The 72,089-nt window shown below is 35.0% G+C and overlaps 4 protein-coding genes across 7 annotated transcripts; all 4 read left to right on the forward strand.

Moving 5' to 3' along the window:
* The first annotated feature begins 3,980 nt into the window (after positions 1-3,980).
* On the forward strand, positions 3,981-6,060 carry LOC122278244 (patatin-like protein 6). Its single transcript, XM_043088400.1, has 3 exons — positions 3,981-5,020; positions 5,332-5,394; positions 5,505-6,060. Exons 1-3 carry the CDS (start codon positions 4,070-4,072, stop codon positions 5,778-5,780), a joined length of 1,290 nt encoding a protein of 429 aa, XP_042944334.1. The 5' UTR covers positions 3,981-4,069; the 3' UTR covers positions 5,781-6,060.
* Positions 6,061-16,249: 10,189 nt separating this feature from the next.
* LOC122278796 lies at positions 16,250-16,889 on the forward strand. Its single transcript, XM_043088996.1, has one exon. The coding sequence runs from the start codon at positions 16,427-16,429 to the stop codon at positions 16,649-16,651; it is 225 nt and encodes a 74-aa protein (XP_042944930.1). The 5' UTR covers positions 16,250-16,426; the 3' UTR covers positions 16,652-16,889.
* A 6,595-nt stretch (positions 16,890-23,484) lies between these two features.
* On the forward strand, positions 23,485-28,312 carry LOC122278069 (cytochrome c oxidase assembly factor 5). 2 transcript variants are annotated; one of them, XM_043088152.1, is made up of 5 exons: positions 23,485-24,065; positions 24,200-24,319; positions 26,518-26,789; positions 26,895-26,999; positions 27,831-28,312. In XM_043088152.1, the coding sequence occupies exons 3-5, from the start codon at positions 26,721-26,723 to the stop codon at positions 27,870-27,872; spliced, it is 216 nt and encodes a 71-aa protein (XP_042944086.1). In that variant the 5' UTR covers positions 23,485-24,065; positions 24,200-24,319; positions 26,518-26,720; the 3' UTR covers positions 27,873-28,312. The 2 variants fall into 2 exon arrangements, with proteins under 2 accessions (XP_042944086.1, XP_042944085.1); XM_043088151.1 differs by having other exon boundaries at positions 23,506-24,065; positions 26,629-26,789.
* A 3,483-nt stretch (positions 28,313-31,795) lies between these two features.
* On the forward strand, positions 31,796-47,143 carry LOC122279246 (cyclin-T1-4-like). Of its 3 annotated transcripts, XM_043089712.1 has the most exons (8): positions 31,796-31,964; positions 32,579-32,686; positions 39,971-40,264; positions 42,178-42,259; positions 44,203-44,337; positions 44,875-45,050; positions 45,141-45,292; positions 45,628-47,143. In XM_043089712.1, the coding sequence occupies exons 3-8, from the start codon at positions 40,038-40,040 to the stop codon at positions 46,650-46,652; spliced, it is 1,797 nt and encodes a 598-aa protein (XP_042945646.1). In that variant the 5' UTR covers positions 31,796-31,964; positions 32,579-32,686; positions 39,971-40,037; the 3' UTR covers positions 46,653-47,143. The 3 variants fall into 3 exon arrangements, with proteins under 3 accessions (XP_042945646.1, XP_042945645.1, XP_042945647.1); XM_043089711.1 differs by lacking the exon at positions 32,579-32,686; XM_043089713.1 differs by lacking the exons at positions 31,796-31,964; positions 32,579-32,686 and adding an exon at positions 35,374-35,396.
* The last annotated feature ends 24,946 nt before the right edge of the window (positions 47,144-72,089 follow it).

The raw sequence follows: 72,089 nt of genomic DNA on the forward strand, positions 1-72,089 counted from the left end.
ATTTTTACAAATTTAGCCATGCAAGTTCTGTCTTCCGTGCAAATATTTTGAAAGAAAGTAAAATCATCCAAAACAACCTATTTATTTTTATGATAATTCTTACTTTTTTTAAAGTGTTCCGACATTTGAAATTTGTATCTAGCATTAATGAAAATTTGCTACACCTCTCGAGTTCTTTCGATCCCAACCAATTCCATCATCCATCAAGATTAAGGTAAGGCCAATTCGATAGTGAGGTTGAGTTCATTCCCATAGGCCTCTATTTAGTAATTCTTGATGTAATTTCTTCAATAGCGAGGATCCAATATCAATCGATCTAAACCAACTTCTTGTGTATATGAGTCAACATGTCAACTATTATACAACTTATTAAAAAAGCACGTCAACCAATCAGAAGTGTCATGAAATTACCTGTCCTTAGGGCTGGCCTTAGTAACAAGAAACATATACTATAGTGTATATATGTGCGACTCATTCAGAGTATGGACTAAGACAAAAGAATGGCATTTTCTTCTCCAGCCAATTTCGAGGTGTCTCTCGTATAATCAAATGAGATACGTGCTATTTTTCATTATGAATTTTGTTACTTCTAGTCACACCAGTTGATGTAATATGTTTTAGTAAGTTTTATATTTAATTGGTTAATGACCTATGAAATTGATAAAGAGTAATAATGTATATCAAGCTATATGATAAAGTTTGATTTCCAACAAAGAAAGTATGTATCTTACTCCAAGAGAAATAAATACTCCTATACACATCGTTCCGTCTTAACTAATAGTGCGCGTTTCAGAAATTCTTTTCTAAACATTATTAAAAAATAATACGTTTTTCAATTTCAAATTTTTAATTTTTTTCACGTAATCAGTATAAATTTTATAAATTTCAAAATAAAATATAAAAATCAATACAATTTTTTTAAATTTTGAAAAAATATATTAAAAAATTAGGAAGCAAAGACATATAACACTCAATGGAAAATAAAATGTTATGATCAGCAGAAAAAAAAAATGAAAATTAAAGTTTTCCAAACATTCAAAGGTTTTCAAATGAGAAATTCAAAGGTGGGGGGTGTGAGATCAGGAGGCTAAAGCACTATCAAAAGTCAGAAGAAACCAAAAAAATATATGGAAAATGGTAAAAAGCATTATCTAATGATGATGTACTCCAAAAAGCCCCAACAACAACCTCCCCAATAAGTATCCATGGCTACCCCCCTTGATTGTGGAAGATTTCTTTGACTTTTAGATTGCTTGAAACAAAAGTATTTCATAAATTAAAATGCTCGATATATATATATATAGGATTACCTCACGCAATCTGTCTTCGCCAAAAATAAAAATTAAAAGTTAAATTAATAAGATTTATCCATTTTTTTTTATAAAACATGATTTAAATTAAAATATTAGAGTTGTACATAGTGACAGAGATGATGATGATGTGTGATATGTGGTGTTAGCTGGACGATGAATAGAATTTTTCTAAATATAATAGCTCGTATAAAATATTTTATATTGCTAGTCTTCCAATAACTTTCAATGACTTATGATACAATCAATGAACATAAAATAACCAAATATCTTAGTGTTTGCACCACTTTACTACTCTATCCAAATGGAAGATTGTCCCAACACAATTCTTTCTTACAACTATTTCATAATTCTGCTTTAAATTGATTATATTAATTTGATAAAAAGAGCTGAAAGAATATTATTAACATACAAAAATAACATCAGCTAATCTTATAGAGAATTATTGTAAAACAAATTTCAAACAGTTGTGTCTCCATTATTACTCCAAGACAGGTTGCGTTTGGATATTGAGTTGAACTGAAATGAGTTGAGTTCTTAATAAATAATAGTGAGTTGAAATAGTGACGTGATTTGTTTGTGGAGCTCACTAATTAAGATGAATTTAAATGTGTTTGGATATTAAGATGAATCTATATTTATTTATAGAAAATTGAAAATGGTTATGAATTTCACTTGTAAAGAGGTGTTGAGTTGAAAAATATTGTGGATTTCATGTATAAGAAGGTTTTGAATTGAGATGACTTTAGTGATTTGAGAGTTGTATATTTAAATATTGGACTCAACTTAAAATTAGACTGAACTAAATTGATTTCAGTGAACTCCAACAACCAAACGCTAATAGATCATAAACTTATATGAGAAATTATACTTGCAATCATGATTGTGCAAACTACGTGCAATCATGTTGAAAAAATAAATAAATAAATACGATATCCATATGAAAAGAAATTAATTTTTTAATAGTAGACCTCACACTTTTTCAAAGCGATTGCACGGTACTTGTGCACTCCACAATTGTATATAATATTACTCTATTTATAAATATTTTATGACTATTTTACAAAAATTGGAAATATATTTAATGAAGTTGCACAATTAATAACATTGTAAAATAATTGTAGAATTTTATGTGTATCATTATCCATAAAGGAACTCATGTGAGTCCCATATAAGAATTGAAGATCAGTCGAAAAACAGAAAAGGAAAAAATAAATAAATTGACATGATTCTTTTTCATCGTAATTTTTTATATCATCCCAATCATATTTGCATGGTGATGTTGATAGATTTCATGTGTGTCATTTAAGTGGTTTATAGAATTAGGCATTTGAAATGTAATAATCCTCATCATGTGTAACTTCGGCTGATAGGACCTAGGATAACTACAAGAAGAAAAATGAGTAATTTTCCTTTTTATCAGAAATATTGCGAGCCTTCGTTGCACTTGGAGTTGGCAATGCACCAAATCTTAAAGTAGCTTCTTTTTAAGTAATTAATAGAAGAATTTATGTGAAATTTGTCGTAAATAAATTACATAAAAATAAGTTTACAAATTGACGTAATTCGATATATATTATATATTAGATAAGTTTACTTTTATAAAACATTTTAATTGCATAAATCGACTTGTTAATATTAGAATAACAAAACTTAAAATTAAATGTAGTATTATTCAAGGAAATTGAGTTTTGCTACTCATTATTCTCACACACTACACATCATACTTTTTTTTAGTTTTTTATTTATTTTTTATTTAATTTTTTTAATTTTGGTTTTATTAATATTTTTATACTAATTAAATTTTTCTACTCATCATCCATATACCACATATTTGGTAAGAGAAAATAAAAAGTATTAGGGGTGTAAAAATAAACTGAAAAACTAGAAAACCAACTTGGATTGGACCGGACCGGTTGGTTTGAACTGGCTTTCAACCGGTTCGGCTTGGAATCAGTTCCTTCATTCTAAAAACCGGCCAAATACAATCCGAAATCAGTTTTACGTTTTTCAATACCAGACCGGTTTACATATTATATATATTATTAATTTTTAATATTATATATAATATATAATTATGAATGAAATAATATATTATAATTTATAACATAACAGTTTAATCTTAAATATGAATATTTATTTGATCATATATTTTAAATATAAAACATATATTAAATATATTTTATTGTCTAATAAATTCTCAATATATTTCTTTTAATAATACATTAATAATACTAATATGCTTAATATATTAAATTGAAAAATTGGACCGAACCGAACCGGAATCAATTAAACCGGAAGTACCGGTTTAGAAAGAGTAACCGATGCATAATTGGTTTTTAAAAAAAAAAAAAATGCAAAACTAGGATTACCGGTTCAATCCTAAATTTTATTCAAAACCAGATTAAATCGAATCGATTACACCCCTAAACAATGTGGAGTGTGATGTGTAAATGATAAATAGAATTAAAAAAAATATTTTTTATTTAATGACATATATATAATGATAAAAAATAATTAAAAAATAAATGACGAAGATATTTTTTTTTAAATTAAATAATGGAAGACTGAAGACAGGGGGAGTGGGGTCTTTATACAGTCAACTAATAACCCGCACGTACAAAGCCTGCGCCCACTCACACACCTATAAAATACAGTCCCCTCCCTTCCCAGTCTCCTCGTTCTAAACTTCTCTATCCCTCGGATCTCTTTCTTTCTTTTCTTTTATCTTTCCTTCTTTCTCACTGAATTCAAAACAAATGGCGGCAGTAATGTCTGCTTCCCCCATGCACGACATCCACCTCGACAAACTCACCTACGAGATCTTCTCCGTTCTCGAGAACAAGTTCCTCTTCGGCTATGAGAACGACCTTCCCCTAATTCCCAATCCCACTTCCAAGCTCTCCTCTCATTCCGGCCGCCGAGACTTGATTTCATCATGCAAGCAAAATCCCGGCGCCAAAGTCAGAATCCTATCAATCGACGGTCGAGGCTCCACTGACGGTATCTTGGCCGCCGCCACCCTCTCCCGTCTCGAGGACTTCCTTCGCCGCAAATCCGGCAACCCAGATGCCCGCATTTCTGACGTTTTTGACGTCGTGGCCGGTTCCGGCGCCGGCGGCATCCTCGCTTCACTCCTTTTCACTCGTGGCAGAGACGGAGCCCCAATGTTCACCGCAGATCAGGCGCTGAAGTTCCTCGTCGACAACCACCGCAAGATCTTCCGGTCATCGCCGTCGGGGGTTCTCCGGCGGATTATCAGGTCGGATAAGGCGGAGAGGCTCTTCAGTAAAACATTCGGGGAGTCCACTCTCAAGGACACGCTGAAGTCCGTTCTGATTCCCTGCTACGACCTGTCCACAAACGCGCCGTTTCTGTTTTCCCGCGCTGACGCCTTGGAAATGGACGGCTACGACTTCAAGATAAGGGACGTCTGCGCCGCTACATTGACGGCACGTCCCGTCGAGATAGCGTCGGTGGACCGGAGGACAAGGATCAATGCCGTGAACGGCGAAATTGCCATGAACAATCCGACGGCCGCCGCAATTACGCACGTGCTTCACAACAAGCTAGAATTTCCGCTCTGTAATGGAGTGGAGGATCTGCTCGTTGTGTCGCTGGGAAATGCGCAATCCGAATCTGGCATCGGAAATATCACTTCGTCACCGACCGGACTCTTAAGGATAGCCGGAGAAGGAGCTTCCGACGTGGTACAGATTTCATACTATAATATATATATGTATATATAAAGAAATTAAAAATCAAAACTATATACCATAAGCAGGGTAGTTAGGGAGGCCATGATCAAAGGTCCACCCAACAATTTACTTTTATAATTCTTGACTTATTTTTAAAATTTTTTCAAGTACGTTTTAAACAACTTTGTCGGCAAGGGAATCTTAATCTATCTAAAGCAGCAGGCACATTCTCCTTTGTCTAGTTTTTTAGCATATTTGGTTCTTTCTTCGAATTGGGTTGGCTAATCATTGTATGTTTCTTGCTCTTATTTTGGATTATACAGGTTGATCAAGCTGTTTCAATGGCGTTCGGTCAATGGCGGACAAGTAATTATGTGCGCATTCAGGTAACATAAACATTAATCCTTCAAGTACTACTGCCACACTACCAGACAGAATGAAATTTATATCCTGTGCATACAAATTTAATAGGGAAGTGTTTGATTTAACGTTACAGGCAAATGGTACTCCTCCAGCTAATTACAAGAGCATGGATTTGATGGCCCTGACGGAAAATATGTTGGTCCAGAAGAATGTGGAGTCTGTTCTGTTTCATGGGAGGAGAATGGTTGAGAGCACAAATCTAGAGAAACTAGAAATGCTTGCTGGAGAGGTAATCAAAGAGCAAGAGAGAAGAAAAACCAGCATTTTGCCAACAGTGGTGTTGAAGCAGGCATCTCCTTCCCCTAGAACTTCTTCTGCCACCACTCTCTCGACCCTATCTTCTTGCTAGCTAGCTAGTTTGGCTGATCATTTAAAAATATGATAGAAAAAAAGGCTGGATTAACTCAGTTAATTGCAAAGGGTGCAGATTTGATTATTAAACTATTAGAGAGACTTAGATATTTAAGATAGGTCTTACAATATTTATTTAATGTTGTTTGAGAAATTTATACAGACAACAGTAAATACTGTAGGATCTATTTTACGTGTGTTATTATGTATATTCTACCGCTCGTGATGAATTGATGATATATGAACATCAAATTCAAGCTGAGCTGAGTTGAGCTGAATGAGATCTATATATATATATATATATATATATTTTTTTTTTTAAGTTTTATGTAAGTTTATGGTATGTTGTGGATTTTTTGTATGGAGAATAGAGTTCACGTGGAAGCATATGGCATAAAATTCAATTAAACCAAAGATTCTGCTTCTGGGTAGTTCGCACATATGTCTGATTTTGTGAAGAATTAATGCATTTGTCTTGTTTTCTGTATTCAACTATGCACGTACCATCCATACATATGATCTAGGCCATTCAGATCCCTTTAATTTGAATAAATAAAAAAAAAAAGGTACACTAAGAAATGCCATAAAGTGGCTCGTCTTCAAATTGAATTCTTCTTTCAGCAAAGGCAAGTGGTCCAAACCGCATGATGTTATCTTTGTGTGAAAGAGTGCAAGAAGACCGGCCACGATACACCTCCTTACATGATCGCGACGAGGATTGGCAGGCGCCACCGCGTGCTTCACCAATCACGCGGGATGATTGATGCCTTTATTTTTAAGTAGGGATAAATGTTTCATTCGATCCATTGTCCCTCATTTCTTTCCCCTAACATGTAACAACCAATATTTCTTCAAAAAACATCTCGGCTACCGTCATTACTTAAATAATAAGATTTGAATTGTAAGATTCAAACTTTAAAATTTATCTTTTAAATTAAAAAATTGAACAAATCTATTCATCATTCTCTCATCATCTTATGATATGACATTAGATAATAAATTTACAAATAAAATATAATAAATAATTTTCAATCATCTAATACTACATCATGAGATAATATTAAAATTATGAGAATTGAGATAATGGGTAGTATTACTCAAATAACACAAGTGCTACTCAATACTCAATTGTTATTTGGCTAAAGTTTGAATTTGTTATGCCTTCCACTCTTAATTTCTATACAATGTTAAGCAACTTGCATCTCCATCTATGATTTCTCTATATATTATGCTGCATCGACTCTTTTTTTCCCATATCAAAACACCATATATATTTTTTAAACCGGCCATCAAGAATATGTCATATGTGTGAGCGAAAACCATAATTTATGGCAAAGTCGTGTGGAAAGAACATTAACATTATTATATTGAACCTAGAATCGAAACTAGAATTAGCTGGCAGAGTAATAGCGGGGTAAAAAACAAAAAACCTACCAACGGCATCAGCGGTTAGAAGTTCAAAGTTTAAAATTCAAACGAAAGTCTTAATTTTTTTTGTTTTTAAACGTACGATGCGACACTGACAATGTGGTATTGTCACGTCAGTACATAACAATATGCGCATTAAATGTGCATATATATCATTATCCTTGTTAATAGCATATGATACGAAAGAGAGTAGTACCGGAGATTATCAATAACAGAAAAGATATTTATAATTGTAAATTATATAATTAGTACGTAATTATTTAGAAAAAAGTAAATAAAATATGAGATTTATATAAAAAAATTAATTTTTTAATAATAAAGCTCACTATTTTTTAAAACGATTACAGGACGTTTACGCGTTTCACAGTTGTATGCAGAATTACTCAATAAACAATCTCTCTATGTCAATTCTCATGATGATACGAAGAAAAGGGAAGTGTGTCAGAATTTTTTATCTAATAGTTATTCTATTATCAAATTAGTATATAAAGCATATCATCTATATTATTTAAATGATAAGATTTGATTTGTAAAACTCAAATTTTAAAATTTATATCCAAAGTCAAATTATGCAATGTACGTAAACACTTTACGAGGTGTGCTCTACACACCGGTTGATAATATAATTTTTTCTTGATTGAATAGTCTTTAAGCTCAAATTCTATAAGAAGGGCCACCTTGACTGGCAGTTTCTTCGGCAAAACTACTGCATGAAAAGTGATTTTAGCGTGTGTAGTGTCCTATTACGGTGAGAATAGCAAGTTACTACAAGAGAAGTGGAGTATATTTTTGTCGAAAATAATCCTTTTAGTCACTAAATTTTAGTCACAAAAACTTGCTTCTCTTATAATGAATATACATATATTGTGTTGTGGCAACTGGTGTAGTAGTAGTTTAGTAATTAATTAGCGGCTTGAGGTAGATTATTGAAGTTATCTGCTCTATGGGATAGGGGGAGTATCAAATGTCCATATGCACTTAGCAAAATAGAAGATTAGTCCCATTTTTTTGAAGGGCAAGGATGAGATATATTCATCAAATAACGGACTAAGGGAGTCGGAGTGCTACCATGGATATCGACTCATGAGTCTCGCACATTGGTGAAAACAAACAAGGCTTATTGGAAGGTCAGATTAAGGATTGGCAGAAGTTGATTCTGGTAGAAAGGCACATGTATGGCGGTGGTGGTGTTTCGATGACTCGATGGTAGCAAATTAACATCCACTATTGGGCAATGAAGAGATTCAGTGGATCTACACCAATGGCACACACAAGGTGAGTGTTCTCTCTCCCTCTCTCTCTCTCGTTTTCAATCTAAAGGGAAAGAAGATGAGTTAAGTCTCTTGCAATGGATAGTATTGGCATGGCTCTTCCTTTTAGATTCTGTGTGTTAATGTTGGTACTTGTAAGTTGTGATAGGCCCACCAACATCGTGAGGCCAGACAAGCTAAAGCTGAAAACTTGCAATGCGAGAATCCGGGAAACTCAAAAATGTAAGGGACAAGCAATAGATATAAGGGCAAGGAAAGCAAGAGAGGTCCTAAAGAATGGAACTAAGGTCCAGTTAGGGCTATTCATCTGGGTTTTAGACCGGGTATCTGGGTATACCTGACCCGGAACCCAGGTTTCAAATCTAGGCCGGTTTTCGGCTTAGTTTATACAGGTTACGACTTGGGCCGAAATCCGGGTAAATCCGGATTTTTTAAAACCCGGAATTCGGGTTCCAAAATGTACCCGGTTTTTTTTATTATTATTATTACAAAAACCTATATTATTTAGTTTCTTTCAAGAAGCATTTAAAAAAAAAAAAAAAAATCTAAGAGCCTATATTCTATTGTGAATTTTTCAAGAAAAAATGTTACAAATCATATTCTTTCATATAAAAAACTAATTACCTTTTTAACTAAATGCATCTAAAAAAACATAATACAATCACTACATATTCATTATTTGGTATTTATACATTACAAAACGCAAATTATAATATATAAAATTACATATCAAAAGTGGACTACATAGAACCACCAATACATAATATGTCTGCTTCATGCAATCAATGCATTCCTTAACAATTGAATTTATTTTCTGATGAATTTCCTGTCTCAGAACAGCCATTGTTGGTCCAAACTTATCTGCAAGATATATTCAATAGAAAGGTTTTAAGTAGAGATATCAAACTTAATCTTATGACTTAAAGCTACATTAATTAACCAAAAAATTAAAGGTGAAAACTGCCACTTTGGCATTAGTTGAATCTGGGACTACATGACCATACCTTCATTAAAGAAATAACAAGGAAACTAAAGAAAAAGGTAGAAATTAAAGCTACATAAGAGCTTCTTGTTCTTGACATGAATTAATGAACGCTTCCAATTTTTTATCCTTTTGAATTAGCAACCCCATGTTAAGGCTGGATGGATGAGCAAGGTTTGACATAATAATCTAAAACATGATCAAAGAATAATTTCAAGGCTTTTTTCTATATCAGGTCATAAGAATATTTGCAGTGATTGACAAAGAACCCAAAAAATGGATCTTTTATTGTCTTTATTTTTAAATCAAACATGAATGTTCAGACAACCAATAAAAAAACCTAATCAAATTTTCTTTTCCATCCATGTTGTCAACACCAATAAGTTCTAAGGCAGTTAAGAAATTGAATCAACATATGAAACACCATTACGGTAGCTGTTTAACCAACCCCCCTTTGAGCTTGCACCAAGAGGAAATTTCAGAGACAGAACTAGTCAAACAAATAAGAACATCAATAGCTCAATGAATTCAGTACGAGAACATTAATTTCAATACAAGCACCAACAAAATCAAGCAAATAGAGATTAAAAAAAATATGAATGAATGGGAAACAACAGTTACTAGAAAAGCCAAAGAATCCTCAGAAGGTGGTACCAACGTACTGAGCACTCTATTTTTAGTTGCAAACTTTGGTTTCAAGCATTTGGATCTTATTGTTGCTAAGTTAAAAAAGCTATAGAAGCAAGCCAACCTGCACCCACCTACATATATACATAGTTAATCAACCAATTAACTTCAACTTCTGTAAATGTTTTCTCTTAATAAATCCAAAAATACGCTTTTACTTGTCATTATCAATTCTCAAACCATAAAAGTGACCTCAAAAAATGGCACACGCAAGCTTCAAGAATTTTGTGCACAAGTTGAAACACATTTGAAAGCAGAAGGCAAAAGTAGCAGCATACATATAAAGAAAAAAATGAAAAAAAAAAGAGTTCTTGGATAAAAATCGTTGAGCCCTTTAATCTACACATAAGTATCATAAACAAAATGTCTCACCAAAATCAGTAGGCAACACAGAACAAAACATGCCCAAATAATAAAAAATTAAAAAAAAAACCCAAGTTTTTTTTTATTGCTGAATCTCCATCATCTGTCTTTGATGTCTCACCAACTATGTGCTTCTAGTGTGTACAAGGCAGGCATATTCGTCAATCATAGAATGTAAACAGAAGACATGAATGCACTTGTTTTATATTTGAAGCACATTCTTTGAACGTGAGTTGCTCCCTAAGCCATAAACACTCAACAAATAATAAATGATAGATCAATAGTATACACTCCCACGATCCAGTCCTATCATGTCAATACCACGAGTCTAGATAATTGAGATATATGTTCAACAAGGAAGTTTTCACAGAGCACCAAATAAAGGAAATCCCAACCAAAACTCTAGCCTCCACCAATCACAAAACCAAAGATGTTCGAACCATTTCAATACTAGCACACAGATTCATAGAAATCTCCAACATGAAATAAACAAATCTGTGGCTAGTATTGCTCTGATGAACAAAACAAGCTCACAACATGAAAGAAATCAATCTATATCTCAACCTTTTTTTTACCAAAAACCCAACTTTTTTTTTACTCCCAACGATAAATCTCCCTCTTTACATATCTTTCTATTCCGATTAACGGAGAAAAAACAAAGGTAAGAGCAACAAAAAACAGAAAATGAACCCAAACAAAAAACATAAACCTTTACTATTAATACTAAACCTTTACATCTAAGGTTGAAGAATGAGAAAAAAAATACAAAATGATCGCGGCCTTACTTGAATGATCAGTGAGTAGCCAAAAAAATGCCCAAATGAAGAGAGAAATGGAGAGGCTTACCGAGTCTAGAAGGCTCGGATGGATGTCGGTGAGAGATGGGTTTGAGAGCTTGATGGGTATGAGTGTGTTGGTGGGCGAAGAGAGGGGGGTTGAGATCATCAGGGCGGCGGCCAGGGTTTCGTAGGCTGTTTGAGAGAGAGAGAGAGAGAGAGAGAGAGAGAGAGAGAGAGAGAGAGCGCATATGAAAGAAAGTGAATCGGCACTCATTTTCACTGGTGAGGAGTGAAGAGAGAGAGCGAGAGAAGACAGGATACGGTGGCTAGGGTTTTTTTCGCCTGTAAGAGAAGACAGGATACGGCGGCAGACGAAGGAATCGAAGGCACTGCTAGGGTTTCTTTCGCCTGTGAGAGAGAGAGAGAGAGAGAGAGAGAGAGAGAGAGAGAGAGAGAGAGAGAGAAGACGGGATATGAGAGTAGTGAGCTTATATACAAACCCGGTTAACCGGGTTATGAATATGGAACCCGGATTTCATACCTGGGTCCGGATCGGACACATCCGGTTTTAATGATGCAGATTCTGGCCCGAATTTAATCCGGGCCGAAACCCTCCGGAATCCGGATATCCGGGTTCTGGACAGGGCCGGAAAAAAATCCGGTTCGGATGAATAGTCTTAGGTCCAGTTATGATAGTGAGTTGAAATAAAATAAATTGAGATAAAAGTTGAAAACTGAATAAAATATTATTAAAATATTATTTTTTAATATTATTATTGTTTTAATATTTGAAAATGTTAAATTTTTTATTATATTTTGTATAAAATTTAAAAAAAAAAATTATAATGATGGAATGAGATGAGATGAAACACTTCTTGTATCTAAACCGGCATTAAGGTCAAAATGGCATATTGTGTTTTTTTTTTCTATGCCAAATTGATTTATTTTTTCCAACTCAAATAAAGTGCAAGGCATTATCTAGAATAAACAAAGATGGGCTACGTGATTTTATTTGTCCCAACCCAAATAAGGATGGGAGAGAGCAGAGTGATCGACCAGGTGAGGGATTTGATTTCCTTCATGGGATTTTTTATTGTGTGCCGCACATCTATTGTTAACCCACGTATGGGCTACATGGCAAAAAATCATTGAGGGTTGTTTACACCCTAATAACAGCATGACCGGTGAAAATATATTCTACTTGCACAAAATCACATTTGAATTTCTCCTTCAAAATCCCTAGCCATATCTCTACTCCCAATTCTTTTAGATTGTGAATCCATAGCTGAATCTCAGTTCACCTTGATTACATACTCCTCTGGTCTACAATAACTACTAATATTTTTGTCAATTCTTTGTACTATTTAGTCTCCTAAGATGTTAACTTGTGCATTCTTAAAGTCTTCTAGTCCTTGTTGAGCAGTAGAGAGTGCTTACTAAGATGCTTCAAATTTATTCTCAAAGAGAAATATATTCTTTCTATACCAGATTCTCTTCATAACAATAATCACCAGATCCAAACCACTTATGCACAGGATTTTGATTTATAGACCACACATCAACAGCTGCTGGGCAGTTCCGTAGCACGTGACAAACTGTTTCTTCCTCCAACTCACATGTGGGGCATAATTGTGAAGTTACAATCTGTTTCTTCATCAAATTCCATGTAATAGGAAGGATCTCATGACAGGCTTTTCATATGAACATTTTAGCATTACCCAAGACATATAAACTCCACATTTTACTCCAACAATTCTCTCCATTTGGTGGATCTGAAGTTTCACCTCGTCATGATCTCTTTGTTGAGTAAGCTAAATGATATGAAGTTTTAATTGAAAATATCTCATTTTTAGTGAAACCCCAAACCATCTTATCCACCACTCCCATTTTACTACTAGGAATGCTAAATATGGCTTCTACTTCCCTTTGTGTGAACACATCTTCAATGATAGATCTGTTCCAACAACTCTTGTCCTCTTGTATTAGCTCTTCTACTCTTACCTCACTATGTAACCTCTTAACAGGTGATTGGATTATGTAAGTAGATGGTATTGGTATCAATCTATCTTTTAAAATAACAAAATTTTAGGATTGATGGATGAATTTAACTTCAATCATGATGTTGTGTACGTAAATCCTCTCTTACACCGTCCAATAAATAGTTGACACATCAATTTTCTATTAAATAATAAAAGACACACCCACACTAAATTACACCTTAAAAATTTTAAACAGTTAGGGGAAAAAAAAAAGTGGTTATTGTCCAGCTAACACTCGAGATTGTAATATATAGCATTTTTCTTTAAATAACAGGACTAATCTAAGGGTTATGCGCAATCTTACATTAATATAATAGAATCAAATAGTAATAAAAGTTTCGTATATATGATATAATATTTTTTTTATGTGGGAAAAGAAAAATAAAACGGAGAGAAAAGGATTTGGACGCACATAGAGTCATGACTGGAGACCCAAACTAGAACCAACACAAATGTCAATTAACATCTCTTACCCTGTTGGTTTCTCCTTTTTTTTTTTTTTAATCGTTCCTGAAACACACTCAAATGTTAAAAAAATAATCATTTTTTAGAACCAACTAGGCAGGGGTACTGTAATCGGTCCAGTTCGGTCTAGCTTTGAACATATTTTAGAACCAAATTAGTATACACCAATTTTGAGATTTAAAGAATCGATACCACACTAATTACACTCTTAAAATAATACTTCCGATTTCACAAGCACAGGTCCGGTTTTTTCAATTTTATTAGTATATATATAATAGTACCATATAGTGATATAGTATTTGATTGTGTATGCTTGGTTACATCTATGTTAATATCGATATGATAGCTGCATACATTTTTTATATGAGTATATATGATGATCAAATGTATGGAAATATATTTATTAAAATAAAAATATATTATAATTTATTATGTCATAAAATGTATGCCAACTCGGGAGTCAGGAGAAACTACTCAACAAGAAAAATTCTACTCATAATTTGTATATCACACACCACATATGATTTTTTTTTATTATTGTTTTCCTTATTAAATATGTAGTATATGGATGATGAGTAGAATAATTTCTTTAATTTAACAAGAATAGATAAATATAAATAAAAATTTATATATAATATATAATGTAGAAATGATATGTGATGTAGAAATGATAGATAGAGGGGCTATTTAAACAAGAGTTTTGCTACATACAAGCATAGTCGCTCACTAATCTGTATACCAATATTGATTTATTCATACTTAAAATTTAAATTAATATTATTTTCAATAAAATCTACTTTTTGATCAATCACATTATATTGATATATAGATTAATGCATAATTATGCTTGTAACTATATTTTTCCTTTAAACAATAGGCTGAGTACTTGCTCTTTTTTAAGGTTAGTTGAAGACTTGGATCAAGTAATATATATACTTCCAGAACGGAAAGGCAAGCTTAGAATTTAAAGAAGTCAGGTGGGCTTTGACTTGAAGCAAACTGAGATGAAACTGATTAAAACAAAGAGAGCCCAAGAGTCAAGTTTGGAGCCCAAAATTATTTCTGGCCCTAATGGAACGGAAAAGGAAACTGTGCTTCATGGATTGATCTTGAAATCATAAAAAGACTAAGGACTTTGTTTGTATAATAAGATTTTTTTAGATTTTTTTTAAATATTATTTAAATTTAAAATATTTTATATTTTTAAATTTTTTATCTAATCATTACTTAATCATTATCCAAACATAAAACTTAACACAATTTTCACAATCTTTTAAATAAAATACAAAAAGTAATACAACTTTTTAAAATTTAAAAAAAATTATATTTAAACAATTTTTTAATTTTATAATATTTTTATAAAATCTTTTTCTCTCTCATTTTTCAAAATCCAATAAAACATCTTAACTCAAACTATTTCATTACTATTCACAAATAATTTCACTATTATTTATAAATATTTTGAGATATTCACTATATCATTATGTTGAATGAGTGTTTGGATATGAGCTCGGAATATTTTTTTCACAATACTCACTCAATAAAATAAATAAAAATTATACAAAAAATAGGAAAAAAAAAAAAAAATCAGTCCTATAGAAACAACCCGAAGCTTGTTCACTTCCTTGCCACAAATCTGAGATGGGGGTGTTTTGAGGAAAGAAATTAGGTGGTGAATCGTAGCTACCCTGAGCTACCTGTTTTCCTGTTGTTTAGATTATGGTATAGAAAACAGGTAGCTAGGGAACTTGGAAGTTTTTGAGTTGCTGATTATTCTCGGAAGTTTATGTTGAGTTAAAATTAACTCATTTTAGTCTAATTTTAAATTGAATCTAATATTTAAATACCCAAATTTTAAATTATTAAACTCATTTCAACTCAAGACCTATTTACACGTGAGACCCACAACTTTTTTCAACTTTTTATAAATATATCTAAACTCATCTTAACATTCAAATATATCTAAATTTATTTTAAGTGAACCTCATAAAATTCATTTCACCATCTCAACTCACAATTATTTATAAAAAATTCAACTTATCTCGACTTAGGATATCGGGCTAAAGTAAAACATCTTACTTATGGGATTTGAAACTGAGAAGCAAGAAGATTCCACACTTGTTGATCATGTATAGAAGACAACACGGCCTCAGACAAAGGGGACATTCAACTAGTTTAAGACAAAATGCTGGTCTTTCTTTGGATTCTATTAAAACGTCCGGAGATATGATCTCAATTCTAATCCCCATGGCCAATGCGTTGGTTTGAATGGTAGCTAGCTAGTCGATCGGATTACTTTCAGTTGAACCTGATTATTCTCTTCAATCTAGACCGCTGAACTTGCCCTTTAATTATGACAGACAGGCCACGTGAAGAGGACTCCAAAATGACCGTTTTGTCCTTTGTGACCGTTAGAAACTTGAACGTTAAATCCACCGTCCCGTTGGCATAGGCAAAGCATCTTACAACCTGGGCTTGCAAGAATTCCTCTTCTTGAAGAGAATCCGATTCTCCGAAACCTCTATTTACTCGCCCTACTCTCTCTTCCCTAAAGTGCACTCAACAAACCTCTCTCTCTCTCTCTCTCTCTCTCTCTCTCTCTCTCTCACAAACATATCCTCGGAGAAAAAATGGCTATGGTGTTGGTGATTTCGCTGCCTTTTATTTTCTTCTGCCTACTGCTTGGTTTCGGGTGTTACTTCTTGGGAAGAGCCAAAGGGAGAAAGGACGTCCGTACAAATGCTCAGGTTTATGGGGTACCAACTCCGCCACCAGGAAGTGCAGGCACAGCTAAATTTTACCCCTCACCTTCTCCAACTCACCACTCCAAGCCCGACAACTCTACCATTGTTTGACTCCCTCCACCATGGTTCGGCACCTTTCAGTCTCATGATCCCATGCACAAACAGTACTCTTGAGTGTTTCTTTCTACTTTCTTTGCTATTTGGGGAGGGCGAACAATTCTTTTGATGTTTGATAATATTTGTTTTATATATACTTTCGGTATTCAAAGCTTTGTTGGTTTGGAATGGTAGACATTGGTTGTAATTGGAGTTTAATAAAAAAGCATATGGCTTCACTTTGTCCCCTAAATGTGCTTAGCTTTTGTTCTGTTGCACGATTGGTAAAAAGCCCTGCGTGACTTTTCGGGGTCGCTTTGTGAGTTTAAATTTGGAATGTTTTAGTATCTCCAGCACAAACTCTCCCTTTCATGACTTCTTCATCTGGGGTCAAATCCCTTTGACACCAATTGCCTTAAACAAAACAAAACCTGTTGTCATTATATTTTTAACCCCACTTGCCCAAAATACAGAATAATTTCGATCATATAGGCCAAGTAACGGTGCATATATCCTAATGAATGAAAGTAACGGTGAAACAACCTGCAACAATTTAGAACAAATTAATATATACACTGCGCGTTTGGTTACATAAACCTGTCATTTTCAATTTGCTGCAGACACCGTTTGCCTCCTAGAGTTACCAAATCATGCCTAATATATATATTTTCTCAGATTATAAGAACTCCAGACAAAAATGCCTAATATCAAAAATAAAATCGGCTTTTTGCAAAATTCCCAAACCTTCCAACACTGCAAACCCCTTTATACACCATGGGAACGCTGCAATGATATGGTGATAGCATGGATACAACATTCGGTTGGCTTTGAACACAGGTCAAGCATAGCTCATGCTGACACTGCTACAGCTGTTTGGAGTGATCTACAAGAGCGATTCTCAATTCAAAATGCTCCCAGAAATTTTCAACTTACCAAATCAATCTCGGCACTCACCCAAGATGAGGATTCGGTTAGTCAATACTATAACAAATTGAAGAGCTTCTGGGATGAACTGGAAATTTATGAACCCATGCCTTCATGTATGTGCGGAGCTGTCAAGACACTGCTGGACTATGCTCACAGAAGCAAAGTTATGCAATTCCTCATGGGATTGCATTGCATGACTCATTTGATGTTGTCCGTGCCCAAATCCTTCTATATGATCCTCTCCCAGCACTAAATCGTGTCTTGTCTCTTGTACAATAGGAAGAAAGGCGACGTCAACTTCATTCCCATCCTGCCCCGATTGCAATGGTAGTCAAAGGACCTGAACCACGTAGTTCATCTTCTTCACGAAAGGATCGCTTATTCTGTACTCACTGCAACAATTCGGGACACTCCCTGGAACGCTGCTTCAAAGCCAACCCCAATCTTCCCGTGTGCACACATTGCCGCATACCAGGACACACCAAAGACAAATGTTACAAATTAAATGGATTTCCTCCAGGTCACAGAAACAATTCCAGATTTAAATCTTATGCTAATCAATCTTCACTTGAACAAGGGCAAATCGGCAATGGACCATCCATTACTTGAGCAGTACAACCAGCTTATTGCCTTGCTCCAACCCTCCCAATCTCCAACACTCACTTCTACAGCAAACCAAGCTGGTTCTAGTTCATCAGCCATCGAATTCTCTCCAGTCTCTGGTATTCACTCTTGTCATTTTTCAAACACCTCACACAACATCACTAAATCTTATCACTCTTCGATAATTGATACAGGAGCTACCGATCACATGATATGTAGCCCCCATCTCTTCACACATAACGTGTCATTTGTTTCACATACAATCAAGCTTCCCAATGGCAGCTCCACAAATGCCACGCACATTGGTGATATTCAACTTTCTGAGAACTTCATTCTCAAGCATGTCTTATGCGTACCAGATTTCTCTTTTAATTTACTTTCAGCTAAATCGTTAACCACACATTCTCATTGTTGTCTTCTATTTTTTTCTAACTCTTGTTATATTCAGGACCTTTCATCCTTGAAGACAACTGGCATGGGGACAATGCATAATGGCCTTTATCATCTTCAAACCTCAACACCAACTGCTAATGCTTTACAAAATTTTCTTTCTACTTTCTGTTCTAGCTATGGTTTCAAAGTTTGATGAATACACATTATGACATTACAGACTTGGACATAGTTCCATGACCCAACACGTCTTGAATAAAATTCGAACATCAAATTCAAAACTCACGACTTCATCTTCATTGCCCTCTGAAATCTGTCCACTCGCGAAACAGCATAAACTTCCATTTCCTCAATCTCATACCACGGTTACCAAGCCTTTTGATTTAATTTCCGTCGACATTTGGGGCCCAAATTCAACACAAGCCTACAATGGCACTCGGTTCTTTCTTAGGTTGTATAAGTTTTATTGGATAAGTTTGGCCAACAGTCTCTAAAGTCGTATGTACACACAACTTTTATCTCATGCCTCCTTTTGTTGCTTTAGGTCACCTTACTCCTTCTTTATGTCATCTCTCATTTTTTCTTCTTGACACCCTGACACTTTGCCTTCTCTTATCCCTTCTCTGTCTCCTTTCTCTCTCTCTTATTTTATCTTATAATAATGATGGGCTGGGCCTTAAGAACAATTTTGAACTTGGTGTATTTTACCCCCTTAAAATTATCATTATGTTTTTAATGTGTATATTTTTAATATTTAAGGATATTACAATAAATCATGTTCCTTTAATCTCTATAAATAATCATTGATATTTGTATATACTATTTACAAAAAAATTAATAAAAAGTCTATTTCTAATTTTGTAAATATAATATATATACATATAATATAATACATATAATTTGTTTTATCAAATGAAGTAACTTATAAATTAATTTGACCTCACTCTAATATTATCAAATGACGTGTATCATCCTATGAGCCTGCCATATATCAAATTATGTTTTCTTCTTTATAAAAATAAAAATAAATTTAATAATTTTTTATTGACAAAAATAGAAAAGAAAGATAAATAAAAAAATAAGAAATAATATTTGTAATCATTAAATGTGCAATCGCTACGTATTTTTTTTGAAAAAAATGAGTAAATATAAAACTCATATTAAATAATTAGTTTTTAAATGATAGACCTTACTTTTTTAAAAGAAGTCCGCGGCATTTACAAAACTCATGATTATATCTAACATTATTCTAAAAAATTTGGTTGTTTGTGGGAGATGAGAACTAGGGATGAAAATTTAGAGTTTTGTTACATACAAGCAAAGTCACGTACTAATCTGTGTATTAATACTGATTCATTCGTATTCCAAATTTAAATTAGCACTATTTTTAATAAAATATATTTTTTAACCAATTACATTAGATTGATGCACATATTAATATGCAGTTGTGCTTGCAACTAGATTTTTTCGAAAATTTAAACCGGAAAACCGGTTAAATCTGACCCGGTTTCGATTTATGGTTTTCTGGGACCGGACCAATTTATAAAATATATATAAATTAATTTTTAATGTTATATATATTTTTTATATATAATTATATATGAAATTTTTATATATAATATATATAATTATACTTGAAATAATTTTATATTACAATTTATAACATAAAATTTTAATTTTAAATATGAATATTTATTTGATCATATGTTATTAATATACAATATATATATTAATTACATTTTATAGCCTAATAAATCATCAACATATTCCTTTCGATAAATACATAATACATTAGTAATATTAATATACATTAGTATATTAATAACATTTTGCTTTAATTAATTAGTATATATTAGAAAATTACATTTTTTTTATAATGACATTGGTACTTGATTAAAACCTAAAAACCGAACAGAACCTGTAAAATGAAAGTACCGGTTTAGGAGAGTAATTGGTCCTGGATTAATTCTTGAAAATGTAAAAATAGCATATACCAAAATTTGTATAAAACCAAACCGAACTAGACTGATTACACCCCTAGAGAGAACAATCCTCCCCACAAGCAGACACCACGTGGTAGAACTGCTTGGGAGAGGGAATTTTCCCTCTCCTTCCTTAATCATTATCATTTCTCTCTCACTCTCTCTCTCTCTCATTTCTTTTAGGGATTATGTGAGAATATAAATGATTTCATTTGATCTAATTTCATTTCTAAATATCATTTAAATATAAATATTTTTTAATTTCAAATTTTTAACTTTTTTATCTAATAATTACGTAATCATTATAACTTTTTCAAACTTTCAAACAAAACATAAAAAAATAATTCAATTTTTTCAAGTCTTAAAATAAAAATAAGATTAAATAATTATATTCTTACTTTATAATATATTCATTTAACTTTTTATTTCTCATTTTCTAAAACTCAATAAAATATTTAACTCAAACTATTTTATTACTATTAATAAAGAGAAACATTAGTATGCTGCCTAAAACATACCTCTCTACTTGACTGCTGACATTTTTTTTAACTTAATGATTAAGGAATTGATTTTAAATGTATTGATGTTTTTTTTTACCTAGTGATTAAAAAATATGAAAAAAAAAACTAGACGGCATGCCTAGTGGGATGCTCCAGGCGGTATAGTAGCCCCACTCATTAATAAAATTCTTATCTCATCTTATTTCTAAGTATTTCAGTTTTGTTTGTTCCTCCACCCATCCTTGTAGCTCCCATGATGTTCTGCTTTGCTAGATCTATTGTTCCCCCTTATCTAACCCGAGTAATTTTTATTTTAGAAATGCTATTTCACTTGAAAAAACCTCCCACTGTTTCTCCCGAAACATAAAAATTATTTTTTAATTTTTTTAATGATTAAAGAAGTATTTTTTAATAATATTATGAATTTTTTAAAAAAAATATTTAAAAATATAAAAAAAATGAATGAAAAAAATGAAAAAAAAAAGGTTTGTGCTTATCGGGCGATATTCGGGCTACTGCTCCTTTTATTTTACTATCACTTCTCTCCACTGTCCCCCTCATTTTCATATTTTTCATTTTGTTGTTGTCTTATTTATTTATTTTATGGGTTTTGGAGCTCAGATTTGTTCTAAACAATCACCTAACACCACCCACGCGCCATCCGAAGAGACTACCGCCATTATATTCTAAAAATATTTCATCTTATTTTATAATTATAATATTTTTAAATTTTTATATAAAATATAATAAATAATTTAATATTTTTAAATTTTAATATAAAAATAATATTAAAAATTATTATTTAAATAATAATACTTTTTTTATTTTTATTTAAAATCATTTCTTTCTGGTATATGAATCGAAACAATCCATAGTTACTTTTACCCAGCACGCATTTCTGCCACTCCATTGTTGGTGCACGTGGTCGCCTCAATCCATTGGATTTTGTCACAGCCCTACTTTCTGCCGCATTTTTAGGAGCCTCGTGCTCTTATTTATTATTATTATTATTATTATTTTTTTAACAAATTGCAATGCGGGCATGGTCTTCTACGACATTGGAGATTGTGAAATATTACTCATCAACTTTATATTATATAGTATTATATAATTTATTATTTTTATTTTTTATTTAAATATATATAATTATACATCAATATATACATTTAAATGAAAAGATAAAAATAATAAATCATGTTATTATATAACATAGAAAATGATAAATAATTTTTTTTTTTTTTATATTTCATTGAGATCTTATAAAACACATTTCACAACAATCTATCAATGGATTTTGTTAAAAATAAAAAATCATCAGAGTGGTGGCACCTTCCTTACTTGATGCCAAGAAAAACGAGACGGACTTTTTCTTAGAGCAATCCTAATGACTTATGGATAATATAAAAAATATAAATTATTTAAAAAATTGTTCTTAAAATGACTTTCATCCGATTATGTAAAAGAACGTTTAAAATTCAAATTGCTACAGTTTTACTGTTCATCATTCGAACAAAATTTTTTATATTATTTATATTTCATTTACTATTTTATTTCCTTTTACTTTTACATTTCAATACAAATTCTGTTTATTGTTCATAATTTAAAACACCTCTATTTTATTTTTTATTCTAAAAAATATCTTGGAAATATTATTTCTCCAATTTTTTCATATTTTGATTTTATTTTTAGTATTTATTTGGCTTATATACTTTTATTTTTGTGTATAGGACTAATTATATTAAATTGTATATAATAATATATTACAAATATAAAATATATATATATATAGATATTACAAATTTACTGATAGAAAGATAAATAAGTTAATTTATAATATATTGTAAAAGTCAGTATATAAAATAGAAAATATAAAACTTAGTATGTATTTTAAAGAATAAAATAAGGAAACTATTGTAAATGAGTTTTATTTCTCCATTGTTTTTTATAATTTTGATCCGAGCATTCATTATGTAAATACAAATTTAATAAATAATTTAGTTAATAGAGTCCAAAAATAATGTATATTAAATTATGCAAACTTCAAAAGAAAAATAGAAAAGAAAAAAATTTTGATTAGAGTAATTTCAGTTGGAGTTTGCATTTGTCTCTCGAGTTATTCTATACAACTTTCTATTGTGCTGCGGCTTCTGCACTCCAGCTGACTTGGAATTGTTTATTTTTATTATTTTTTTAATGAAACGCTGGTTTTGGAATTTAGTAGAACCAATTGAAATTAAAGGTTCAAAATACAATTCTCCCCCTCCCCGAGTTTCCTCCCGCCCTCCCACCCCCTCCCTCCCAACCCACCTGCCCAAGTTGGTCTCTCTGATTGAAATGCTCGGTTTCGTCGCCATGGGTAAGAACCGACCTAAAGAAATGATAATCAAAGGGTCAAAAAACTTACAAACCCACCTCAGAAATCACCTCTAAAATCACATAGAAATGATAAGCAAAGATCCAAAGAACTTACATGTACTGGATCTCATAAGCGCCCATTGAAAAGTAGAGAACTCAAAAGAATCAAGGTATTTTCTAATTGGGATGAGCAGGTTAGATGGAACAAGCATACTTGCAGTTATGTATTTGTAGGTCAACGCCTAATGTTCTAGACCCATCCATTGAGAAGGAGTGAATGGCCCTCAGACTCCAACTAAAAAACCATGCGGGCTCCAGCTAAAAAACCATGCAATACGCTTGAACCATCCAAGCTCCCATGGCTATAGCCTGAAAACAGAAAATCAGTAACTAGAGACTCACGCGGAAAGTAGTTCTTAGATGAGGAAGATGAAATCGTCATGGAGAGAGAGATTTTTCGGGATTCACGGGGGCAGAGAGGATGGGGATTTAGCCGCTGAACCGGAATGTAAGTAAATCCGGTTTGTCACGTCAGCTTTCGTGCGGCGTGCGTTTGGAAAACCGGGGTTAGATAGATTCTTGTCTGTACGCTCGACCAAAGCAAATAAGAATTAATTAATCTCTCCCTAGATTCTCCCTCTCCCGAACGCATTTCTCCTTTCTTCCTCCGCGGTATTTCCCTCCATTTCTCCCTTGTTCCTTGCTTCCTCTCTGCTAGGTTCTTCCATTTCTCCATTTTTGAAAAATCACTGCGTTTTCGATCCCCTCCCGTGTCTGCGAAATCACCTTGTGTTTCGTCGCAGCAGGTTCTGTCCGTCACAGCACCACCAGTCCGTCGCAGCACCATCAGTCCTTCGCTTTCAGGGCTTTCAGCAGCACCACTTGCAGCAGCACCAGTACATCCTGCGGATCAATTAGAGAAATAGGTAAGTATGTTCGAAATTTTTATAGTGTGATGTTGATTTAGAAGCGGTGTGATGATTTTATTATGGGTTGAGGGTTTAGTGTTTTGTTATTTTGGGTTTTCTTGTACAGTTTCGAATTATTATTGTGGATTGAGGGTTTTTGGCACGGCTATTAATCTGATTTAATTATGAGAATCTGTAATTTCTGTTGCCTCATGCCAAGCCTTTTGTAAGATAAAACAACGTATACGTAATGAAGTATCCATTGTAGTATATTTTTTTTGTTAGGTATCTACTGTAATACATTAGAAGCACTTGTCTCAAAAGTCCATTCAGTTCCCTCTGTTGTAAAAATACTTTCATTGTTTCAAGATCAAACACAATGGCCTTAATGGAGGCCACCTAGAGACTGCATCCTGAAATAATGAGACTTTCTTTTTAAGCATTTTAGATTTCCCCAACAATCCCAATCATGTTCGGAATGTGAAATTTAATTGTGTTTATAAGTGAATATTGTGGTTAAAAAGGGTATTGTTATGCGTTTTAAATGTTTGAAAAAATGCCTGAATGAAGACTAATTTGTCAATGATGTCATTTCAATCAGCCATGAGCTATAGCTTCCTGCCTCCCTCCTTTCTCCTTCTCTCTCTCTCTCTCTCTCTCTCTCTCTCTCTCTCTCTCTCTCTCTCAAAGTCCATTGCCCTTTATGTTTTTTTTTTAATGTTAATGATTATACCAGATTTTTATGCTACTTAGTCTTGCAATGATATTGTGTTGCTTAAAATTTGATGAATGCATTTATGGGTCATATGTATGATATTTAGTCTTCACATCATTCCTCAATTTTGATAAGTATTTTAAAGATTTATTCTCTCTTTATAAGCATTTTTTGGATATTTGCTCGTTATTATGTGTTACTCTCTCTCTCTCTCTCTCTCTCTCTCTCTCTCTCTCTCTCTCTCGGTATGAGCCTAATAGGTTCTTTAATGTATATTTTTTTATAGGTAAGATTGTTGATGCTGTGTGAGGCACTTGCACTGTATTTTATCAAAGAAAACCTGGGCAATGGATATGGTTTAGTTAGGGTTTTCATGCAATGGGAGGTCGACTCCCATTATTTTTACTGTGAAATGAGAAGCAGCAAAGCATGTCTATGTTTCACGCATCCGAATCATTTTTGCCCCATTCTGTTTCCCTCACATGTCTGCCGACTTCTTTCAGTCTCCCATTTCTACCCCAGAGATTGTGTCCCCGCAAAACTAGACATAAGACCTATGCCAAATCCTAGCACAATCTTTTGAGGAAACCCGGAACAATCTTCATCCAAGTTTCTTTAGGTGACCCCAAATTGCAAAACTAGACATAAGGCCAGTGGGGTTGCACAGTATAATGGCTTAGGTGACCCCAATTCAATTTCTTGACCTGCGTCAAGAATAAACCTTGGGAAACCTTCTAGACCAAGAATTAAGTCTCACTTTGCATTTGGGATCCAATGAAGACAAAGAAGTAAACTACCAGAGCTGCTTTGCTTCTTTTTTTTTTTTTCTTTTTTCCCCTCATTTTGTCCTTAAATGGCTTGGTGATGGTGCAGTTCCAGGATTTCTCTTTGTCATTGAGTTTCTGTGTGGTGAGAACGAGAGACTAGCTCAAGGCAGAGTGAGAATGAGAGAGACCAAATGGAGAGAGACATACCAGCCACCTCTTAGAGACCGAATCCAAATTGAGTTGCAGCAATGCTTCACAACAGAGGGAGATTTTGGCAAAAATGGGTGAGAGGGTGATGGAGGGAACAGAAATGGGAGGTTTGGAGGCTGAAAGAGGGACGAAAATGGGGGATCAGATGTAATGTAGACTTGACCTGCTGCTTTGCGGTCTGTAGTGTAAAGGGGGGCTGACGTATAACCTCTTATTGGAGGGTGTTCTATTAACACTGCATCCTGTCTATAAATAGGAACTCATTTTTTTTATGATTTGGTAGTTAATTTTGGAATACTATTTTTTGGCCAAAGTTTAGCATTGGCATGTGGATCATGCATTCAGTGGTGCGTGAGTTTCAATTCTATTTTTATGAGGGGAAGTTAAATTTTGGATTGCAACAGATGCTCTTGTCATACTTCATAACGTGTTTATACGATACAACCACCCTTTTTTTTTTTTAAGTACATGATGCAACAATCCTGATTCCGTATTTATCTATGTTGGGGTATCAATGATTGCAGGTTTTGCCTAGGTGGTTGGTTGAATGGCCTTATTCTTTTCCAATTCCAAATTCTTGACTTTGATCAATTTGGATTATTTTGATCAATTTGTATTGTCTTGTGTGAAACCAGTGAGTTCGGTTTGAATCTTTTGCTGAAGCCGTAAAAGAGGGGCTTAAAACTATTTCTGGAGGAGAAGTCATTGGTGTGAATAGGGGGGCAAAATGTCCAAATCTTGCAAAGGCCTAGCAATGGAACTGGTGAAGTGCCTCAGTGAATCAGATTGTGTTAAGGTCTTTAATTTCATGCTTGAATTCTTCTAATGAGGATTTGAGAATGTTCATGAAGAACATGGAATATGTATATAAATTGTTTGATCTGATATGCATTGACTATAGGTTGAAAAGCGATCATATAGGGAATGTGCCGGAGAGAAGAGCCCATCAATAGCAAGTGAGTGTGTGGGACTTAGGGAAACATATTTCAATTGCAAGAGGGGCCAGGCATGTTCTCTATCTCTTTCTCTCTCTCTCTCTCTCTCTCTCTCTCTCTCTCTCCCCTCATTCTTCTTATTTTAATTTGCAATTGTTGTAGTTGTTTCTCTTTTTACGAGCCTACCTTTTCTTTCCTTTGTCTTTTGATCGGTAAATGTGTAACACCCCCTCCCCCTCGTTTTTCACTACATTTTCTTTCCTTTGTCCTCTCTCTCTCTCTCTCTCTGGGGTTTTTCAATTTGTTCTTTTAATCCCACTACCAAGCAAATAAAATATGAGAATACATTTTGGTAGGTGCATACTTGATCATTTTATAAATGTGTTAGCACCTATTGTATTGGTCATTAGAATTGGGAAAGGAGTTATTGTTTGTGAGCAATTGATCTTTATCACGTGACAACCCTGAAGGGCATTTATCTTTTTCCAGTTATATATTTTAAAACAGCTCACAGTTTTCTCTCAAGTATAGAAATTGTCCTCTTATTCATTTTGATTCTCCCCCCCCCCCCCCCCCCTTCTCTCTCTCTCTCTCTCTGTCTCTCTCTCTGTCTGTCCGTCTTTCTCTCATTCATATTGACTATGGTTCTTCTGTTTTGGCGGCACACCTGTTTAGTATCGTTTGTCATGTAAAGGAGATGGGGAAAAAGGCTTTGTGATTCTTCTCATTATTGTAATGATCTCAAGTGGAAAGAATAGATCTGTAGTTGACTTTCATTATGTCCTTTGATACAATCCGTAATCACATATTTAATTTATTGGTAATTTTACCTTTATTTTTGTAATATGAAATCAGTCATACATGTTTATTAATGCCCTATATATGTATACGTTTTTTACCAGGTTGATATGAGAGCTAGGATTCGTGGAAACAAGGGCTACTAAACTATCGTCACCTTTTCTCGGCAAGGTTATTGAGTTTCGAAACCTCAAATTTTGGAGGCCTCCTCCTTCAAATATACTGAGATCAATCACTTGGTAGTTCAGTTGTGGAGTGTGTACTTCAGGAGGGGGGTGTTTGAAGTTTGTCTGTCCTTGGCTGTAACTTTCAATTTTGATCGCCGTTTTCTTTATTATTTTTAAAGCTCATAACTTTTTGCCACAGCTATGTGGACATAATGCACTCAAAATGGCTTTTCTTGGTCACTTTATATGTGTAGTTGGCGATGTGCCCTTTTATATTAAAAGGGACCCGGATAATAGTTTTTCTTTTAAATTTTTTATTCCCTTGGATTTTTATTTTTGATTTTAATTTTACGTCGATGTAAGTTTAAAATCATTATGCATTCCCATGATAGAGACAAGTCATTTTCTTTTGGTGATTATTGTGTATTTTTGTCAAACCAAGTTTGCACGTTATAAACAAGAGAGAGAGAGATAGAGAGAGAGAAAAATGTTACATACAATCACTTTTACGTATTATCTATACATTTTACTGATGTGATTAATTTTTTTTTAATATTCAACCAATCACATCATTAGAGTGTACAAAAGAATACGTAAAAGTGACTGTATATAAAATTTTTGTCTACAAACAATTTAACTTTTTCTCTCTTTCTTCCCCTTTTTTTTTTAATTTTTAATTTTTAATTTTTTTTTTATTTTAATAAGAAAAATGACATTTGATCCCATGAGATTGCTTCTTCAAAGTTAGGATTCGGGTATTTTATTTTATTTTTTATTTTTTTAATAGTTATAGAAGAGACTAATGATAAAGTGATGTATTTTTTTAAATGTTTAAAATAAAAAATAAAAAAGTGCAATTGCATTAGTGGTAAGTTTGAGGAGGCAAACTTATGGGACTGAGCAGCAGCACATTTTTTAAAATTTTATAAAACATCTTAACTTTAAATCATTTCATTATTATTTATAAATTTTTCATCTCATCTATCTTAACATCTTGACATCAAAGGATGTCTAAATTAAGGTTTTAAAGATGTCTTAGAATATTAATTTCCATGAATTATATATTGATGGAGTAAGAAAATTAATCCCCAACTATCTAATAGCACTCGCAATGGCTCTTATAAAATATATTTTTCTTGAAAATATAAAGAAAGATGACCAAAAGTCAATTCTGATGGATCATTTTTTTTTTCTATTTTACATTTAGCCACAATAAATTATTTATATGTAGAGGTTACTGTTCATTCACGTAAACAATTTATTATTATTTCTGTCTCATTTGTCTCCCACAATAGTTTCTCTCTCATTGTATTTTTTCTCCAACAAACTATTAAATCATATAGAGAAAAAATAGATAAGTTGATGGATGACATATTATAAAAGTCAGTATATAAAATATAAAAAGTAGATTTTGATTATGTATTTTAAAGAATTGGATATATAAACAATTAGGACTACTCTAATAGTGACTTGATGCATCTAGTTGGATCATAATATACAAGTGGAATAACAAGATAAGAAAACACGATAAATGATATTTATATTTATAGAATGCACAAATGTCACGCACTTATTTTCAAAAAAGAGTAATGTTATATATAGTTATAGAATATATTCTTGTTGAGCACTCATTTTGAAAAAAATAAAGTCTATTATTAAAAAAATAATTTTTTTTTATTGAATCTTGTATTTATTTATTTATTTTAAAAGAATTATGCGATGCTTTCACATTTTATTATTTAAAAAATTATAAATATAAAATCTAATAAAAAAATTAATCTTTTAAGAGAAATACTTTTTGCAGTCAGGAAATGCAGTCGGCGTGCATTCGTGGAGAAAAAAGTGAATTAATATGGGACCTACATGCAAAAAAAATTCATTTTTATAACTTTTTTTTATTCATGTAGGTTCCTCTGAATATAAAATAATTTTTTTATAATTTTTTTTTATTCATTCCGTACAGCCGACTGTACACCGACTGCATTTTCCGACTGTATCTAACAAAACCCATCTTTTAATAGGCTCACTCCAATAACATAAACGACCACGTAACACTCCCGGCGCTCTGTGACAATACGGGGTCTGGCGTTGTCTAATATCTGTCTCAACTGAGATCTCATAGAACACACTTCATTATCATTGAATTTTTCTGAAACAGATCACCCGAAATGGTGGCACCTTCCTGACTTGATGCCAAGTAAAACGAAACGGACTTTTATTAGCAATTTTGTCCGTTACCGTTTTTTACTTTCCGTTCTATATTGACTTGTACGAGAATTTTTTTTTTTAATTTTTATTTCTCCACCTTTTGTAGTATTTTTTTTTAATTTTAAAGTAAAAATTTTATATATAATTATTTTTATATATTCTTTTATATATTTTATTGATATAATTATTTGTATATTAAAAAGAATTAATATAACTAATTATATTAATAAAATATATAAAAAAATATATAAAAATAACTATATATAACGTTACAACTTTAAACGTGATAATTATGAAATATTTGCCGATGAAGTACTCAATGCCCATCGGCTTTCCTATGCAACTTTTGGCCCATTGGTTTCTTCAAAAGACAGTACTTTGATGGTTTGATTAGATTTGGATCTTCAAGAGTAATTATTTGAAATCAAGAGTTACATTGCCCTAAAACGAATCTCATAATATTTATTAAGTATTTAATATTAGTTGAAAAGGTAACATGGACATACAGTAAGACTTATTTTATTTATCTATCTTTTTTATGGACGGTCTAGACTTTAGAGTTCGAACATGAATCCTAAAGAGGCATTTGGACATATATTTGAGACAGAATTTTTAAAATTCTCTAAATTTATAATAATTTTATTTTCAAATATCACTAAAATACAAAACACTTTTCTATTTTAAATTTTTAACTATTCATTATCCAAATAAAAACCAATACAATTTTTTAAAACTTAAAAACAAAATATAAAAATCAATATAACTTTAAAAAACTTTACAATAAAAATAATATTAACAAATTACATTTAAACAAAATTTTAACTTGGTAATAATTTTATTCAATTTTTCCACTCTTATCTTTCAAAACCCAATATAATATATTAATTCAAATCATTTTATTATTATTAATAAAATTTTAAAATATTTCAAATGTCCAAACAAATTATAAGAAGTCGATACCGACTAATTGGCCTTGCCCTTGTGATCCGTTTTATTAAATAAAAACCATAATTCTTTTCCAAAGCAAATAAAGTTTATTAATAAAAACCATGCCTAATTTAAATGGTAAAAATGTTTCATCTCATTATTATAATTTTATCAAATTTTTCTGTAATATAATAAGCAATTTAATTTTTTTAAATTTTAAATTAATAATAATATTAAAAAATAATATTAAAAAAATATTATATTTAACTTTTAACTTTTATCTTAATTTATTTCATTTTAATTTATTATTTAAACTATATGTAAAAAAATCAAACAAAAAAAGTTGAAAGAAGATTATTAGATATATCCCATTCGAAAGGGTGATTTTTTATTGGAAAATGCTAGATTCCCCGTTGGGAGCTACCGCTCCCAATTTTTTTTGTCTTAGTGATTAAATAAAAATTGTTTAATATTATTGTGAATTTTTTATATTTTTTTAAATATTTAAAAAATTAAAAAATGATGTGAAAAAAAACACAAAAGTAGAAATTTTTTTTTTGACCTAGCGGGAGCTCCCAACGGGAGCCTCTAATGGTGGCCGTAGTACTATTTTTTTTTATTTATTTAAGTCAAAAAAAAGAAAAGAAAAGAAAGAGAGAAATAAAAAAAAAAAAGGAAGAAAAAAAAGGAAGAAAGGAAATTACAAACGAGATAATACCAGTACAAAAATTTGACTTTGGTGACTCGGTCTGGGTCCGCCAGCAACAGTCACCTCCCAAAACTTGCAGGACGCCCATAAAGCAAAACCCCCAAAATAGAAAGAGAAATTAACAAAGAAGCCCTCAACGCGATAAGCGATCAGCAGCAGCGTCGGCAACGTCAAGCAGCCAAGACGCACCAGCGGCAGCAGCAACACCGCCCTCACCATCTAACCAGGTGGGCGCCCTTTCCCTCTTCTTCTCTCCTATTTTGTTCTAAAAGTATTTTGATTATGTTTCTCTTCCCTTCTCTCCCTTTTCATTTAGAAAGGAAACAGAAATCCTCTTTAATCGCTCTTGATCTCCATTTTTCTCGATTTCATAAATTAGTACCCCTTCAGCTCACAAAGAAGCGGATTTTTACGCGTTTTGCTTCGAATTTAAGTTTTGTGTTGGTTTCCTTGGAGGATTCTCTTGGGAATTAGGCTAGGATTGCGTTAACTAGGTCTGGATGTGTTTCTTTTATCTTCCTTAATTTTTTTGGAAAACATGAGTGATTGCAAATTAATTTTTTCTTTGCCCTGTACGTTATTTTGAATTAGTGACTGTATTGATCAGTTCCAATAATCCCCCCTTCTTTGACGTTGAAATCCCGATTTTATTTCCGTGCCTTATTGAATAGTTTAGGTGGTAACTTCTCGATGGTTTTCAAAATTTTCTTCTTCTTGCATTCTTTCCATCTTTTTCGGTATTTTTGTCTCGCGAGTTTTGATTTCTATCGTTTTAAGATTCATGAGTAGTTTGTAATAGACATTCGGTTCCCTTTTTTATTTTTATTCTTTTTTGGAATAGGTTGGCAACAAGTTATTTTTATGCAGCATGCCGTAAAAGCCACAGCTACTCATGTTAATCTGAACTAGCACTCTCCACAGACCTCATTTATTGTCAATTCCGTTTTAAGTATGTCGTTCTATGATTGAAGCCTTTTATTTTTCACCAATATTTTATCATTGTGTTTTAACCTATTAAAAAAAATTTATATCATTATGTTATACGCCTTGTTTCTTTTGTTAGATGTTATTGAACCTAAATATGCAACACAATTTTATGTTTAACTATGTAGACGTCCTTTGCCCTTGGGCTATACCTATTATCTTATGAATAAAACATCTTGATTACCCATAAAAAAAAAAGCTCAAATTGTGGCATGCTTGAGGCTCGCCTCACATTACCATCAATGGGTTAATTCATTTTAGGGGTCTATGAAAAGGGATATATCATTGACTCTGAGCTTTCCATAATTCTTTATTGCAATTGAATCATTATAGTACTGAAGGACTATAGTGGTCAAATTGGGGATGGATTAGTGGAGGATGTTGGATTAGTGGAGGATGTTGGATTAGCATGATGGAAAAGTCATTTAAAGAGGTTTGCAAGTAGGATTGAACATGTTTCAAAGATAAGTAAGGGAGTCCATTTTGTTTTTTTGTTTTTTCTTTAAGCAAATGCCATTGCATTGATCATATAGCATGGCTATTAGCCAATACAAAGTGACGAATACAATTAGCTAAGGAATCAACATCCAAAAGCTGATATGTGAGGGTTACAGCTTCTCTAGCTAGAGTGTGTGCTACTTTATTTGCTCCTCGTTTAACATGCTGCAACTTCCAAGAAAAAACTTCGAAGTGCTCTGCAAATGACAGCAACCAGACATTGTAAAGGCCCATCTGAGTCCTTTTTGTTGTAGAACAGCATCAACAACTTTTAAAGAGTCCCCCTCAAATATACATTCTGCAGATGAAAGTCTTTACATAACGTAACTGCTTCCAATAGCCCTCTAGCTTCCGCTATCAAAGGTTGCACACAATAACTTAGAGGCTTCATCAGACTTATTAGGACACAACCTTCATCATCTCGTATCACTACACCAATACCAACCTGTTGGTTACCAGAATTGATGTCTACATCCCAGTTTGCTTTGACCCAATTTTGTGGGGGAGCCTCCCACTGTGTGCGCTGGGATTGTAAGTTCCCTAGTTGAGAAATTTGAGTCTCCATAGCAGCCCTATAAGTAGCCACTTCAGTTACAGCAGTAGAGTATAGAACAGCAGGATCTTGGAAAGAACCATAAAAAATCAGTTTGTGGGAGTACCTTTTTTTTTTAATAAGTAATGATAATGATACCAAATTTTTATGAAAGAGGGCTACATGCGCAATCCAAGTACATATGGAGTTTACAAAGAAATGCACCTAAGGAAATGAGGAAGAACAAGAATTCGGCGAATCTTCAAAGATGAGAAGTGCATATCTTCTGAAGTTTATTTATGATAGTGAGGGGGGAGTAATGAGGAGCTTTTGATCTACAGTCTAGTGTTATAATTATTAATCAGAATTATTAGTGTGTTCGTAATATTTCTAAAACTTTCTCCCTCCCATGTTTTGTTTGAAACCTAACAACTGGTGAAAAATTGATGTTTATTATGAGTACTGTGTTCTGGTTGAAATGCCACCGCAATGCCTCAATGGAACCTCATAAAGGCTAAGAACTTCTCCTTCCCAAGCAATGTGGGATCCCAAACAATTGTCTTAACTCCACATACAATAGTAAATAAAGTCTCCACATAAAATAATAGATAAAACTCTCCACATAAAATAATAATCTCAAATAAAAATAGCAATATAAAACTCCAAAATCTTGTGGCACACTCCTATTGTGCTTGCCGGATCATTAAACCGATAATGTGTATGTCCAATACACATATACGCATGCTTAAATCAATCATGTTCTCCTCATAAACCTTGAGGGTTGGTTTGGATAATGAGATGAGATGAGATGATTTGTGAATAGTAGTGAAAGGATTTGAGTTATGATGTTTTATGGAGTTTTGGCAAAAGAGAGAAAAAGTTGAATAAAAATATTAGAGTTAAAATATTGTTAGAATATAATTTTTTAGTATTATTTTCGTTTTGAGATTTGAAAAAGTTTAATTGAGAAAAATTTGGAAAAGTTGTAATGATTAGATGAAAAAGTTGAATATTTGAAATTGAAAAGTGTTTGTGTTTGGATATTGAGATGAGAAGAGATGGGATGGGAGACTCTTGCTATCCAAAGTAAGCCTAACTCTTCGCACCTTATACATATTGACTCCACAAGTTCTTCTTATAAACTTGTTTACCCGTAAAAATTCACGATACCTAAAACTTTCCTAAAGTCCTTAATGTCCACTATTCATGCTAAGCGAGAGAATAACGTTACTATTGAACATTAGAGATATAGTCCACCAGTCATCATTTAATACCCATATGCCATACGTAAATCTATGTCATAACTTCAAACCTACTTAATACATTCCTAATTTCCTCAAATAGAAACTCCATAAAAATAAGACTATTTCAATCCATTCTTATGAACAAAATATACCATAAACGTTAAAAGCAAAACTTCCTAACAATTAACATCACCATCTTTCTTCTAGTCTAGAAGTATACAAAATCTCTAAACCTTGGACTGCTTAGGGCTCATAACCAATCCACTAGTAATTACCTCAATCAATTACACAGTCATAACCATATTGACACTTTTTTTTTTTGTTTTTTGATATCCTTGGGTGTCCGGGCCAGCTTGTGCGCATCTCGACTAATTCCACGGGGCCCTGAAGTTAACGGCTAGGTAAACCTCCAGTGGCCCTGAGGGGACTCGAACTAGTGACCATTGGGGAGCAAACCCAAGTCCTGATCAATTGAGCTACCCCTTAGGGTTACCATATTGACACTTTACTCCCTACACCCATAATTTCCATAAAATTCTAGATATCCATGCTGTATTAAATTTCCTAATACAGCTGAGTGGAGGATGACTCCCTCGTATTTGTTTTGGTGTCTATGGCTTGAGAGAAATGAGAGGTGCTTTGATGATCGTTAACGCACAATGACGGAATTTAGGGACTCTTTCTTTAGCACTTTAAATTTTTGGGTGAATAATCTTGTGAGGGATATCAACATTTGTAATGCTTTACCTTAGTACTGTTTTGCTTTAGTTTATATTTAGGTGCATTCTCTTGTATCCTTCCTGTGTACTTGGGCTATTCCTATTTACTTGGAATAAAATCTCTTAGTACCTATCAAAAAAAATTTCCTAATTCTAGGTGCCATATTCAAAAAGAACCATTAATATCTAATATAACAAAAACAACAGTGCTAAATTTCCTAATTCTAGGTGCCATATTCTAGTAAGAGCCATAAAACATACTATCATAATCAGAAGTGTCTCAATAACTCTCGAGCGGGCCAGGAGCATCCTAGGTGACCTTATCCTAGAATTAATAAAATACTATTTTTCTTTTCAAAAAGTCTGCAGAATCTCTCGACCTGGGCTTTAATATCATATTATAGCACCCCTTTTCCCTCAGGTTAAGAATGTCACGGGTAAGAGACTTGCATTAGTTGTGCACTGGCCCCACATCTGTGGCCAGAAGGGGAATCGCAAATAGTAATCTAGCATACTATGTTGGATCACGCTTAGGTCTGTAGCTTGCACAACTACCCATAAATCACATTGGTACCATGCATCTGAGTAACCATCTTAGTAAACTGATCTTATAAGAAGTTTACGTGTCTTATGCAACGTGAGATGCATGGCATACATAAATACATAAGTGACTATGAAATGTTGAATTAAACATGATCATGAATTATGATGAATGACATGCTGGCAAATATTATGACATGTGTGGTACATAAACATTGGTTCCAAAGAACTAACTTTAATAATAATATATACAACGAGCTAATGTGTGCTAATCCTAATTTTATGATCAAGCTACTTATTTCGTTGTGTTGCTTCCTGAATCTACTTCGTAGCTCGTTAGCTATACAAATTACTAAATGTTACTAACATTTCTAGAAAAGCACTTTGTAATCTTCTACTTAATTAATACATACAATGCAAAATAATTTAATAAATATTCCGTTTAATACGAAAATCAATGAATACTAATATCATATAATTATTTAAATACTAATAACATATTATCACTTTAAATTTATAATTTTATAAAGTATTTAAACTTTAAACATATTCGTTAAAACAAGTTGTCAAATCTCAATTCATAAATAGATTTAATCACATTCAACACTTAAAAAAAAAAAGAATTTAAACCCTTATAATTTACTGCTGTAAATTGGTTTGTAAAAATTAATACTCAATAGCATAATTTAAACTCCTAAGTATTTTCTGTAAAATAGTTCTAGGCTAATATTTTCCCAAGTAAAACCAGGCCCATCCTGTTTTAAAAACCACAATTCCAATTTAAAAGTCAAGCCCAACTTAAAATACATGTCTATTTTTATATCCACTGAACCTAACCCACTCAAACCAAGCCTGGCCCAAGTTCAAAATGTTTATAGTCGTGTCTTATACACTAAGGGAAATAACGTAAAAACATTTAAAAAGGTCTTTCATGTGCTTTATGGAAAAACCACATGACAAAGGGTTTAATGGCATTTTTGTTTAACACACTACATTTATGGTTATGCCATGGGAAGAACAAAACAAAGGCAACCCAGCTTCTGTGAATGATAGAGGAATCACCAGAGAAGAAAGCCGTGCGATAGGGGTCTGAGACTCACCAAGATAGCAATGTTCGATGGCGTATTTGAGTGGCCGGAATAGCTCTAAGAGAAAGAGATGGTGCTGCGTAGAGAAACCAACAGAGTAGAGAGAGGGAGAGTGTGGGGCAGTTATGTGCTTATCGGAGCGACATGGGATTGATGGAAGGCGTTTTGTGTACAGATCGGTTTTGTGGCTTGGTGTCACTAGCTCGTGTGGTGCAATTCTGGGGAATCACAGAGGGATGAAAGTGGTTGGGTGGGGGTTTCCGACGTGGGAGATAGTGATGTGCAACAGACGTTGACCAGAGTGGCGTGAGATGTGGTGATTGATTGGGAAACATGGGAGGCATAGGTGGGCATGGTGCACAATGATATTGACTTGATTTCTTGGTTTACACTCGTTTGGCGTTGGTTAGTGGTTGTTAGGGGTGAAAAAAAAAATCGAGGAACCAGACCAAACCGGTGTGTTCGGTCCGGTTCAAAACCGGTTTGGTCCGGTACCAGTTTCATTTTTCTCAAAACCGATCGAAACCGGTTTGGTTCTGGTTTTCCTTTTTCTAACATTGGACTGAACTGAACCTGACCGGTTCATATATATTTTAATTTTTTATATTATATAAAATATTTTTTATATACTTTTTATATATAATATATATAATTATATATAAAATAATTTTATATTATATGCTAAATTGCTAATTAATGTAACATTAAACTTAAAACCGTATTATTTATATATAATAATTTAAAACCGTATTATTTATATATAATAATAATCTCATAACATAAAATTAATATAACATTTGATATAATATTACTATTGAAAATTTTAATTTTATAACATCAAATTAATATTACATAAACTTTTAATCTTAAGCATGAACATTTGATCATATGTAATTAATATAAGCTATATCTATATATTAAGGATAAATTCATTTTATAGCATAATAAATTATAATATATATTCTTTTTGATAAATACATTTTCATACATTTGATCATATGCACTCATATAAAAAGCGTATGTAACCAAGCATATTATCCCTAACATATATAATCAAATATATAAATAAGTTAGACACTAACATATTATCACTAACATACATAATCAAATACTATATGACACTATTATATATATATATTAATACTATTAGTAATCCACTATATATAAATAACTATAGTATTAGTAGTTATACTGATACTATATCACTATATAATCCACCATATATCACAATAGTATAGTTATACTAACTATATAATCCATTAATACTATACTAGAACTGGAAAAATTGAACCCAACATGAACAGAACTGGTAAAACCGGAACTACCGGTTTAGGGGTGTAATCGGTGCGGTATTAGTTCTTCAAATCTCAAAACTGGTGTATGCCGGTTCGGTTCTAAAATATGTCCAAAACTGGACCAGTTACACCCCTAGTGGTTGTATGGAGGAGTTTGGTTATTGTTGCTTGGGTCTCGACGGGGAGGGAGGTGTTGCTTATGTAGGCTACGGCTGCGGCTGCTGGACTTCACCGTTCTTGGCAGTGGGGGTCTGCTCTGTTTTGAGGAGCAAGAACAGGGGCTTGTATTCCTTGGTGATGGTACGTGCAGTGGATTTCACGGTGCCATCGTGGAGGATGTTGTGGGTAGTAGCTTGTTTGTGGTGCAGTGGCGTGCGTGGAGGCTTGAAGTTTTGTTTGCTGTGTATTTGCTAGGCATGGAGGATGGGAGTTGGACGTGCATGAGTTTATATACTGCTTCTAGAAAGTGCACAGTGGAATAGGTTGTGGCCGTTGACATCGGTTGTGGCCTTGGCGTGGTGACGTGGGATGTAGGGTTTCTTTGACCGGGTGGAGAGGCTGGGTGTGGACTAGGGCAACTCTAGATTTTCATGAACACGTGGGGAAGACATACTGTAGGCTATTTATATACATGTGTTTGAGGGGTATTGTGTGATTGGGCTGGGGCCTTTTCATGGGCCTTTGGGACTTGGGTTTCCTCCAATTTGGGTCTAACAAATGGTCCACTTCAAATTACCCAAATAATCTCTTAGGCTTGCCCATACTTTCATAGGCCTAGCTGTTAATAAATTTTAACAGGCCTAGCCTTGAGCTTAAAATAATAAGCCCAACTCGTCCAATAAATATTTTTGGGCTTAGATAAAAATCTTGGGCTTATTATCAATATAATAGGGTCCACATGGTCCGTAAAAATTAAATAGGCTTTTATCCAATTGATGGCCCAATAAAATTATCTATAGTCCGACCTTGGAATATTGGGTCGGGTTGTTACAGCCAAGTGGTTTGCTGTTAATTAATGCTCTGATGACTTTAGCTTTGTGCCACAATTTTATATATCATTCTTCAAGGATTTTCATATTGAGGTGTGCTTTGCAATAAAATTTTTATTACTTATAAAAAAATTGAGGTGTACTGTCACCAAGATTTGCCTTGACTTCATGACAGGCTCCAGTTTACTATTTTCTGTAAAGTATTTTAGTGTCACTAATTTCTAAAATTTGTGTTCATGGCTATATTACAATTTTATTTGAGAGTAGTATCATTTGTGGTAATTCTATTAAATAATATTCAGGTGTTCTTTAATTTGTTACTGATCTCTCTATTTCATGTGCAGGAAAGGACATTTTCTTGCTGCAGTAGAAGCATCTTTGTCCATTTTTTTGTACTTTTTAGAGATACAAATGGCTGGAATTCTACCTGGGGAGTCATCATATCATTGCACATCTGATGGTGGGTCTTCAAGAAATTCTCAAGACAGGCAAGAGGAAGTGGGTCGTTGGTATCTGTCAAGAAAGGAAATTGAAGAACATTCCCCATCAAGAATGGATGGGATTGACCTGAAGAAAGAAACATATTTACGCAAGTCGTACTGCACATTTTTGCAGGATTTGGGAATGAGGCTAAAAGTGTGAGTCTATTATTATCAAATATATTTCTAATTCTTGCAAAATATTTTTCGATGTTGCACAGAATATATTTAATTTTTTTAAAAATAATATTAGCAGCTGAATAAAACAGTATATTAAATTAAGTGAGACTAAAAAAGGCCCAAAAAGCAAACTTGATAGGTCCGCATTTGTATAATCAGACAGTATCTTCTGACACAAATATACACTATGCAGCATATTTTCCATTTTCACGTGGGATCAAATTATATAATTGTTTATATATAGTTAGTATTTCCCACTTTTATTTTCTTATTTATTTTGTTATGTATGGTGAAGATGATGCAAGGTAATTATGGTGTAAAACTGATGGTAATTTGACCCTAGTTTTGTAACTTTGTTATTGGTTTCAGTGTTGTGTGAATCAGATACCTAGATTCTGTTTACAGTGTCTATCTACAGAAATTTTGTTAATCCCTAGGGGTGTCATGACAAGAAGGTACTTAACCCTACATTCGTTGTCTGGGAATGGTCAATTAAAGAATATATATGATATTGCTAAGATGCCCAATGGTCTTACAAGCAGTTGCAGGAGTAAATGCTTTAACTCTTTGAAAGTGTTGACTCTCATATCAGGACATCCCTAAAAGGAAATCACAACAATCATTTCGGGATTGAGGTAGTAACAAAAGCATAGGGCATGACCTCTTTTTAAAGGCTAACCATAGGGATTTGTTTTCATTTCCCATCAATATAAAGAGCAATATAATGGATGAAACTCAAATAACTAAGATCTGAGTTTTTTGTTCTCTTATTTTTTTCTCCACATGCAATTTATATGTACCTAGACACTTCGAGTTAGAAAATTTTGCATGCAAAAATGGTGCTAGCCACTTAGGAGAACACCAGAAAACCATTATTGCTTGGTGTTGTATGTGCAAAGCGAGGAGAAGTTTAATTACCTCTTACATTCTACTATTGCTAGGAAGTTTTGGTTGCGAGTTTTCTCTTTATTTGGGATATTGAGTTTGTGTTATTGGATTAGGGCTGTTGGCTTGTTGGAGAGACTGCTTCAAAAGATATTAAAGTAATGATATGTGGAATGCTGTACCTGCATTCTTGATTTGGAGTATGTGGTGGGATGAAAATGCTAGGACTTTTGATGGAACCAAAGTTGCCATGCTTAAACTGAATTCATTACTTCTGAGATCACATTTCGTATGAGAGCACTAAATGGTTTTACTTCCTTCATTTTGGATTTCTTTGAAGTTTGTAGTCTGACACTAATTTTTTCTTTTTCTTTCTCTCGTATCTCTTTTTCACATCCTGTGTCTAGCGCTAGGCCCTTCAATAAACTTTTATTACTTATAGAAAGAGCGGTGAGACATTAGATTATGTGCTATTTGTTTTACAGTGCCAAGGGATATGATGTTGTAGGTTTTGTCATAATGCTGACTGCAAGATTTGGAATAAAGTCCTGCTTTGCATCATGTGAACATGGTGAAGAGCGTAATTATTAAACTTTTAATGATTGTGAGCTTAATTGCATCTGCCTTCACATTCATGATTGTTGTATGATTGGACCCTTTACTAGGCATTGTTCATTGTAACTCATTTTCTGATTTTCTTGTAAACTTAAGACTGCTCGTAGAAGTCCACTACTTACCAAAAGACATAATGTGGACTGAAACACCAAATTATTTAATTGTCAAAAACTACCTTTTCTTTTCCTTGCAAACAAAGCGAACCATGTGCGCCATTGCGGAAATACAATAACTGTAATCTATGGTGAGAAGTTCTTACATGACTAATAAAAGTTATTATATTGATAGATCTGTTGGTAAAATCTTTAACTATAAAACAACACAAATACAAATGCTAGTGTGTTGACTAGAACATGCCCAGAATAACATGATGACTGAACTTCTCAATGCAGGCCCCAGGTAACCATTGCCACAGCAATAATATTTTGTCATCGGTTTTTCCTTCGTCAATCGCATGCCAAGAATGACAGAAGGGTAGGTTGTTTTACACTTTGTTTTGGCTATTATATTTGCAATTAAGCCATCTAAAGTTTTTTAGGTTGTCATGCATTAGTCTTTATTTAATTTGGTTCTTGCGTGAGTGATGAATCACATGAGGAAATGGCATAAAGTGTCATGCGGATATCAAAGCTTTTTGAACATATCGTGCAACACATGCGCCCATATGCTAGATATATCATTGATGTGTAAACCAGATATATTTTCTTTGATTTTGGGACATTTAACTTTTCTGCAAATGGGTATGGTCTAAATGCTACTTATTCAACTTTGTCTAATAGAAATTGAGATGTTTCGTAGGTAAAATGCGATCATTCAACTATTAAATTGGGCGTTTCTGGGTTTCCTTATTATGTGAAGTCCATCTCTTGTTCATGCGTTTGTATGAGGTTATCATATGAAGGATTTAACATGCTTAATATCTGATGATACAGTTTTAAGATTTTTCAAGCATGTTTGTGGAATTTGGTGTGGTTTTTGTATTTCGATATAGGGTGCAGGAATATTTGTTTGTGCTTAATTGTGTTTTCCTAAGAATCTTTTTTCTATTGGCACCGGCTGTCTAGAACAAAGTTCCGATTAAACTTGGGGGTGCACAAGCCCTCGGCAAGAAGTTTCTTGCAAGTGCACCTTGGTAATTTGGAGGAATGCTACCCAGCTGCCTACACCTCACACCACTGGTGTTTTAATATATATATATATATATTTTGTATGTTTATTCCTGCTAAACTATTTGAGTTCTTCTACTCATCATCCCCAAGGGGAAAAAAAATAAAAAGAAAAAAAATAAAAGTAGGTATGTGGTGTAGGGATGATGAGTAGAATTATTCGGTAATTTAAGTGGAAATTCCAACAGTTTGATGTCCCCTAGAAATTGTTTGCATCCAATGATTCGAACCTTAGATCTGGAGAGAGCATACCAATAAGGCCAAGGCTCTTACCACTTGAGCCAAAATTGTTTGTGCCTAAGAATCATTGTGAATCGCTTTTGGTCCTAATTGAATATGGACTGGGCATCTGATAAACAAATATTCTACCTATAATTTTCCATCAACCATAACTCAGCAGATGACTGTCTGTCTGACAATAGAAAGATATAAACTTAGTTTGTAGTATATTTCTAAAGTAAACAGAGGGAGGCACGTGTGAGAGTTGTTTGGCCTGGTGTTGGATTGAACCAAACTAACCGCATAGTAATCTGATAATAATGACATGGATTTTGTGCAAATATAAATACACACACACATTTTCTTGTAAGAGTTCGGCTACGAACAAGCTGGTGTGTAAACACATTACCTGCTATGGATCCATTATACTAATAAAAAAAAAGTAAAAATACGAATAATTTTTTATGGTGGTTTATGTGAAAGACTTGCACATCAGGAGGGTGTTGGATGTGTGACGTGTCAATAAGGAGACGTGCAAATAGTTTTTATCATCTTGTAAAAAGTGAAGTGCTGTAGCTGCTATAAATAATAAAGTCTTTGTTCTTGTCAGTCTATCTCTCTTTTGGTCTTAGTGATCAAAACTAAAGGTTATTTTATTTTATTTTTTTTCCAGGTTTCTTTTTCTTTCTATTTTTCCTGTCTTCTTTATGAAGATCCAAAGTGGTGGGCTACAAATTGGAGAAAACATGTTAAAGTCTGAAGAATCATTAGTCTAAGAATTGCTTTAACTTATGCTTGACAATTGCATAATGAATATTTTTTGTGTTGTGGTTGAGTTGTGCAAATCAATTTTGAATATTCATGGTTTGATTCTGATGACCCTTAAAATGTTTTCTCACCTGGCTCCTTCCCCCCTTACGGATTTTGTGATAAAGTAACTTTTGGTGTGAGCGGATGAATTAAGAAATTATTGAGTTCAGTTAAAGTGATTGCTTTCAGTTTTGTGGCTAACTTTATAAATATGCTTGGCAGACAATTGCAACTGTGTGTATGTTCCTCGCTGGGAAGGTAGAAGAAACCCCTCGTCCGCTCAAGGATGTTATTCTTGTTTCTTATGAGATAATCCACAAAAAAGATCCTGCTGCAGCCCAGAGGATCAAACAGAAGGTGTTCACTTACTGATGGTGCTTACGTCAGTTAGTTGTATTGTACCTCAGATTGAATTTTCCCTAGTTGAGTTGTTACTTCCAGTACTTCTTGTGTTCATCCTCTCTCTCTCTCTCTCTCTCTCTCTCTCTCTCTCATTTAAATAGAAGTTCTATCCCCTATCTTTTTTCTCACGATGACAGAAATACCCACCCAACTAATCCAGTGTCAAACCTACTAATTTGATTTTGGACTGATGAATCTGTACTTACTCGTGGTGGAGAGCATGATTCTCTACTTGCTGTCCACTTGATAATTATTTCACCCAGCAGACAATATTGCTTAGGTTCCATAATACAGTCATTTATCAGTATTTCTTCCCGTTCTTCTCCTTCAATAATAAATACTTGCTCAGCTACCCTACTTTCTCATCAACAGCTGTACCATGGGTAAACTATATCCCTACCCCATTTCAGTTTTTTCCTTTGCTTTTCTTCTTTTATGGTATCAAAATGATTTTTCTTGTAATTGTCTCATTGATCCCCATCTTTCATGCAGGAAGTATATGAACAACAAAAAGAGCTAATTTTATTGGGGGAACGGGTTGTACTTGCCACGTTGGGTTTTGACCTCAATGTTCACCACCCATATAAGCCCCTTGTTGAAGCGATAAAGAAATTTAAGGTTGCTCAGAATGCCCTTGCGCAAGTTGCGTGGAACTTTGTTAATGACGGGTATGACACTGTTGCTTTTTCTTCAAAGTTGTAATGCTTCCAGATCAATGGTTTCACTTCCCTTGATAAATACTGGAAAATGGCTTGCAGTCTGAGAACATCACTCTGCCTGCAATTCAAGCCCCATCACATTGCAGCAGGTGCCATTTTCCTTGCTGCCAAGTTCCTCAAAGTGAAGCTTCCATCGGATGGTGAGAAGGTCTGGTGGCAAGAATTTGATGTCACCCCTCGGCAATTGGAGGGTTGGTCTGCTTCCCTTAATCTGGGATTAGATATTATTTGGACCAAATGGACAGCCTAAATCTTCTTGTTAGTCAAATGCTTTCTGTTGTTTTCTGGTAGAATTTGACCTTTGAGGTAGTGAAAATCAGATGATTATAGCTGTTCTATATATATCATTCCTTTATACTAGTATGGAAAGCGTGACAGGAATGGCTTCTGTCACCTGATAGATGTTGTCTCAGCCACAAGGTGCCATACATTGAATGTTGTGCCATGGGTATTTTTGTTGCAGGCTGTCCTTTTGTGTCCATCTCTAAATATTTTCTTAAATCAGTTTGGCTATTTTGTCTTGCAGAAGTTAGTAATCAAATGCTGGAGCTATATGAGCAGAACAGAGTGCCCCCATCGCAAGGGAGTGAAATGGAAGGAAGTGTTGGCAGTGGGCTAAGTCATCAGGCCCCTGCAAAACCTCCATATGTGAATGAGGAACAGGCTTCGAAGAAAATTTCATCTTATCTAGCGCTGGATCATTCGTCCACTGACAATCATGGCATGCCAGCAAGAAGCACACAATATCGAAGTAATGAAAATGGGAGTGCAGAGATGGGTAGTGTTATTACTGAGCACATGGTGGATGTAGAAACTAAAGACGATCAGCATTTTGATAATTTTCCCTTGAAGGAGAACATGAGAGAAGTACCAAATAGATCCAAGGTGGGAATAGAGAGAGCTGGTAGTGAAGACCAAGAAAGTAACGGTGGGAGAAATGAGACTGCAGAACCAGGAGAGTGGAGGGATGAGGGTGTCTCACGAAAGTCTGGCAGTTTGGTTGGTCGAAGTGTGGACCTTCGGAAAGGCCCCCTTGGCCAGTCGCCTAAAGAAGCTATAAAGATTGACAAGGTCAAGGTTAAGGCAGCACTTGAGAAAAGAAGGAAGTCTCGTGGGGAAATAACAAGGAAGAAAGATGTGATGGATGAGGATGATCTCATTGAGAAAGAACTTGAAGATGGGGTCGAATTGGCAGCTGAGGATGAGAAAAACAAACGTGATAGAAGGCAAAGCTGGTCAAAATCTGAGAATTTAGATCGTGGGAAGGACCATGAGGATGTTGGAGTTGGAAACCACTTGAAGGGGCAATTGTCGAGGGGATCAGAAGGAGAGAATGCAGAAGAGGGAGAGATGTTGGATGATGCTTCACCTATGTTGAGCAGCCGTAAGAGAAAAGCTGGCAGCCCACGGGACAGGCAGTTGGAGGGGAAGAAGCGGCATGACTATATGCCGAGTTATCACCACGACTATATAGATGAAGGACATAGGATGAGCCGGGTTGGTTATGCAGATAGAGACCACAGAAGGCATTCCCAGGAGAATCATTTGTGAGCGATTACATGCTGGATGTACTTGCATGGTTAATACAATATGAGATAATCCGAATGTCAGATCAATAAATTCATGTTAATATTGGATTGATTTGGATTATCAGGGGAGCCAATATGACTGTTGAAGATATCGTGGGATGAGGATACGTCAATGTTCATATAATAAGAGCAGCGCTACTGAGAAAGTAAAGAGGCAAGTGCTATTTATTTAGTCAGCATCAAGAATTAAGCCCAGATCCGCTCCTTTCTGGCAAATGCTTTGCGACTGTGGCAGGAAGAACGAGGAATGTAGTGTTTTTTTTTTTTTTTTGTCACATTTTTGAAGAACATATTGTTTGTCAGTTAACATGACCGTAATTATATCCAAACTTGCAATTTCAATGTCAAGTTTCCTGGTTATCCGGAACGACGTTGTTACATTCCTCTGATTTTGTAGCTTTGTGGAAATCATAATAATGAGAAGGATTAAGAAGCCCTTTGTTGATTTGATCATTTAAAGGGGTCGTTTAGTAGGTCTTCTTCAGGATTTAGCACTACATCCTTGAAAGGTGAGCCAGTCGTTGTAAGGGTGAACATGTTACATATAGCAATATGTTAATAAAGAAAGGTTACAAATTGACCCTATCACTGTTAATACGGAGAAAAAAAAAATGAAGAAAAAAAGGCTATGAGATGAACAAATTGACCCCTACCCATCCACCTACCCATCCACACTAAGGGATGGTAACCCTCTGCAGTTTATAAGCAGTCTTAACCGGTGGACTGCACTGTCACGGCTAGGATCTATGGCGGTTCGGGTGCGAAGTAGTTGATGGGGAATTCTACTTCCTTGATGATCTTGAGACAGACGGGGAAGTAGGGGAGCGGGTGTGCATAGTGGTGGAATAGAGAGGTTTGATGCGGCTGAGCCTTCCGGAGCCGAACGTGTATGAAGAAGACACGTCTCAGTGCGATAGCGTATGGATTTCACATGCGGCTTAGGCTATCCTAATTTTTTGGTGTCGCTTGTCTTGGGTTCCAAAAGATTGGTGGGAGCGGCATATTCGAGCTTAGGGCACTGGAAGGTAGCGAATTGAGCCATTTTCGAGCTCTGGAGGAAGAAAACATAGATATTTGTCACTACTTTCAAGAACATTTCTAATATTAAGGCCTCTTTTGTTTTCACGGGCATCTCTTCTCATTTTATCATTATAATTTTTTAAATTTTTATATAAAATATAATAAATAATTTAATTTTTTTAAATCTCAAAATAAAAATAAAAGTAAAAAATAATATTATAACAATACTTTATTTAACTTTTATCCCATCTCATCTCATCGAAATCTAAGTGTTTGGTGTAAAGGTAGAGGAGGCAAAGATAAAGTAAAACGTTGTCTACATTTCTTATGTCATGTTTGGGGTTGCATTAGAGATTGTAAAAAGTGTTTAAATAGTCTTAAAAACTTTTTAATGATAAAATTAGATTGTTTGATTGTTACATATTAATGTACTTTTTAATCTAAAAAAACATAAACTTACATTTCAGAAAAACATAATTTTGATGTTTTCCTCAACCGTATTTTTTTGAATAATGGAAAACAAACTTTAAATCTTAAAGAAGACTATCAATGGGTGGAAATACCCATACAACTTTAAAATAATTAGATTTTTGCCATTTGATCTTATCATAGGACAAAATGCTATGAATATTTAGCTTAATTATAATGTTATTTCACTTATGCATCTAAAGGGATTTTGGTTTTCATTATACTTACTAAAAATGCTATTAGATTATTTTCGTTGTCATTTGATTATAAGATTTGATTTCTATTAATGATATAGTCATGATATTTTAAAAAATCAAATAACCCTTTTTGTCATTTCTATCTCAAAAAATATATATTGTTTTCAAATAAATGTTAACATGTTTGAAATTGCTTTAGATATAAGATTTTCAAATAGTGAATAACTTTTAAAAGCCATAAAGCTAAAAACTATATTACCCACCGAAATTCCAAACATGCACTTAGATTAATTTATGGGATGAGTTTCTTCGAATTCTAAGTATTGCTTTTGAACTTAATGGTAAGGGGAAACTCATATTTGATGTTTATACAAGCTTTAATGGCTTCACTATACTCTCAGTTATAATGATGAAAATGACCGAAAAGATAGGTTAAAGATGGAGTTCAGATGCCTTATTTGAGTAGATATCTCATTCTCTATCTCGTTGCTTGTTGCCTTGTATAGCTGCCTCCTTGCTTCAAGTCACTTTTCACCTTTTCAGCTGCTACCCTGTCGCTTCTGTTTCACCATCCCAGCTTAATGTAATATAAAATCTACTCATTACAGACTATTTTGCCTCCTCCTCTGTCTCAAGACTTTTGTTGTGTATAGTCACTTTATCGTACTCTTTGTACATTTCACTGATATGATTGACCAAAAAGTTATTTTATATTAAAAAAATATGACATAACCAATCACATTAGTGGAGTGCATAAGAAATATGTAAAAGTAATTGTACATAAATTTTTTTTATAATCATTTTCAAATCCAACATTTATCATCTTAGTGCTTATCATATTAACCCATTAAATTTTGAAATAATAGATGAGATTTAACGAATTCCACTTGGTAGACTATCTCAAAAAATCTTGAACATCTCTTAAGACTTTTTTTAACTTATTTCAAATCAATTATTGATGGGATCCACTACCTTTTTAATTTTTCATAAAAAAGTTAAATCCATTTTAACATATTTATACATTTCAACCTATTTCAGTGGGACATACAAAATACTACTATTTATAATTCAACTCATCTCAATATCTAAACACAATCTTAATCTTGTGAGCTAGAGTGTGGCAAACAAAAAGTTGAAGATTATTGCTAATACTTTGATAAATGATGTCTACCAAAAAAAAAAAGGGGAATAATTCAATATTCCCTAAAGGCCGATGTATTGCACTCATATCCTCCTACAATAGATAAAAGACTTGTACTAACTTTGAAAACTCACTTCTATTACTGATGAAAAAAACAATTACAAATAAAAGCTAAAAATAATATTTCACATTTTATCATACCGATCTTGCAAAAAATAAATAATAAATAATAATAATGAGAATAATTATCTATTAAAATGCTAGGTGGATGCTGACTGATATCAACTGATGACGTTCAGCACTCCATTTATAAGTGCAAAATAGGAAGACAGTTGGAAATGGACCAAAATATTGGGCCAATCTAATGTCTTCTTGCTCAATAGGCAAAGGAAAATGCGTTATAATTGACTGGACTGAAGTTACTGACGAAGAATTTGTCCCTAAATTACTTAGTAGACCCTCTTAAAAGGGAGATCCATCCTCATGCTCATTCTCTTGCAATCACAAAAGAGGAAGAAATCACAGTTTGGAAAACTCACCTAGAGTTTGTAGCATTGCCATGGAGGATGAAGATGTAACTTAGTAGGTAGGTAAGAAAAGAGGAAGAAAAGTACTAGGAGGAGAAGAAAAGCGATTTTTTTTTTTTTCAAGAACGTAATGACAGTAATACCCTCATATATACTAATTACACTAATTACAACCATACCCTCTTAACACTCCCCCTTAAATTGGTGCATATATATATATATATATATATATATATCATATAAACCTAACTTGGAACAAATAAGTTTTAACCGTCTACAGCACAATGATTTGGTAAATATATCTGTAAGTTGATCAGCAAACTTCACAAAGAATGTAGAAATGTCACCACTTAGTATTTTATCCCGAATGAAGTGACAATCAATCTCAATGTGTTTAGTTCTCATGGAAAACAGGATTAGATACAATATGCATTACAACTTCGTTAGCACAAAGTAACTGAAGAGGGACAGGAGCTGGAAATCCAATTTCTTGAAGAAAGTGTTGCAACCATGTCAGCTCACTAGTAGTGTGAGCCATTGCTCTATATTTAGCTTTTGCACTAGACCGAGCTACTACTGCTTGCTTTTTACTCTTCCACGTAATCAAGTTACCTCACACAAAAGTACAATATCTAGTAGTTGATCTTCTATCTAAAGGAGATCCAGCCCAACCAGAATCTGAAAAGGCTTCAATTCTAAAATGTCCATTTGATCTATACAACAATCCGATGCCAAGAGCTTGCTTAAGATAATGAAGAATATGGATTACAGCGTCCCAATGTGAGACCCTGGGCATTTGTAGTAAGATAATTCAATTTACTAATAAGTCTTTGATACCAACCAGGATCTCCAAACAACTCCTATTTCTTGTTCAAGAGTTAACGATTTGGGTCCATGATGAGTCAATGGGTTGTGCACCCAACATACCATTTTCTTCCAGCAAGTCAAGTACATTTTTTCTCTGAGATAGGTTAATAACTTTATTTGATCTACCGACTTCAATTTCAAGAAAGTATCTAAGTTTGCCTAAGTCTTTTGTCTGAAACTGATCATGTAGGAATTGTTTTAGCCTGGCAATTCCAACCGAGTCACTCCCAATAATTACAATGTCATCCACATGTACAACCAACAAGATATGTCCTGCATTACTATGCAGGTGAAATACTAAGTGATCTGTTTGGCATCTATAAAGACTAAATGCCAATATAGTATCAGAGAACCTCCCAAACCATGCTCAAGGAGATTGTTTCAAACCGTACAATGCTTTTTTTAACTTGCACACAGTACCTTGATTCTCTCCCTGAGCAACAAACTCAGGTGGTTGCTCCATATATACTTCCTTATTCCCATTATGGTGAAGAGTATCTATTTCATTTTCCATAGCTGTCCCCCATTCCAGATCAGATAAAGCATTCTGAACAGTCTTGGGAATAGAAAGCTTTGAAAGTTAAGAAGTAAAACAAGATAAGGCATGACAAGAGACATATTGGCTAATCGGATGTTAAGTAACATAAAAGCGAGTACCCTTTCGGAGAGCAATAAGTGGAGAGTCTGAAGCACTAGGTAACTCAGGATCTGAAGATGGAGACAAGGCTGGTAGAGGCATGGGAGTTGGGGGTCGTAAGCAACGCGAGTACACCTGTAAAGGAACAAGGGAAGGCACTGAGGATGGTTGGATAGGAATGGGTGAGTGTGCAGGAGAAATGGTAAAAATAGGTAATGATAGAGGATCACACTCAACAACGAAAGATGTTTATGAGAAATAGGGTATGGACTCAAAGAAGGTGACATCAGCACTAGTGAAGTAACGTCTAAGAATAGGACTATAGTAACGATATCATTTTTAAGTCCAAGAATAACCAACAAACAAACGCTTAGTATCACATGGATCAAGCTTATCAAAGCTTGAGCCAAGATTATGAACATAGCAAACACACCCAAAGATTTTTTTAGGGATAAAAAAATGTGAAGAGGAAGGGAACAAGATGGAGAAGGGAGGAGAACCATTGAGGATTGATGTGGGATACGATTAATAAAGTCACATGCAGTAAGAATACCATCACTCCAAAAGTGTTTAGGAACATGCATATGCAGTAAAAGTGCTCGGGTTACATCTAACAAATGGTGATTTTTGCTTTCAGCCACCCCATTATGTTGGGGTGTATAAGAATATGAAATTTGATGGACAATTCCTTTACTACTCAAGTAAGTAGCAAAGGCATTTGATTGATATTCTTTAGCATTGTCAGAAAGCAAGACTTGAGCTTTTTATCTAAATTGAGTTTTAATTTCTTCTCGCAAGACTTTGATTGAATATGGAAAAAAGCTCAGATTGTGCCATAATAAAAAAAAAACCATGTCATACGAGAATAGTCATAAACAAATGTAACAAAATACTGAAACTTATTTGATACAATGTTGATTGGTCCCTATATATTAGAGTGAACCAATTCAAAAGAACTAGAAGTTTGACTATCAAGTCGAGGTATAAAAGACACATGATGGTGTTTGCTAATTTGACATGCTTAACAAGAAAATGGAGACACATTTCCAAGATTCCTAACTTGAAATTTCAAAAGAGAAAGGGATGGGTGTCCAAGGCAGCAATGTCATTCATAAGCAGATGATGAGGATGTGAGGGCCTGAGTAGGTGACTGTTTGACATCAAGGTAATATAGACCACCAGCTTCATGCCCGTGCCAATCTTCTTCCCCGTCTTGAGATCCTGGAAGATACATATAGATGGATAAAAGATCACAGAACATCGAAGAATTTGAGTAATTTTACTAATGGACAACAGAGTAAAGGGAAAACTAGGAGCGTATAAAACAGATGACAAGGATATAGAATTGGTGAGCTTAGTGGATCTAATGCCTGTAACTTTAGCAAGAGAACTATTAGCAAGAGTAGCACTCTTTGGAGATGTCATAGTATCTAACTTAGATAAGGAATAAGACAAACCGGTCAAGTGTTCATTGGCTTTTGAATTGATGTTCTATGGATCTTGAGTAGATGAAACAAGACATGTGGACGTTGTACCTAAAGAGTAGCTATGGAAGATGAAGCTGCCTATGTGTGACCCAAAAACTGATCATCCACATCCTTTGATATGCTAATCATCTCAGGAGTTAGGTTGGAACTCGTTGACGGTGATGTAGTATCTTGGAAAGTTGCTTGATTAGCAGACCCAAATGGTTTACCATGTAGATCCCAACAATAGTCCATTGAGTGGTTAGTGCGACCACAATGGGTACACTTAATGGATTCATGACCTTGAGTGCGATTATCTCTGGTATCACGTCCCCCATGTGCACCTCCACCACTTCGGCCTCCATGCCCACCAGGAGCAACATAGAAGGCAGCTAAAACAGATTTCTCATTACTCTGATCAAAAGACAATGTAGCTCGTTGAAATTGAGAGAACACATCAAGAAATGAGGGAAGCTATGGACTTGCCAAAATTTGTGAACGCACTAATGCATACTTAGGTTTTGAGCCAACAAGAAATCGAACAACATTAAAATCTTATCATTGTTTTAGCATACTTGGAACATTAGAAGTGATAGGTTGATACATTTTGAGTTCTTCACATATGCTCATCACTTGAAAATAATACTCTTCTAGGCCCAAAACTCTTTGTACCAACACAAAGAATTGTTTACACAACTTATAAATATGGGTTATGTTCTCAGAACCTGAATACATCTGTTTGGGATGCCTCCACACCTCTTGAGCGGTGTCAAAATTTATTAAACTTGTGAAAATATTAGGCTCAATATTGGTCTAGTGCAAAAATTATGAAATGATTTTGAACAAATTATTAGATTTCATTCAGGATGTTGGAATCATGCTTAAAAAAATTATAGTACTATTAAAAAAGAAATTTTAACTATCGTATTATTTATTTTCAAATTTCAAGATGATTTGTTGAATTAAAAGTTTTTACTTAAAATAGATTGTAAATCAACCAAGTAAGTTTTGATTAAAGATATGAAAAACCTGGCTGCTAAACAAATATTTGCTAGATTATAAGCTATATTAAGTATTTTTAATTTTAATATTGAACATATTAAAGGAGAATCTAATTCTCTTCCTATTTTTTATCTCGAGAATTCTTATAGGGAAAATCACGTCATCTTCAAAGTCTAAATAGAGTCTAAATCTTCCTATACCAGGCCACAATCTCTTTCTTATCCTTTACATTGTCCTTCTGCTACTCCAAAACCATACACGTTATTGGGAACATTACCACAAAATATTAGGCCATCTTACAATCCATTCTCACATTATCTTCTCTAAAATTATCAACATATTCAAAAGCCGTTTCTCTTTTTTCTTCCATTCCTTCCTAGATTATTAATCCTCCATTATTATCTTAGCCTTCTACAACTCCTATTATCCTCAAAACTTATTGGCACCTAGTCTTTTCTATTGAATCTGATTACAGTACCTTTCCGATCATCAAAAATTACTTGATGTTTTTTTATTACCAGATTGACATTATGTTCCACAAAACATTACAAAAATTCAGAATTTTTATGAATTTATTTTAGTGATACAGATTCTATTATTATTTTTGAAATCTCCTGTTCTCTTAAATCTCAACTTTCTCCACCTGCATCTTCGATTATTGCCCTTCATAAAATTACTATTAAATAAGTCCTTACCATAGAACAGTGGGGAAAAGCCATTATCTAATAAGAAGATTTTCTCAACCATATGATCCAACCTATTTTGATTATTATGACTATTAGCAGGCATGGAAAAAAATATTTTTAAGACATAACAAGAATTTGCGCCATTCCTGGTTTCTTCATTTTGACAAATTACAGAAAATTAAAACACTCCCACAATGGTTCATGCTATGGTGGGATCAGTTTGGACCGTAATCTCCCCTTCTTCCTATTCCTATCTAGGAAAGTCTCTAGATTTTTACATTACAAAATGATTATCCACATTTCTTATCACACTGTCCACCACTTCTTCTTTTCGTCCTTAAGACAAAATTAAATTGGATTATGAAGTGGGAATATGATATTAAATCTCATTCCCCTCTAAAAAATATTATGTTCTTGGTCCACCAAGTTTCTACCAAATGGTGGAAAAAATACAATTATGATCATATTATAAAAATATTTTAAAAAATTACTAAAAGCTCCTGAGGTGCTAGTCAAACGGAGTAGATTTCAAGCTTAATTAGTATCAATTACCAGTAAAGAAAGATCTAAAAAAATTGGTTGAAGCAATGTCACAAATCTTAACAGTGATGATGAAGAAAATCCTCAACAAGAAGTTACATTCTTTCCATTACAGCAAGCATCATCATCACCAGCAGTATCATCACCAAATAATCATGCCTTTCCTTCTCAACAAGCCTCTCATTCTCAAAATTATCTACCACATTGGATGAATTCTCAAGATCAATTTGATCTAAAACTCTCAAATTATGTGATTTTAGAAGATTATTACTCCCTCAACTATTCAACATGAAAAGTTAAAGTTATCAGAACCATGATCTCTTCAGTTGTCAGAAGCATTATTTCCTTGAAGAACAAAACAAGCAATTTTGTCTATTATCAAGATTACTATCCATTGTTCTTATCATATTACTTTCAGATTCAATGCAAGAGTTATTCAAGGGGACAAGAATTACTATTCAAGAATAGTAAAGACATGTGTGTTTTAAGATTATTGTCCATGTCCACTAAAGGACAAGTAACTTTATACATTTTGGGCTATCTTCACTTTACGTAGGAAACGAAGAGTACAGCCGTAGCCTAATAGGACAAGAGACTTTGTATATTTTTAGTCTTTAGGGTGTCAGACAGTACATATTATAAGTGTTTACTGTACCAGTATCAGACGACACATATTATTGATTCACATTGTATATGTGTCTATAAAAGAAGGACCTGTAAACAAGAAAAGGCATTCCAAATTCCTCATTTGAAGCCATTCATTCTTTTGTCCTTTTTACTTCTAAATATTCTCTCTTCCAAACTAAGCGTTCCTTCATGTCTTCTGCTCTCAACTTATTTGAGGATTAATCTCATTTTAAGTATTATGCTATATTTTTAATAAAGTCAATTTTATCATTTTTTGTCAATTATTTTTATTTATGCAAAGGGCTGGTTCTACCTTTTATTATTTATATATTACTAGTAGGTTCTACCGCCTATTATTATAATTATTAAATATATATTTATTATATATTACTTGGGATACGTATATGGTATTAGAGCCATAGACTATTATATTACTATTATATATAGTAATATATAATATAGTAATGCATAATATAGTAATATATAATATAGTAATATAATATAGCAATATAACATATACAATATGTTATAGCTTACTAACTATAGGAAAATGCTAGGGATCCCGCTGGGGGATCCCGTTAACTTGTCCCGCTCACTTTTTTTTTTTTTTTTTGAATTTTTTTTACAGAAAGATTAAGAAAATTATATTTAATTATATTGTGAATTTTATTCATCTTTTTAAAATATTTAAAAGTGTTAAGAAAATGATATGAAAAAAACAATTAAAAGTGTTTTTTTTTGTTTTTTTCATATCATTTTTTTTAAAAATTTTAAATATTTTAAAAAATGAATAAAATTCACAATATAATTAAATATAATTTTCTTAATCTTTCTGTAAAAAAAAAAAAAAAGGTTCAGCGGGACAAGTTAACGGGATCCCCCAGCGGGATCCCTAGCATTGTCCCTAACTATATATACCAGGAATTATATAATAGATATATAATTATTAATAATAGGCGGTATAACGAGCCATATGCATGATCTCAAGATATACAGGTAGTATAATTGACCATATGCATGAATAAATATAAAGGATAGAAACCACATATAATATTAAAAACATAATACTTATAAGGAGATTAATTTTCAAAAGGATTGGAAATAAAAGACATGAAGGAAGTTTTACACAAAAGGGAGTATTTTGAAACTGAGGATTAAGAGAAGAAAAGGGCTAGCTTCAGATTAGGAATCCTGAATGCTTCCTTTGTTTAAAAACTCATTTTTATAGACACTAAAATAGTAACTATCAATAATACATGCCTAACATTTTGTCTTCATGTGTCAACAAATAATAAGTGTAATTAAATAGCATGTTCAAAGTTGTTTGTTTTTATTCTTTGAAGAGATAATGCTTTTGACATGAAGAGTTAAGAGATCATAATACTTATGATTTGAGAGATAATACTTTTGACATGAAGAGATAATACTTCTAACATCTTTCATCTGTCATGTTGAAGAATTGAGAGAGTAATAATCTTCTGAAATCACATAATAATATAAGGGTCATAATATGCGATTTCCAGATCAAATGGGTCTTGAGAATCCATTAGATGTACTGGATGGTAGGATGAGTTTCCTTGAGAAGGAAAGGCCCGTTGAACTAGTGATAATGTGGATTATTGCAATGGAGATAATCTAACTTGATGCTGTGGATCCTCTTTATCATCGCTGTCTGAGACTTCTGACATTGTCTCAGCTAATTTCTTCAAGTCTTTTTTGCTGGTAATGGATGCTAATTGAGTTTGAAATCTACTCCGCTAGACTAGAACTTTAGGAACTTTGGTAATTTTTGAAAACATTTTGAAAACATGATCATAATTATATTTTTCCACCATTTGACAGAAAATTGACGAGCTAAGAACATAATGGTTTTGAGAGAGGGATGAGATTTGATGACATATTCCCATTTCATAATCCAATTTAATTTTGTTTCGAGGAAGAAAAGAAGAAGTAGTGAACAATGCTTTAATGTGGGTGGATAATCATTTTGTGTTGAGAAAATTCTAAGACTTTCTTGGAGAGGGATAGAAAGAAGAAGAGGCCCAGGTCCATAATAATCCCACCATAGCAACAACCATTGTTGGAGTGTTTTAATCTCTTATAATTTATCAAAATGGAGAAACTAGGAATGACGCAAATCTTTTGTGGTTTCTTGCAATTTCTTCGCTTCTCAACATTCCTTCCACTTACATCCATCTCCGATTCTCAATGGCTGAGCATGACATTTCTACCCGCCTCACTGACACACAATCTTCTCATGTTTTGGACGTTCCCACTTACGAAGAATTTTGGTGGCATTATACTCTCAGGCCTCGGGACCTGAAAACTCTATGAGAGGATTTTTGCATCCTAGACACTGCCTTAATGGAGATCCCTCCTTGCGGGTGTGTATATGAAGAGGGTTTCAGTGGCAAGATTGCCCTCACTATTTCTACCTTTACTCATGGGCTGAGGCTTTCATTTTGTTGCCCCATGCGTGACATTCTGGACCTTCTTCGACTTGCTCCTGCTCAACTTCATCTCTTTGCACTGAGGGCTTTCCTCTGCACCTACATGGTGTTCCGCATGGCTCTCGAGCCCCTTGAGGATGTATACCCTGACCTAACAGCTAAGGAGTTCTTGGCCTTTTATCATTTACCACCATTGCCAAGGTGTGCTTCCGAAAGAAGGATAAGGGACAAACACTGGCATGATTCGAGACCCGCCATTCTAATGCCAAGAATTAGATGTTGAAATTCTTCTTTATTAATGGTAAGGATTTTCAAAGTTTGGAGACCCCTTAACAGGACTTCCCCATTAGAGCTAATTGGGACAAAATTCCTGAGGAGAAAGGCTTTTTGGCAGGGATGGAGCCCTTGTTCGATAGGGAACTGGCCCGAATCAAACCAGTTCGTGCTTGGGCAGAAGACCACCCAGAAGATGTTTGGACTGAATACCTGTTAACTCCTGAAAACATAGACCATTTCTTGATGACCCCTAACTGTTCACATTTCAAAGGTGAAAGCTTCTTGGAAAGAAGTTGATAGCTCTCCTAAGACCACTTCTCCATCTGCCACTCCACCCTTTGCAGTCATTACCTCGCCCATATGTGTAGCATCCCCAGGCCTTGGTGATGTTGAAGGTTTGGCAAGTCAAGCCCTCTCGGACTTAGCGGCCACATTTGTGTTCTCAATTCCTCAACGAACTCCTATCTTGGCATCTGGCCTTGTCTTTGACTTCCTTGTTCTTGAGAACTAGAAGAGGGATGACGAGTTAAGTGCTGACATTGCTGTTGCCCTTAATCTGGATCCTGCTGTGGGCGAGAAGGCCTATATGGGTGAAGCGGAGGTTCCTACTGGCCAAAAGAATGCTAATGGGCTTGAAAAAGAAGTGGACGCTAACTTGGGCGGAGAAATAATCACTCCCCCTGAGCTGAGTCAAGGGGTAGTGCCGCCAGGCAGTCAGGCAGCGAGAGTGATGATAGCGTTGTTGAGGCAGAAGGCTTCCCTCCTTAGCTACCGTCATCTACCATCTCTGAGGGGACTAACCCTTCCTTAAATGCGAGCGGTGAACATCTCTCTATTCCTTCTCCCTCACCCTCTTTTGGTGTGAGACTGGGTCCTTTCTCTTGTAAGGGGGGGTATTCCCTTGGATGGCTTTATGGGTGAAGGCGCCTACTTGATTGAAGTGGGCCTAGCCTACACTAGCACTGCGTGTCTGTTGGGAGATCTTGGTGGTTGCCTAGAGGGGGGGGGGGGTGACTCAGCTGCTGTACCCCTTAGGGGACTTTTGCTTGACGGTGGTCGTGATCCCATGGAGATTCGAGGCTACGCTTCTTCTTCTTCTGCTAATGCCCAAGGCAAGGCTACTGCCGAAATGGCAGACTGACTAAGGGCCTTTCTTTGTGTGGTAATTTTAACTGTTTGTGGCTCTCCCTCTCCAATTACTTGTTTGTTTGCTTGCTAATCACTCTGTTTTGGGTGTTAGTCTTTGGTGAGGGGTTGATGACTTAGTAGCCTGGATCCTAGCTGATTGGGTTGACTTGGAGGAGGAAGTTCGAGAGAGGCGTAAGTTTGGCTTCTTTGCCAAAGCTGAATTTGAGATGTGGAAGGTTGAGAGGGCAGAGATGGAGGTGTTGTTGGAGCATGATGATGGTTGTTCCTGTGCTTTGCAAGGTGACCTAAAAACCCTTTAGGACAAAGTTCATCATGAGTTCACCTTCATGATGAACTTCGTCATGCCCAGGAGGCAAAGGTTAGGGATAATATTGACTTAAGGTTACTGGAGTCGGAGCGGGACTCCTTTAGGGCTCAACTCTCCCTTACTCAAAGAGATTTCGAGTTCAAGCGAGGTTGCCTCAACTCCGATCTTTTATCCCTTAAGGGGGAGTTAGACTTTATTCACTAGGAGCTGGCCGGTTCTCAAGACCATAGCCGTGAGCTTGTACAAGAGCTGGCAGTTTCCCTGGAGAGAGAGCTACAACAAAGGCACAAACAATACAAAAAGAGTTGGGCGGATTCTGATAAGAAGCAAAGGAAGTAGCACTTGGCCATCATGGTGAAGGACAGTCGCCTAAATGAGAAGAAGGCCCAACTAACGGATGCCAATTAGGAGATTACTTGCCTACACTCCCAGTTGGCTTCTGCCCCCATTGCCAAAGACCGTGCCTTTGCTTACGGCTATGGTGCTAGTGTATTGAGGCTCAAGTCTCACTTGATGACCAATCCTTCTACCGACTTGACGCACCCATATCTGAACCTGTTCAAGCCTAACGCTGCTTCCCACCATTGTGCCAATAGATTTGGTTGAACAGAGATGCCTGACACCTTTAAGGATATTCCTTCTCTTTCCCCGTCTTTATGGAGGCACAAATGCTCGAGTTTCTTTTTGTAATAAGCCTTTTGTAACCCCTATGGACATCTGTTTTGGTCTTGCACAATTTTATATTGATTGGATTGTACTTTTCCTTTTGTGATTGACTGCATTGCTTTTTCCTTATATTTTCTTGCTATTGGACGACCCTGTTTTTCCTTATGTTTTCTTGTTGTTGGGTAACCTTTCGGGTGATGCAAGAACTCCCATTTGTTTCCTTTGTGCCCTTTTCTATTGTTGGTGAAGAATCGAGTTTGGAGAGTGATGTTAGCCTTCACGCCATCTTGTCTTTATAAAGCTTTTCTTTATAAAGGTGGAGTACTCTGTTCACCTCTGCACCCGAGTCGTTTAGGCTCATTACCGGCATTGAAGGGTGGCATGGTCTAAGGACCTCCGCACCTTTTTATATGGCACCGTGAGTTGTTTAGGCTCATTATTGGTGTTTAATGTGTTGTGGTCTTATGACCTTCGCACCCTTTTTACATGACACCACAAGTTGTTTAGGCTCGTCATTGGTTTTTAAGAGTGGCATGGTCTGATGACCCTTGCACCATTTTTACATGGCACGCTAGTCGTTTATACTTGTCGTTAGTGTTTAAGGGTGGCATGGTCTGATGACCTCTATAACCTTTTTGGTTTTTACATGGAACTGTGAGTAGTTTAGACTCGTCATTGGTGTTTAACGGTTCCAAACATTTACAACATAGTCTCTTTAGGCGAGAATGGGGTTGGAAAGAGTACCTTCTTCATAATAAGAGAGAAATAATAATCATGTAGAGATAATGACGGAGTTCAAATAATAAACAAACACTTTGCAGGAAATATAAGGGTGCAAGAATAAAAGGTAAAATGTTATCACGGGTAAAATTTCTTCAAGTGTTGTGCATTTTAGGGCTGTGTAACTCTTTGCCTTGGCTATCCTTTAGGCTGTAGGACCCTAGCTTGTTGTTAGCTACTACCACATATGGTCCTTCCCATCGTGGTCCCAACTTGCATTCTACTTTGGTGGTGACTCCACTTTCCTTTAAGACCAAGTCTTCTATTTTGAATGTCCTGGGCTTCACTCTCTTGTTGAAGTATTGCTCAACTTTTTTCTTCTCACGTATCATTTTGACCTCGATCACCTCTCTTTACTCTTCCAAAAGGTCGAGGTGTTCTTCCATGGCTTTGTTGTTTCGTTGTGTCAAGAAATGGAGGGTTCGAAAACTCGATAGTCCCACTTCCACTTGGGGTACAACCTTTGCACCTGTATGCTAGTGTGAATGGGGACTCCTTCGTGGGGGTCTTTATTGACATTCTGTAGGCACATAATACCCCAGGTAGCTCCTCTGCCCACTCTCCATTTTTTTTTTGCTTGTGAGTTTCTTCTCCAAAATTGATAGTAATGCCTTGTTTGTCATCTTTGCTTGCCCGTTTACTTGTGGGTGCCCTGAAGATAAGTACTTGACCTGTATTTTCAGCTCTGCACACCATTCTTTGTAATTGTTTGAGTCAAATTGGTGTCTGAGACTATGCTTTATGGAATTCCAAATCGTCAGATGACATTCTTCCACAAAAGTCTTGGCACGACCTTGCTTGTTATAGTTGCTAGCGGCTCCACCATCGCCCACTTGATGAAGTAGTCAATTGGGCAATCATAAATTTTACGCCCCCACTTCCTGGTGGGAAAGGTCCCACTAAATCCACTCCCCATTGGGTGAATGGTCAAGGGGCTATCATAGAGGTCAGCTCCTCTGGGGAAGAGGAGGGGGGCATGGGGAACTGGCGTGTACATCTAGCACTTGATGCATTTCTTTGTGAATTCCCAAGCATCTCTTAATGCATTAGGCAAGTAGTGCCTAGCTCTTATTGCCTTCTTGGTTAAGGCCTTGCAGCCCAAATGTTTTCCGCATATTCTCTAGTGTATTTCAACCAGGACGTACTGTGCTTCCTATGGAGAGATGCATTGAAGTAAGGGGTTGCAAAACCTCTTTTGTAGAGAACCCCATCGATAAGCATGAATCTTGTCGCTTTCCTTCTTATCTTCCCGGCCTCTTCTTTCCCTTCGAGGAGTTCAACTATGTCAAGGTGCATTGACCACGTTGCTGGCCCACTCATGGATGCTTGAGCCCATCATGCACACTTCCACCCCTATGGCTAGGACTTTGACAACCCTTTGTTCGACTTGCCATGAGAGAGGTGCATCCTCCATTCTTGATTTCGCACACGCCAGCTTGTCTACCAATATATTATCTTCTCAAGAGATTTGGGGTATGCTGAAATACTAGAACCAGTTGTGTGCCTCCCATACCTGGGCTAGGTACTTTTTCAACTTCTTGCCCTTGGTGGTGTATACCTCGTATACTTGGTTAATCACCACCTGCAAGTCTGATTTCTCATCCACCTTGGTTGCTTCCAACATCATAGCTATCGAGAGTCCTGTCACCAACACCTCATATTCTACTTCGCTATTGGTCGTCTTGAAGGTGAGAATCGCCATGTAATGATGTTCTTGGCCTTTGGGACTGACCAAGTGCATTCCTATCCCTCCACCGGCTTAACAAGAGGAACCATCTATGAAGAGAACCCACAGCTTCCCTATTAATGCTACCACAGCTTCTGGCGGGAAGTTTGAAAATTCTGTTACAAAGTCTAGCTGTGCTTGCCCTTTCACCGCCTTTCTTGGTATATACTCTATATCAAATTCTCTCAATTGAATTGACCACCCCACTAACCTTTTTGAGCTATTCGGTGTCAGTAGCACCTTTGTTAGTGGGCTTTCTGTGAGTACCTTTATTGTGTGAGCTTGGAAATATGGGCGGAGTCTCCTAGCTGATGTTACTAAGGTGAAAGCTAGCATCTCCATCCGTGAGTACCTCACCTCTGCTTCTATCAAGGCTTGGCTTACGTAATATACAAGCAGTTGAGTGGCTCCTTCTTCCTTGACTAGGATGGCCGAAACAATGTGTGGGGAAACCGCCAAGTAAGCATAGAGTATCTCGCCCTTGTCTGGTTGCTTCAGAAGTGGGGGGTTGGCCAAGTGTTGCTTTAGTTTCTCAAAGGCATCGTTGCACTCCTCATTCCAAGGGTACACCTTGCTCGATACCTTGAAGAAAGGGAGGTATTTTTCTGTCGACCTGGAGACAAACCTGTTTAGGGCGGCTACCCTTCCTACTAGCCATTGGGTGTTGTTTAGGCTTTTTAGCCAAAGTTTTGAAATCCGTTCCGGAGACCATTCCGGTCGAGGCACTGGAATGGAATATTTCGGTACCGGTACGTTTCGGTGTACCGTTTCGGGATTAATTATATATTATATATAAATATTTATATGTATATATAAACTAACAATTAATAAAATAAATACATATATATGTAAGTGTGTGATATGTATATGTGTATATATATAGAAGAATTAAAGATTTATAAAATGAATATATATTGAAAAAAATCATAAACTTAAGTTAAGACACAAAAATAAAGGAAAAAATTAAAGAATAGACAGATTATTAAAAGTAACAATACTTCTAATGTACGGAAAGAGGTATTTGAATTCTAAAAGTATAATTTTATTCATTATTTTTCAACTTATTTACAAGAGAGTTTTTTTTTTTTTTTTTTTTGGGACCGGAATTACTATTCCGGCCGGAATACCGGAATTCCGGCCGGAATTGACCGGAACGGCCGAAATTTGACCCGGAATGGAATAGACACCTATCCGGTTCCGGTCACTGTTCCGGCACGAAAAATTCCGGCCATTCCGGCCGGAACGGAACGGTTTTTAAAACCTTGTTTTTAGCAGCTTCTTGCTTAGGATTGCATCAATCTTTTTCGTAGAGGCTTCGATTCCTTTCTTGGACATAATGAAGCTTAAGAACTTCCCAGAACCAACCCCAAACACACATTTCGGTGGGTTTAACTTCATTCTATACTGGTGTAAAATCGTGAACGCCTCTCTCAAGTTGGCCAGGTGTTGGGCGGGCTCCTTAATTTTCACCAATAAGTCATCTATGTACACCTCCATCGACTTGCCTATCTGTTCTTCAAACATTCAGTTGACCAGTCTAGGTAGGTAGCCCCCTCATTTTTGAAATCGAATGGCATGATTTGGTAGTAGTAGAGTTGTCTATCCTTAATAAACGATGTCTTCTCCTCGTCCATTGGGTGCATTCGGATCTAGCTGTAGCCTGAATAGGCATCCATAAAGCTCAACATCTTGTGCCCTATAGTGGCATCCACGATAACATCTATCTGTGGTAAATGGAAACTATTCTTCATGCAAGCTTTATTTAGGCCATTGAAATCTACACACATTCTTCATTTTCTGTTTGCCTTCTTCACAAGGACCACGTTAGATAGCCACTCAGGGTAATGGAATTCTCTGATGAAACTGGTGGCTAGCAAGCGTCTTACTTCCTCAGCAATGGTGGCGTATTTTTCAGAACTAAATGACCTCCTTTTTTGACGTACTTTCTTGTGTGTAGGGTCTACACATAGTTGGTGCTCTATAACATTATTGTCTGTCCCTAGCATCTCTTCATGGCTCCAAGCAAACACGTCTTAGTATTCAACCAATAACTTCTTTAGGGCTTCTTCTCTGTCCTCAGGGGGGACTTGAATCCCAATGTGAGTGGTGGCGCTGGGGTGGTCAGGGTACAACGTTACTATCTCTAACGGTTCATTGGCTTCAACCTGCTGTAAGTTTTGCTCATCCTTGACCTCCATGCCCTTTTCCAAGGAAACAACTAGGGGTGGTGGTAAGGGTGGAATTGAGGTCTCTCGGGCACAAATTTTGTTGCCATCTGTGGCAGTGCACACTTCATTGTTATTGCTTCTCAGTTCCTATACATAACACTCTCGTGCTAGGGCCTACTCGCCTTATGCTTCGCCTACTCAGCCGTTAGTTGGGAACTTCATCTTGAGGTGATAGGTAAATGTAACCATCATGAGGTTGTTAAGCCATGGCCGACCTAATATGGCATTGTAAGAGGATGGGGCCTTTATAACTAAGAAGTCAATCATGGTGGTGGCTATACGTGTTCCTGTTCCAACTGTTACTAGGAGGCTGATGGCACCCACAAGTTGTATCGTGTTCCAAAGAAACCCTTCAGTATCGGGGAGGGTCTTAACTTAGTTGAAATTATACCCATCTTGGTGAAGGCTTCCCAAAATAATATGTCTACTGAACTGCCATTGTCAATAAGTATGCACCTAGTCATGTAGTTGGTGACTTGGAGAGTGACTACTAAGGCATCGTTGTGTGGGTAAAACACTCCTTCTCGGTCTTCTTCTTGGAAGGATGTGGTCGTTTAAGTGTCAAGCATTTGATACTTAGGGCACCTGTCTGCCACAAACACTTCTTCCTACCTTACTCTTCATGCGTGTGCCTTTCGACTGGAAGAAGAGATGCTGCCTTCAACAAATCCACCTGCTATTGTCCGGATTTCCACTATGGGCACCTTGTCTTTATGATTCTTTAGAGGTGCCCTATCTCTATCATCACCACGAGTATTATCCCAATTTGCCACTACCTATCAAGATTGCTACTTCTTCTAGGATTCGCCCTTGCACATAATGTTGCTTAGGCTTCGAATGCTATGCAACCATTCACTTTAACTCTCTTGTGGTTGCCAATTCAATGACTCTCTTCTTCATGGTCGTGCAATATTTAGTCCAGTGTGAACTTGTTTGGTGATACTTGTAGTAACGACTGCCTGTTCTAGCCTGGTGATGTTCCTTGTCTGGCTCATATTTTTCCTATACATTTGGATTGCTGTGAATTAATCTATTGTTGTGCTCTGGCCTCCTTTCTAGACTTCTGTCTTGATGATTTGATGCAGGCTTTTTGTGGTTGCTTTCTCCCTTAGTGTTGTGCCTCCCCTTCCTTGGATCTACAAAGACTTGTAGCATGTCTTCAACATTGACAAAATAATCTGCCCTGTCCATGAACTCTCTCAGGATATAAGGGATCTTTTTGGCCAATCTGGCTATGAAGGGGTTGCGTGGTCAAATTCCACCCAAGAAAGTTGCAAGGGTAGTTTTCTCATCCTGGTCGTCTGTTGTTTGCCTTTCTTTGTTAAAGCGGGTGAGTTACGTCTTCCAGTTCTCGTCTTCTTTTTGTTTATCCATTAGAAGATAAGCGGCTAGGCGCTGACGTCTCCTCCTGAGCATGAACTATGTTAGAAATCGCTTGGCTAACTCTTCAAAGCAGTTGATTGACCCTAGTCAGAGAGTCCCAAACCATCCCCTCGCCATTCCCTTCAAGGTGAGGGGAAAGGCTCTGCAGGTGATTTCTCTGTGGAAACTGTGGAGCATAATGTGTGCCTTGAAAGTTTCCAAGTGGTCTACTGGATCCTTAGATCCATCATACATCTCTATCTATGGTACTTTGAATTTTGGTGGGAGCAGCATATTCATAATCTGCTTATTATAAAGCAAATCAGTTCAGTTTAATAAGTACTCTACTAAGGAAGATCCTCCTATCTTCTTCGCCATTTCTTTATATTTTCCAGTGAGGCTTCGTAACTTCTCATGCATCTTCTTTTTTTCTACATCCTCCTGATTCAATCCCCTATTGTAATGTGCCTCTCCTTCACCCTGTTCGCTGTGGTTGGGTACAAAAGTGTCGTTGAGCTCCAAGTGTTGTCCCTTTAGATTTTCATTTTCTTTTCTTAGATTCTCCATGGCGTCTAACACCATATTCATCTTCTCTTCCATTGCAGCTAATCGTGCTTCCATGACGGTAGGTAATGTTTCTTGTTCATGGTTTGTTGAAGAGCGGGTCATGGTCAGCATGTGGGAACCACGTTGATGTCTAGTGAGAAATTGAATTTGGAGAAAATAGATCCCACAGACAGTGCTACTGTAAAGGATGTGTCCCACCACCGAACGTAAGCGCTAACCTACAAACTAAAGGTTGATGGCGTTGGACACCTGAAATCACTCCGATGCCAAAGTCAGTGATAAAGTGTAAAAAACTGCATGATTAGGCTGCTAAATTAAATAAATTGTTTAACCAAAAGTGAATTGCAGTGGGTTTTTAGTACTTGACTCATCAATAAAATCTTGATGTTTATGCACTTAAAGAGATTTATACTGTAGCTGATAAGCCACATCAAATTTACTATCTCAATTTTACTCTTTTTGATCCTAATACAAATATTTCACTTGTAGGTTAGGGGGTATTTTTGGAAAGGACATGAACCAAACTTGAAAGGGATTTTTTTGGCCTCAACACAAGATGCACACTCACGCACATAGCAGCTGGGATGGCAGGGGCACGCTGGATGCAAGTTGCAACAGGATAGCAGAGGAAATCATGCAGAGCAGGAGCACACCTCAACAACGCACAACAGATCAAAATCACAGAAGGAGCGGCAATTTTGAATTTCTATAGGAAAATGCATTTTGGCACTTGTTTTGTTTTTACTTGGTTGAGACGGCATGGGAAGAAAAAGGAGAGTTGCAGTCGGTCGGTTGGAGGGAACTATCTCTCAGTTTTTATTTTTTACTTTTGCTTGTTTTTACTTCATTAGAGAGGGGCTGAAGGTCAGTTGGCATTTTATTTTATTTTTTGGCTGGGTTCCTTTCTCAGACTAGAGGCGGCTGGTATTATTTTATTTTCTTTTCTTTACATTTGGTTTCTTGAGAGATATAGGAGAGTCAGCGGAAGCACTCTTGCTGGGTTTGTTTTTAGTTTTATTTCTAGTCTTTTGTTTTACGTTTTGAGTGGTTCAAACCTGGGTGGTAGCTTATATTTATTTTTCTTTTGAGTTTTTCTATGTTTTTTATTTACGTTGGTAGTCGCCGTGAGGCCCTCTCTTGTTGGTTAATTTTATTTTTCTTGTTTTTTTTTTCCAGTTTTTAGCCCTTTGGGCATTTTTACTTGGTGGCTCGGTTTTCATTTCAATTTTATTTTTTGTTATCCAGTTTTACTTGTTAGTTCTTAGTTGTTGTTGGCTGGTTTGCTTACTTCTATCCAAGTTTTGGCAGTTTATTTCTCTTTTGTTTATTTTACTTCAATTTTCAATAGACTCACAAATGCTTAGAGAGATTTTCCATTTAGAAATAATAGATTAGATTTTAGCTTGGGATTCAATGAGTAACTCATGACTATTTTGGGTTAGATTTTCTTCAAGGTTATGAAATTTTGAATGATTAGCTTGATAGATTGTATTTCCTTTTACCTATGGGAAGGATTAAAGTTCTATGTTCTTGAACTTGATCAGTCGTAGACATAAATGCACGATTGATGCTTGAACTTGTAACAAGATTTTGATGGCTTTCTTTCACTTTTACATTTGTTATAAAATCTGTCAAGTACCTTGATTATACTGAAAAGTGTGCTTATTGTTTAATTATCCCATCATAATATCTTGGAAAGAGAAAATGGTTGAGAGAAGATGAAATTAGAGGTAAATCCAACTTCAAATTAGAAAAGGGCGAAAATTGCATCCCAAGTGTTTGTTTTATTGTTTCTTACAAGTTTAATTTAACTTCTACACATTTTCCTTAAATCTCTTGGTTCTTGGTAATTTTAGAAATATAGATTCACATTTATCTTTATCTTTCATAGTCGATACATCTTTTACAACAAAAAAATGTCACAAATGTTTTGATAACCCTCTGTTCCTGTGGAATACGATTTTGGACTTATCCTTAATACAACTTGACACTTCTACACTTGGGAGCACATTCGATACTGAGTTAGTTAGCAAAGAATAGTGTATAATAACTCGAGTATATGATCATATGTGTTTTAGGGTTACCTGGTACCCATATATATAGGCGTGAAGAAATATTGGATTTGTACTACGACTAGATTACTTTCATGTGGTGCTTATCTGTTCATTCTTCCCCTAGATAGTAGGAGTAATCTATTCGCCATATTGGTGCTTATCCACTTTATTAGCCAATGTAATATCAGGCTTTTGTGGCCTTTAATCTCTAGTTTGGGCCATGCTCATTACTATCATTCACAATTGGGCCGAGATACTAAATGGATCCATTTCAAAACTAGAACCATCGCACTTAGCCATCTTCTCCATCGCACGCCGCTGTCAATCATCATCACAACCGTCACATAAAAGGTTAGTGTGCATCTTATAAGGTTTTATTGAGCTTTTGTTTTAAACGTTTTTAGTAGATTTTAGTGGGTTTCGGTTCATACTGAAACCCAATGGTGGCTAGATTTGTAACTTGCTTTTTCAGCCACCATGAGTTGCCAATGGCTACCGTAGATAGTCTACACTCAGTGTATACTTCATTTTTATAGTAGGTATTACAAGATTAAATGTATATTTGAGGAAATCAACTCAGCCATTTCTGGGTTTAAATGTTCGAATGTCCCTCTAGTTTGAACAATTATCTATACTCTAAACGTATGTTAATCTGTGTTCAAATGTACTGCTATGTTCAAATGTTTATACACTAAAACGTTCGAATGTAATGTTTTCCTAGCCTTTTGAGTCCTAACGTTTGTATAGTTTGAATATTTAGGTATATGTTTGAACTTTATTCACCAAACATTCGAATGTAAGGTCACGTGGGACGCTTTAGTTTTAATGTTCGACTGTATTCCTAGATAAGTTCGAACATTAGGTTAAATAATCACGAATGCACTTGCACGCTCAAATGTAACGTTTCATGGGTCTTTTGACTGCTTTCGAATGTGGTTAACTACACATTCAAATATTATTCTGTTACGTTTGAACGTTTTTCAGAATAGATTTAATTTGTTTCCTATATCTATATACTGTTTTTTATTGCAGAATATAACTCATCATTTGATAACTAGGAAATGGGGGAGGGAAGGTACCCAAGACACTTCTCAAATAGGCTATAGAACTGTTATGGCCGAATTCAAAGTGTATATTAATAAGTTTGACCAGTTGACATGGGAGGGGAAGAGTCTAAGGTCCATCTTTGTTTCCAAATGTTGGACCAACATCTGCATACTAAGGGGGAGTATATACCTTCTATGGTCTGCGAGTTTTATATAGAGATGTCGACCATGCCTCAATATGCATAATCTTACATCATAACTGATGTGGTCTCAAATATTTTCTTCCAAGTGTAGAAGTGTCAAGTTGTATCAAGAATAAATCTATGATTATATTCCACAGGGACAAGAGAACATCAAAATATTCTTGAAAGTATATTGTAAAAATCGGATGTTGAATGTGAAAAGTGAGAATAAAATGATATGTAAAAATCTTTTTGAACTTTTTATGATTATGTAAATAGTAAGTAAAATGAAAGGCAATTTATATACAGTGAAGAATTTGTGGCCGATGGAATGTATGGTTGAGCTTGGGGTATCTCGGATCTGTGATTTTTATTTTGAAAGATGAATTAAATCATGAATTATTTGCTTTCTAAAGATTAAATGGTTCAAAAGATGCTAAAATGTAGTTTTAGTTTTATCAAAACACAAACAGAATTGCAACTCAATAGCTAAAAGTTAACAATAAATTTGACAAACACTTGGGTTACGATTTAGGATCTCCTTTGCTTCCATAACTCTCAAGATTCCTGGGCATTACTCATCTTTTACTAACCCAATCAAGGTGTTAATTAAACAAAGTGTGAAGAATATAAGTTCAAGTAAACATGCAAGTTTGTAAAACAAGATACCCTCACTAAGCATCAACCAAAATTAATGTAACACTTGGCTGATAAAAATCCTTGATTAAATTCAAGGTTCCATTGTGCCTTGTGTTGACAACAAAACAAGAATAAGAGCAAGAGATTTCTTGAACTTTCCCTCTTAAGAATTCACTTTCAAACAAAGCAAGGTATGAAAATTAAAGCTACAAGAAAATCCAGCAAATAATTGAAAATAATAGAAAGTTTCACCACAACCCAAACTTTAGAATTAGCCTAACAACACCCTTGTCAATACAGAAATATACCAAAAAAAAGTAAACCCTAGAAAACTCTAAAAACCTCCTTTCTAGAAATGTAAAAACAAGAAAATGATGTAAATGTCTAACTACTCTGGTTCAAATCTTCCTTCCCTTTTATACTCGAATTCCTTCCATTTCTTCTCTCTCCTTGCCATGGATTTCACCTCTTCCATATGCATAACTGATTCTCTCTTCTTCATTCCTTTGCTTGGTCTTGGGTCCTTCTTCCAGACGCACCCCTTCTTTCCTTTTTGTTTGATTTACCTCTTTTCGGGCCTCATTCTTGCAATGGGCCATGATTTTTGGTAAGTTTAATCAAATGCTAGCAAGCCCAATAACACAAGCCCAAACATATCTACTTAAGGGGTAAAACGTCATTTCACAAAACAGAAAGAACTAATTCACATTGTCTGATTAATACTCTTATTTTAACATATAAATCTTACTTAACCAAGTATATTAAGAGCAATTATAACAACATAAATTC

Source organism: Carya illinoinensis, chromosome 10 (genome assembly GCF_018687715.1).
Source record: "Carya illinoinensis cultivar Pawnee chromosome 10, C.illinoinensisPawnee_v1, whole genome shotgun sequence".
NCBI lineage: Eukaryota > Viridiplantae > Streptophyta > Magnoliopsida > Fagales > Juglandaceae > Carya > Carya illinoinensis.

Coding starts and splice junctions, on each gene's coding strand:
- LOC122278244 (XM_043088400.1), top strand. CDS start 4,070: ATGGCGGCAGTAATGTCTGCTTCCCCCATGCACGACATCCACCTCGAC. Junction 5,021..5,331: donor GAGAAGGAGCTTCCGACGTG/GTACAGATTTCA, acceptor TGGATTATACAG/GTTGATCAAGCTGTTTCAAT. Junction 5,395..5,504: donor GTAATTATGTGCGCATTCAG/GTAACATAAACA, acceptor TTAACGTTACAG/GCAAATGGTACTCCTCCAGC.
- LOC122278796 (XM_043088996.1), top strand. CDS start 16,427: ATGGCTATGGTGTTGGTGATTTCGCTGCCTTTTATTTTCTTCTGCCTA.
- LOC122278069 (XM_043088152.1), top strand. CDS start 26,721: ATGTCCAAATCTTGCAAAGGCCTAGCAATGGAACTGGTGAAGTGCCTC. Junction 26,790..26,894: donor GTGAATCAGATTGTGTTAAG/GTCTTTAATTTC, acceptor CATTGACTATAG/GTTGAAAAGCGATCATATAG. Junction 27,000..27,830: donor TCAATTGCAAGAGGGGCCAG/GCATGTTCTCTA, acceptor GTTTTTTACCAG/GTTGATATGAGAGCTAGGAT.
- LOC122279246 (XM_043089712.1), top strand. CDS start 40,038: ATGGCTGGAATTCTACCTGGGGAGTCATCATATCATTGCACATCTGAT. Junction 42,260..44,202: donor ATGCCAAGAATGACAGAAGG/GTAGGTTGTTTT, acceptor TATGCTTGGCAG/ACAATTGCAACTGTGTGTAT. Junction 44,338..44,874: donor CCCAGAGGATCAAACAGAAG/GTGTTCACTTAC, acceptor TCTTTCATGCAG/GAAGTATATGAACAACAAAA.